The sequence below is a fragment of the Dipteris shenzhenensis genome, chromosome 3, assembly GCF_047967505.1.
Source record: "Dipteris shenzhenensis isolate YYH24624 ecotype China chromosome 3, Dip_SZ_1.0, whole genome shotgun sequence".
Lineage (NCBI taxonomy): Eukaryota > Viridiplantae > Streptophyta > Polypodiopsida > Gleicheniales > Dipteridaceae > Dipteris > Dipteris shenzhenensis.
The window spans coordinates 48,363,329-48,435,417 of NC_141598.1; the positions used below are offsets into that span (position 1 = coordinate 48,363,329).

General features: G+C 41.1%; 1 protein-coding gene across 1 annotated transcript; it reads left to right on the top strand.

Moving 5' to 3' along the window:
• The first annotated feature begins 27,330 nt into the window (after positions 1-27,330).
• Positions 27,331-59,573, top strand: LOC147903925 (clathrin heavy chain 1). Its single transcript, XM_087402108.1, has 30 exons — positions 27,331-27,402; positions 28,391-28,595; positions 40,033-40,121; positions 40,257-40,335; positions 40,877-41,004; positions 41,230-41,328; positions 41,455-41,563; positions 43,968-44,047; positions 44,168-44,395; positions 44,508-44,573; positions 44,806-44,922; positions 45,025-45,222; positions 45,359-45,475; positions 45,675-45,734; positions 45,877-45,963; positions 46,275-46,358; positions 46,434-46,568; positions 52,431-52,493; positions 52,602-52,706; positions 52,794-52,906; positions 53,180-53,432; positions 53,530-53,666; positions 53,754-54,032; positions 54,514-55,516; positions 55,633-56,118; positions 56,851-57,021; positions 57,122-57,307; positions 58,321-58,443; positions 58,528-58,638; positions 58,735-59,573. The coding sequence occupies exons 1-30, from the start codon at positions 27,358-27,360 to the stop codon at positions 58,888-58,890; spliced, it is 5,112 nt and encodes a 1,703-aa protein (XP_087258234.1). The 5' UTR covers positions 27,331-27,357; the 3' UTR covers positions 58,891-59,573.
• The last annotated feature ends 12,516 nt before the right edge of the window (positions 59,574-72,089 follow it).

The window sequence follows — 72,089 nt, forward strand, 5'->3', positions numbered from 1 at the left end:
TGGATGCCATACATTGAGAGCAAAAGCCTTTTTTATTCATTTTTTTTTTTCTCAGAATGAGATACATCTAAAGAAACTCAGAGATTTTGGACTTTTTAGCAAAAAAAGGGGCTCTTTATGTGAAGGTATGGCCATATGTAGAGACCATTCATTAATATTTTCTTACTTTATTTTGTTTTTTGTTGGAAATTAGGTAAATATGGAAAACACTTGAGATGTGGCGTATGCCATATGTTGACTCAAATTGACACTCTTCTTTATTTTGATTTTTTACTCAAAATGAGCTACATGAGAAAAAAACATGAGATGTGGCTTACACCATATGTTTAAACAATCCTCTTGTACCTTCATTACTTGAAAAGAGTTCGGTGCCTAATGTCATTATTATCCAGGACACATTATCTACCTTGAAGAGTAGGTGGCCATCTTCAATACTATATCTTTTCCACTCCTTTTCCATTTGAGTCCTTTATAGCCAACCTATAGTATGTCACCATTTCCATGTGACTCCTCAGTGAAATCTCCTCAATTAGTTGGATCCCTCATCATTATGCTTTCCATATTTCAGAAAAGTGAGGACTCTAGGAGATCATTCTAGAATTGAGTAAAACTCAATTATTTAACAATTGGCATTCAGCTTAGGGAATTTGCTACCACATTGAACTTCCCCTTCCGCTGTGTCAATTGGATATCAAACTCTTATATTGTTTTAGCCCACCTATCTTTTCTTCCTTTAAGCTCTGCAAATCCTCAAAGCATAGACTATAGGATGTAGTTCCTTCTCATTTGCCGAGTAATTCCATTGGGCGTGGTCTAACTTTTTACTTTCAAAAGCCACTAGTCAACCTTTTGTCAAAGTACCACTCCAATAGCAAAATCACTGGCATCTGTTTCAACCATGAATGGTTCATTGGGATCCACTAGCTTTAAGATAGGACAAGATGCTATAGCTACCTCTAACTTCTCAAAGCTATCCTTCTTAGGGTTCATCAAGGGACCATATTAAGGTTATCCCCTTTCCCTTAAGCTGGTCCATCATCAGGATAGCAATCTTAGCATAATCTTGGATGTGAATCTCATATAAAATCCTAACAAACATAAGAGTGTCAGCAATTCTTGTAGGTTTGTAGGATGTGGCCATTCCAATATGGCCCTTACCTTTTCAAGATCCATATGAATCCCTTCTTGGGATATAAGATGTCCCAAGTACTTCACTTCTTTTGCAAAGAAATTGTGTTTGGATTCTTTTGCAAAAAGAGAATTATCCTGGACTAAGCAATCGAAACACTTTTCTCAAATGTTCCAAATTCTTTTTCCTCATTTTAATATAGATGAGGATATCATCTAAGAATACTATAGCAAATTTTTTTAAATATGGGCTTAAGACACTATTCATAAGTGTCATAAAAGTTGCTAGAGCATTTATTAAATCATATCTAGTACAAAATGATGTCTTAGGAACATCCTCTTCCTTAATTCATACTTAGTGATATCCCCAATCTTACTCAATTTTAGTAAAATATTTTTCCCCTTGCAACTGGTCAAAATGCTCATCAATGTGAGGCAAAGGATACTTATTTTTTATTGTGATTTTATTTAAGGCTCGGTAGTTTGGTCCTTACTAAGGTATTCAATTAACTATCTTTTGACCTCATGTTCTTCCATTTAACTAAGTCTACATGGTGGTTTACAAAGAGGGGTAGATCCAAGAATTATGTCTATTTAATGATCTAGATCTCACTCAAGGGGTAAACCATTAGGTAATTCAGATGAAAAAACATCTTTAAATTCAACCATTAAATCTTTAAAACATGATTTATATTTTTTAACAATATCAAGAGAAATTTTACTCTTTTTAGATGTAGCAAAAATAAAATCACCAATAAAAGTGAGTTCATAAAGATATACCTCGTATTGTTGTTGTTGATGAAGGCGTTCCAATTCCATCAAACAAATAAGGGGAGAGTTAGGCACATCATGTTCTCCCTAAATATGGAAGACTATACCATATTTTTCGAATACAATGGAGTTATTTATGCTATGCCCAAGACTATACAACCATTCTCAACCAAGAAGAACATATGTTCTATTGAGATTCATGATTTGAAAATCCAAGGCATCTTGATAGCCTTGAATATTCAACTGTACACCATGAATTATGCTATCTTAAACCTTTTTATTGCCTCTACACCATGAATCATGGTGTCCTAAACCTTTTTATCACTGCCCTTTGCTAGAGGATCAATATTTATGAGCACTTGGACTCTCCGGTAGCTTCAATTTCTTAACTAATGAATAGTTTAAGAAATTATGTGTTGTGCTATCAACGATCATAATTCTAACTCTTTGCCCCTTAATTCTAACAGATAATTCTAGCTCTTTGCCCCTCTGAAATTCTGAAATCAGTGCCATCAATGGATGTGAGGATAATATCCCTCACTCCACACACTGAATAAGAAGAATTAAATTTTTACATGCATCCTCACTAAGTAATGAGGACCAAAGGTGGGTTGCCACATTACCGATGATAAACTACATATGTGGGTGTTGTCCTCATGATAAACCTCTACCTTGATGTACTTCTCAATACCTTTAAACAACATATGTGGGTGTTGTCCTCATTTATACCTCTACCTCGATGTGCTTTTCAGTACCTTTAAGCAGTAACACATGCACCTCTGTGTTGTTCTCATGATAAAGCTCTATGTACTTTTTAATACCTTTAAGCGGCAACACCTACACTGCATGTTTTTGTTTTTGTAAAGGTCTATTTGGGGCTTTAGCTCCTACCTATTTATAAGCAACATGATCTTTGCCCAAACATCTAAAGCAAAGATTTTCCTGCTTGGCTTTTTCACAATCCTCTTTCTTTAGGAGAGGATATCTTGTGTTTGAGGTTTCTTGTGCAATGTCTGAGAAATCTCCTTATTGAAGTGCCCCTTCCTTTTAAGGTTGGGAGATTTATTGATCTTAGGAACAAAACCAATTTGTTCTAAAGTTCTAGCTTTTTATTTCCCTGCAGTGTCATCATATATTTGGGCATATTTAATAGCTTCCTCAAAGGTCTTGGGATTTTTTCTTCTTACCTCATCCTTGTAGGTGTCTTTCAAGCCTCTCACAAAGCCCCTTATCTTTTGGAATTCGTCAATTCCCTTCAACTTAAGTACTATCTCCCTATAATCTGCTATGTACTGTTGGGATATCTCAAGGTGTATGCCTCAGGCACACCTTATGTTTCTATGTGTGAGTGCTAGAGGCACAGTTAGGTGCCCACAAGCACAGTTAGGTGGTGGAGAGCCACATAGGATGATTGAGAGAATCTAGGAGCAGATTGAGGAGATGATTGTGGAGCTCTGAAGTCATCAGTGATGTCAGTGAGCATGTATGAGGTGGCTACTTAAGGACCTCACTCTTCTTCATTCTATAAGCAAGTATTCTGAGTTTGTGTCCACTCTACTCTTTCCTTTCAGTGTTCCAACATGGTATCAGAGCCATTTGATCCCCCTTGAGCCCATTTCTGCCACATCATCATCTTCTTCTTCACCATCTCTCCCTCTTCTTCCCAAAACTTGCTTAAGCTTGTTCTCCTCCGGTTCTCAGCCATTTCCCATGTCCTTCTTGCTAGAGATCCACCTTGAAGGGGCGAACCTTTGGCTGAGAGGAATCAGAGAAAGCCGTGCCCGTTTCGTCGCCATTACACGAAAATCGTCGACTCTTCTTCCTGCATTTTCTCTGAGAACACTCCATATTTCTCTAATTCCTTTCAATGGGAGCTGGTCCTTACCTAGAGCTATGCTGTGCTGAAATCTGAGCAGCAATGGCTGCATATTCAAGCTGAAAACAGAGAAAAACTAGTCGACTTTGAAGAGGGAAGATAAGGCAACCTGACGCGTTTTTGCGCCTCTTCTTCCCAGAGGATCTTCTGTGGTATACCGGCTCTCTTTTGCCTTAGACACCCCTCTTTCCTTTGCTTTGAGGAGTGAGCTACAAGCCCTCCAAGTTCAGTCTTTTAGTTTTGACAGTTTTGGACAAGTTTTGAAGATGATGCTACATAAAATGCTACTCTAGCATTTCTGAGTTTTTGAAGTTTTCAATAGCATCAATACAAGTGTGGCTTCAGTTTTGCTTTGATTTGTTAGACCTGTTTTTTATTGGAAAGTACTCATTTTAAGCCACCTCTGTGAAGCATGTAAGAAGAAGCATCATTGATTGAATATTGGTCACTAGTATTTGCTACATCAAGTGCTTATATTTTGGAAGTCTTTCAGTTATTGTTTTTGCCTTGTAAGAGAGAAAGACACTGCCCAATATCTGGGTTAGACCCTCTCATGGCTACCCTATTGAATCTAGAGAAGTTCAATGGAAAGGGCTTCCACACATGGCAGATGAAGGTGAAATTTGCATTGATGAGGGAGAACTTATGGGGACTTGTCAAACCTACTTCTACCGCTACTTCTACGGCCTCCAATGCTGGAGAATCCTCAACTTTGACACGATCGGCAAGGGATCCAGCTAGAGAAGAAAAAGCATATGGTATTATTGCTCTTGCTTTAGGAGATGATTATGTTCACCATATCTCTGACTTGGAGTCTCCTTCAGAAGCTTGGCAGAAGCTTGACTTAATTTTTGGTGCTAGCTCTCACATCTCTAAACTATCACTTAAAATCTCTTTCTTTGAATTGAAGATTTGGCAGCTCATGTCAACTATATGCGGAGTCTTATGACTCAATTAGCTTCTATCAACTCTCCTATTTCTCCAGATGATGCTATGGCAGTGTTATTTAAGAGTATGCCTGAAGATTATGATCACATAGTTACCACTTTGAAAAATCTTCCTAATCCTAATCTTGAAGGTATTATCTCTGCTCTCCAAGAAGAAGAAAGGCATATGGAGCTCAGGAAAGGCAATGACACTAGGATAGGCAATGACACTATTTATGCTGTAAAATTCCAGAAGGGCAAGTATACCCCTTGCAATCACTATGGAAAGACAAATCACCTTTCAAAGGACTGCTTCAAAATTAATCCATGCAAGCACTGTGGCAAGAACAACCATAATGAAAAGTTTTGCAGAGACAAAGCAAAGACAGAAAATGCACTTACAGTTAATGAGCCTCCACAAGATGAGGCATCCTTTGAAGATTATGCATTTTAAACATCTCTATGTATGCTCCAGATCTCTCTTTTTATGTCAAGGTACTCAGCCTAGATAGTCCTCCAAAATGAATGAAATAAACTATTGTGTTTTGTGTGTTTTGTAAACACCTCTGGTCACCTTATGATGTAGGCCATGTGTATGTTTTACTCCATGGTACCTCCTGTAGACATTGTGTGCATGTACATGCAGGGGAGATAACCATTGGAAGGTCTTTCTGTATCCCTTTTTGTTTACCTTACACCCAAGGGAACCCTTGCTAGCATGAGAACCTAGCCATAGATTTATCCTTGACCACCATGAGATGGCATGAGAAACTATGAGACTAGATGTATCCTTGACATAGCCTGAGGCATTTCCTTGAGGGGGGGTTTGTTGGGATATCTCAAGGTGTATGCCTCAGGCACACCTTATGTTTCTATGTGTGAGTGCTAGAGGCATAGTTAGGTGCCCACAAGCACCGTTAGGTGGTGGAGAGCCACATAGGATGATTGAGAGAATCTAGGAGCAGATTGAGGAGATGATTGTGGAGCTCTGAAGTCATCAGTGATGTCAGTGAGCATGTATGAGGTGCCTACTTAAGGACCTCACTCTTCTTCATTCTATAAGCAAGTATTCTGAGTTTGTGTCCACTCTACTCTTTCCTTTCAGCGTTCCAACATGTACTGGACTAAAGTGTTCTTGCCATGCTATAATTGTCCTAAGCTTACCAAGCTCTTTCTAGCACATTTCACATAATAATTATTTTAAGAAATATTGCTCAAACTCAACCCAATACTTAGGGATCTTATCATTTTCTCTAAGGTGCATCCACCATTTATAGGCCTTATTTCAAAGGGAAAGACTCGCTTCCACAACTTAATTTTGAGGAGGGGTGTTCTGGAGTCGATGGAAGTCTTGCCATTTTTGCAAGAATGTATTGATTGCATCTTTCTTTCTTTGTCTTCTTCCCCATTGAAAATTGGTGGTTTTAAGTCCTTAAGAATATTAGAGGTTTCTTTTAGTCAAGAGGTAGATCTCTCAACTTGACTTGGATCAGTTGGTGATTTTGCCATCGGAGTTACCGATTGAGAATCAGATGACTTGGATATGGCTTCAGCTAGTGTCTTCAATGTATCATTTATAGACTCTAATTGTTTTCCTATCTTTTTTGTTCAACTATCTAGTTTAATGAGTTTCGAATACAAAATTCTATAATTACTGTAATCAATATCCTCCATTTCCATAGTATCCTCGTGAGTTTCCTCTTTGACAATAGCTCCTCCTTTGTTCACTCTTTCCTCACTCTCCCTAATCATTTGATCTCTTTCTAGGCTTGCCATTTTAAAATGAGAACTTTTCTAAATATTGTATTTGTTCAAAGTCTTGGATTCATATTGACTTGCTCTTTTGATTCACAATATCCCCTTTTTTAGTCCCGCTTTTCATGTTAGTCCAAAGAAATTTTGGATCTCTTTGATTCCGAGCTACAATCCTCTTCTTTGAATTTGGCAAAGCTAAAGATTATGAAGGGTGAAAGCTTCAACTCTTGGAGAAAGGAATGAAGGAAAGGCTTTAGAACCTTTCTCAAGAGAGGGGCTTTGTGGAGGCGTATCAAATCCTGATGATGTGGCTTTTTAACAAAGTTCTATGACCTTGGAGTGAGTTGGATGTTCTGTTGAGAGTTCACGCTCAACATCATGTGATCATGTGTGCATAGCACCATCACGTGATCATATGTGCATAGCACTAACCTTATGGAGTGCTATAAAGGAAAGGGTTAGATTCCCTAACCCTAAATGGGTTTGTATATATTCTATTTTTTCAACTAAATCTAGTGTACAATTAGTCATTTATGGTGTGCTCTCTAGCTGTGCCCTCTCTCCTCATCTCCACTCTTCTCCTCTCCCCTCTTCATATTTTATCATGGTATCAGAGCTTTCGCTTAGGCATTGCAATCCTTGAGAGTGTGAGAGAGATCGAGAGATTGAGAGCTTCTCGAGTGTTCTTGTGAGAGTTCAATTCCGTAGAGAGAATTATGTTCATTGCATTTCTTCTTGAGAGATTTCTGTTCATGTGAAAGATTTCCGTCCATTTGAGGGACATTTCTGTCCATTACTCTTCTTGTGAGAGATTTGTGAGATAGTTCTTCTACTCTACCTTTCGAGAGAGAGAGATTTAAGATTGTGTGAGAGTTTTGAGAGATGGAGACTCGAACTATGCTCCAAGCATCTAAGGCTCCTACACACAACAACCACAGCCCTAGCGAGTTCCAATGATTGCCTTCAGATGAGCTCAAAGCCCATGCAACCGCCATCGACTCCAGGTCTTGAGACGAGCTCTTGGTGACTCCTTAGCTCATCGGCTAAATGGCAGCATCTACAAGTGCCTCCAAAAGTCCTTTGTGTAGCTTCAACAAGGGCTGGCCCAATAGCAGCTCCTTCATCAACGCTCAGCATCAAGCGCTCAATGCCACTGCCCTTCACTATTTTCGTTCAACACATAGCTGTAGTGGATTGCACATGACATCCAGCCCTTCTGCCAGACAAAAGCTCACGGGCTTCTATGACTCAATAGCTTCAAGATCGAAACTTCTCCAACGAGTAGCCTTGCCATCCTCTCCATACAACGAATGCCAGCGATGACTCCTACATCGCAATCGACCATGCTCCAACTCATGGCTCCACGCACTCAGGCCCTAAAGTGGTTGGTGTCCTCTAGCTTCTCAACAAGGCTCCATCCAGAGCTCTAGCTTGTGCACGCTGCATGCGTCTCCAATAGCACCAACAGATCGAGAGCTCATTCTCAGCAACCCACTCTAAAGTCCAAATGCAACGATGGCTCCAGCATCGCCAAAATAACAACAAAGCCTCTCCATCAGCAAGCTTGCACCATAGCACCGATGGCTCTAAAACAAAATGACAACGATCGGCTTCTCCTAACACTCCACAGGCGAACTCCTCTACAAACATAAATTCACACACAGACAGAATCTCTAAGATTCCATCAAAATCATCAAGCTTCCGGTGAACTACTACATGACATGTGGCACAGGCCACCAACCCTATCACAAGGGTTACCACACACACTGGTGTGGTCTCAAGGTTGACACATGTCAACCCATATCTACCATGTGGCAGACCATATCTACCACATCATCGCCCCAGCTCAGCTTGCCACATCATCACCGACTGCCACATCATTTTTGCCACAGTGGTAGCCATGTCACCCTGCCAGCATAGCCACATCAGCATTGCCATGTCATCACTGACATGTCATCAGTGCCACATCATCAGTGCCATGTCATCATTACCATGTCATCTACTGACATCATCTGTGCCACCTCAGCAAAGCTTCACTGGCACACCTCTTGCTAGGCATAGTGCCACATCACATTGCATGTGACCCACAATGACACATCATCATTGAGCTCCATTTGCACTCCTTTTACCCCTCCACCTAGATCAAGTCGTATCTCTTGATCCAGGAAGAATTTGAGGGTACTCCAAAAAGGAAAGTCGGTCATTTTTTCGTGCTCTATGCGCTCGTCACATCATATGCACATTTTGATGCAAGTTACACTCACATTTTAGCCTCACCGACAAAACCACTTTCTTCACGCACATTTGCCTCTACATCGACGCATCTGACCCAGCACTTAAAAAGAACAAAAGAAAAGAAATTATTTGTTGTTCTTTCATCAATCGACAGTTGGTATAGATCTAGATCAGAGTAGACTAGATTGCCATAGAGGGGATGCTTTGAATTTCCCCAAGTTGCCAATCTAAGCCATGCCCCAAATTCCCAACTAGTACCTACTCAGAGTTAGCCTACTCGGAGTCAATCCATACGCTCACATATGGTTTCACATCATTACATTACCTGAAACCTTACTTTCATTAGTTCAATGAGCAAACTTCAGAGAGTTCAGAGACATTGCAGAGTGAGCAGATAGCATTTGATTTCACACACACATGCCACCATTGTAAAGCCTATTTGGCTATCTCATGGCATCATGCACATCATTTCAGCCTTGTAAAGCCTCTTGGCTATTCCCGGAATCATTGCCACAAGCCTTGTAATACAGATCAGATTTTATATATTGCAGTTCTATCTTCACCGATAGTTCAGAGATTTCACTTGGCATAAACAGTGTATTTGTAGTTGATTCATATAGAGATTTTCACGACACTTTTGAGTACATTTCTTGCACCATGTTGACTAGCAACCTCAATCTAGAGACATCTGCTAAGTTAGACAACTCCAATTACGGTACATGGAAATACCAAATGGAGACCATTCTTGTACTTCAGGACAAATGGGAGTATGTTGATGGGTCTACACCTAGATCATTGGACAATTTAGCCACCAGTAGCTCTACTCCATCTATTGTCCAACACCAACAACGAGATCTACAGCTACACAAACAGTTTCCACACCAGTAGCAGATCCTGCCATTACCCGAGCTCAAGTAGAATGGGATAAGAAAGACAAGTATGCCTATCATCTAATCAAGCAAAATGTGCAAGATGTCATGCTAGGACAGCTCAACATAGTCAAGACATCAAAAGAAGCATGGGATATGTTCGCAGCTCTCTACGAGTCCAAGAACACATCCAAGATTCTCACACTAAGAAACCAGATCAACCAGAGTTTTCACAATAGCAGTGAAACTGGTCATGCTTATGTACTCCGCATAAAAGACTACAATAATCAACTTGTAGCAGCAGGAGAGACTATGAATCCCGCAGAAATGGTTCAAGTCATTCTGAATGGACTAGGAGAGGGATACGAGAATCTAGTCTAGAGTATTGCCATCCAATGGTAAATTCCAACATTGGAAGAACTTCAGTCAGTTCTACTTGGTGAAGAACTCAGGACTCAGGCCATTCAAGCCCGTAAAGGTCATTCTAATGATCAGGCATTCACACCTTCAGACAGAAGCAGAGGTAAAGGCAGAGGCAGAGGTAGATCACATCAGAAAAGTGGTCATCATCAGCAACAAAATCAAAGTTAGCATCAACATCAGCATTAGCATCAGCATCATCCTCAGCAACATCAGAATCAACAAAGAGGAAATCATTCCAACCAAGGAAGATTTCAAGGACGACGAGGGAATGCATCCACCAACGTGTCAAACATTTAATGCAGCTATTGTCACAAGTTTGGACACTATGAAAGAGATTGCCGCAAGAAGCAGTACGACTAAGGCGGTCAATCCAGCAGTAATCGAGGGAATTCTCGAGGTAGAGGAAATCATCATGGTGGATATTCTGGTCACAGTCATTTTGCAAATGAACATGGTAATATGTTTCTTGAAATTGAGGAATTGCATCAGACTGATACAATGTACCCAAACACTGATTACAATCCCAAAGAGGATTATAGCTATCAAGTCAACCAAGTGGAACAGGATCCTTGGTACATCAACAGCGGTGCATCATCTCACATGACAAATCATCAAGAATGGTTCACAGAAATGAAACCATTAGAAGGTCAAAAAAATGCCATCTACACAGCAGACAATACACCGAATCTAGTTCAAGGGACATGTGTTATCCCTATGAACAATTTCACTGGTATGAAAGAATTAGTGAAAGATGTGCTCTATGTTCAGAAGCTCAACAAGAACCTTTTGTCAGTAGGTCAAATTTTGGAACACAATTATCGAGCCATCTTCGACGGTGACGAACGCACTATCAGAGATAAATCCAAAAGATGTTAGCTAGTAGCAAAAGGTGTCAAGGAAGGACGCTTATACAGAATGCTAGCTAGTGTACTTCAAAGACACGGTAGACAAGCCAGAATGGCAAACTGCTATGAATGAAGAAATGGATGCTTTGTATAAGAATAATACTTGGGAATTATATGCGACCTTCCACTAGGAAAGAAGGCCATAGTAAACAAATGGGTATACAAAGTGAAGTACAATCCAGATGGTAGTATTCAGAGATACAAAGCCAGACTAGTTGCAAAAGGATTTGCACAACAATATGGTCAAGACTATGATGAGGCTTATGCTCCAGTAGCAAAGATGGATTCCATACGGTTCTTGATATCACTAGCGACACTTAGCAGATGGAATGTGTATCGGCTCGATGTTAAGAATGCATTTCTCAATGGTTATCTAGACCAGGAAGTCTACATGCAACAACCAGCAGGTTATGTTGAACCAAGAAAGGAGAATAAGGTTTGCCATCTCAAGAAAAGTCTCTACGGCTTAAAACAAGCACCCAGAAGTTGGTACAGCAGAATCAACATGTATTTTGCTGATCTGGGATACATGAAGTCCAATGCAGATCATACTCTCTACTACAAAGTTTAAGGGGAAGACATTACTATTGCACTTTTGTACGTAGATGATCTGATTGTGACAAGAAGCAAGGATAGCTTCATCAGAAAATTGAAATAAGACTTATCTGCAGAGTTCAACATGAAAGATCTTGGACTTATGCACTATTGTCTTGGAATTGAGTTATGGAGAGATTCAAATAGCACATTCATGAGTCAGCTCAAGTATGTTGACAATCTTCTGAAGAAGTTTCATATGGCAGATTGCAAGATTGCAGCCACTCCCATGGAACAGAGTTTGAAACTTACTAAAGATTTAGAAAAGCCTATAGTCAATGACAGATACTATAGGAAGCTCATCGGATTTCTTATATATTTGACAATCACACGGCCAAATATTTGTTATGCAGTAAGCTCACTAGCACAGTTTATGGCAAATCCAAAACAGTCTCATTGGAATGCAGCCAAAAGAGTCTTGAGATACATCAGAGGTACAAGACAGTTTGGGATAGAATACAGAGGAAGTCATCCACAGTTGCATGGATACTGTGATAGTGACTATGCCAAAGATCATGAGACCAGGAGATCGACACAGGGATATGCATTTTTCCTTGGTCAAAGTGCTATATCATGGTTGTCAAACAAACAACCAACTGTTTCTTTGTCTTCGACTGAAGCAAAATATACAGCACTCACTACAGGTGCATGTGAGGCTATATGGCTCAAAAGACTATTGTCAGAAACGGATTACTTGGATGAGTCTAAGCCAACAACAATATACTATGATAATCAATCATCTCAAGCATTGGCCAAAAATCCAGTATATCACTCCAGGACAAAGCACATTGATGTCAGAGAGCACTTCATCAGAGAAAGAGTGTTACTTGGTGACATCACACTGCAGCATTGTGATAGCAAAGAGAATGTTGTAGACATCTTTACCAAACCACTCGGTAAAGAGCTATTCGAGAAACACCGACTAGCTCTTGGTTTGACGTAGAGGAAGGACATTCCCATTAAAGGGGTGTGATGGAATGTAATGCTCAGTCCTTCTTTGATTCCCCAGAATCATCATCTTGAGGGAAGGCCTACTTCATGATGTTGATCTTGAGGGAAGGTGTTGAGAGTTCACGCTCAACATCATGTGATCATGTGTGCATAGCACCATTACGTGATCATATGTGCATAGCACTAACCTTATAGAGTGCTATAAAGGAAAGGGTTAGATCCCCTAACCCTAACCCTAAATGGGTTTGTATATATTCTATTTTTTCAACTAAAACTAGTGTACAGTTAGTCATTTGTGGTGTGCTCTCTAGCTGTGCCCTCTCTCCTCATCTCCACTCTTCTCCTCTCCCCTCTTCATATTTTGTCACATTCCTCTCTTTGCCAATTAATGAGGATTTCATGGTGGCTTCTTCTGTGCTCAGATGATATTTGAATCTCGGTCTAGGATTGCTGCTTGCCTCATTCTTTTGGGGAGGGAGCCTCAAGGCTCAACCTCAAAGAAGTGATTGCTCATGACTGGTGAATCGTGACCACATCATCAAGAGGAATTCATGGGCAGTGGGTAGCAGCCAATCATAATGATATTAAGGTTATGAATTCCATTCATATCATTCGTGGAGTGGGTTGTAAGCTACAATCTATTTTACAAGGGAAGCTCTCTTCTATAGTTCTTGCAAGTAGCCGCACAAATTCCCGACCCCATTGGTGCCTAGCCATACTTGTTCTTCACTACTACCAATTTAGCACTAATATCTAGTCAAGTGGCCTCTTCTTCTTCACCTACTTCCACCTACTTTGTCTCTTTCTTGCATCAACAAGCGGTTGAACAAGGCAACTGCTATATCAGAAAATAGCTCCTCGACTTTTTATAGAGCATCCCAGTATTAGGTGGCATATTCGATTAACAAATGAAAGGAGAGAGAACAAAATTCATGTGCTTCTATTAGTTCTCTCTTACAAGTTGATTTGGGAAGTAGCAATTCGTAATTGCAGCAATAGCAGAAAAGCATGATGGTAAACCATTGCTGCACAACTAGTCTTGGAGCAAGGCAACTACTGTAGAAGAGAGACCAAGAAGAAATTTGATCCTTAGAGAACTATGGATAGTTGGTTTAACAAAGAGTAGGCAAGGATCGATCACTCCGATACTAGTGTTATAGACCCCAAATGCAAAGAGGCCTATCCTCCAATTTGCTACCCAGCCATATTTTTTTTAGAGTGCTCCCCATGCCTCTACGGGAACTTATTCATGAGAACTCTCTCTCTTGAAAGCTCCCTCCTATCCCAATGCGCTCACATGCAGTGCCAAGTCTTTTAGCCCCAACTAATGAACCTTCCACTTAATGCCTAGACATAGGGGTCCCTTAGGTCTTAGTCTTCACTTATTGGACCTTAGTCTTTTATCCCTCATCCACATTTAATGAAATGAATTAGCCCACAACACTGTATGCATTATTTTACAATGTTGGCCTATGGTCTTTGTCAACCATTTGATACTTTGTTCATCTTAACCATATTATCCAACTCATGATCTATATTCACTCCACCAATTGTGTTAGCTACTACAACAATCAATTAATGAATCGTCACACCAACTAGTCCCAACACAATTATGCTTGATATAAAAACATCAAAACAATAGTGATTCTATTGCAGTAACACTAGCAACATTAATATTAACATGGAATTGCCCACAACACTAATCATGTAGCCTAGTAAAATACAAGTCCAGTTAGGTGTCCCTAAGCAGACCATGCAAGCATCCACTAGGACCATAGCCAATGTTCTCCTATGGAATACTTTGACAGAGTCAACATGACTATAAAACAATATTCCTATAAAGTTACATAGGAAATGGAATTTCCATAACATCCCTCTTGCTTGGATTGCAACTAACGTCAATTGTATATTTGATTTTCCAAGTCAACAAGAAAGATGTGAAGACTCTCTTGGATATTCATCAAGGATCATCATTGACATGGTAAAAAATTATATTTAAGAGATCTTAAACGTGACATAATAAATGAGATGTTATTCTTATTCTTATCAGTGCACATAATCATGCTTATTCAATCATAAAAAACTCTTACCTCACCTAGATTAGCCTATATCTTGTATAGGCTATCATATTTATGATCTATCACTCTTCATCATATTCAATTATTCCCTCACCTTAAGTTACATAAACAAAAAATTAACCATGCCTAATAGGATCATTAACATAGAGATCATGCACAAATGAATCAAATGAGAGAGAAGGAAGCCTCTAGAAAGTGGCTCTTGCCACCCATCTAGACTAGTTATAATCATGTACTTGAACAAGCAAAGATCCAATAACTGTACATCTAGAAGTCTTCCTTACCAAAATTAGAGGTATTTCTCAACATAGATAAAAATATCACAAGGCTTAATGTGTGCTAATGAATTGCCCCATGACTCAGTATCCATTGTTTTACAATATTGGCCCATGGCCTTTTTCAAAAACTCAATACTTCGATCAATCAAATCATATTCACCATCTCCATTCCTTGTTATCCCCCAAATCATCATCTATACTCAAGCTTCCAATTGTGTTAGTTTAATAATAAATTGATGAATCATCACAAAAACTAATCCCAATCCAATTACGCTTGATATACAAACATCAAATATATAGCAATCCAATTGCAGCACTAGTGACATTAGTATTAACATGGAATCACCCATAATACTAACCATCTAGCATAGAAAAACATAGGTTCAATCAGGCACCCCTAACTAAACCATGCAAAGAATCCACTAGGGCCCCCACCATGCTTGGTGGTGAGTCTCCTATGAAATACTTTTCCATAGTCAACACGACTGTAAAATAAAATAATATTCCAAGTAATGTAGAAATATCATTTCCTTAAGAGAGTGCATTTCCCTTTCCTCACCGTGTCTTTACAAAGTTGCTAGCTGAGGCTTTTTGTTGTTGAGGTTGTGCCCCTGGGGCGCCAAATCCCTTTAGTAAGAAAACTTATCAAAATCTTGAGTATGAGATGAATTTAATAATATGCCATGAGTAGGAATTATTCAAATTAACATGGTTGTGTTCTACACTAAAAGAGCTTCAAATATGTCTTTAACCCTTGAAATTTGGGTAACACATGAAAAAGTTACATTAATTTGAAAGGATATGGGTTTTCATATTTTTGTTTTACCCCCCCCATCCAAAATACCCCCCCCTTGGGCCTCACATATTATGAAAAATATGTACAAATCTAAAAATCTTGCATATTTTTCAAGGTATATACCTTATATTTTGTGGGAGGGGAGACATGAAAATTTCATATTTTTCCCTTGCATATTTGAAAATTTTAAAGGAAATCCATGCATATTGTATATGGACCTTGTCCCCCCATACCCCAGATTTTGGACGAGGGTAGTAACATATTACATATTGAGTTGGCGCCCCAAGGTTGTGCCCCTAGCTCCTTCATTTTTGAGTTGATGAGGGTGTGCCCCTTTGGTGGAATGTTCCTTCATTTTCAAATCCTTTGGAAGTATCTTGAAGGTAAAGAAGAAGCTATTAAAGGAATCTCACAACCTTAAAAATAAAAAGAAAGAGAAAACAACAGCTCAAATTAGAGCTTGAGGGGCTCAAATAGAAATGATGATCACTTGACTATGGAATTCTCCAAAGGAGCAAGAAGGCTCACAAAGATGCAATGACAAAGAAGATTCAATAGTTGTATAGAGAAGAAGGCCCATTGAAACTCTATAGTTTCTCAGGGGAGCTACACACAGATGATGAACCTATAGGCCATAAACCTAGAGAAGGTAGTGGAAGCTCAAAGAGTTGCAATAAAAAGGCAGTGTAGAGAGTGTTATAGACCAACAACACTCAAGGAGAACCTTAGTGGGAGATTAAAACTAAAGAGGCTAGAGTAAAGGACCATAGAGGAGCTACAAACAAACAACTATGATGGTTCGGTTATCCGATTGAGATCGACAGAGACAAAAGAGGCCACTTCATCAATGAAGTGATGAAGAAGATGACGAGATGGCACATGATTATCCACAAGATGTCCACCATTTATTATGGCTAGGCAAAATCCTCCGACAAGATCATGACGATAATCATGAACAAAATCATCAACAAGAACCGCACAGATTGGGACCAAAAGCTATATTTGGTCCTTTAGGTTTTCTGGACAGCTTATACAGTAGCAACATGCCTCATCCCTTTGAAGATGGTCTATGGAATTGAAGCGGTCGTGCCCATGGAGTACATGGTTTCAAGCCTCCAGCTCACAATCATGGAATGACTAAGCCCAGATGTCGCTCAAACACCACATGGAATAATTGCAATAGCTCGGCGAGACTAGATTCATTGTGGCCCACATTGCTGACCTAGTGTAGCATTGTCAATCGCCTTGCAAAAAATTGGATCTTCAAAGAAAAAGACACATTGTTGCTATTTAAGTCTAGACAAGGCCCCCACCTAGGCAAGCTGAAGTTATAGTGGGTCGGACTACTACTATGATGGCACATTTCTACTCAATGCACTTAAGGGCAAATTTTTCAAAAGCCAAAAATGGCTACCACCCTAGGCCTTATTTTGGTGCCATGCCACCATATCCCTTCCCCAAGAAATTGAAAGACAAGCAGGTCATAATGGTCGCACGTGTGGATTTGGCCGGATGCTGAGTCATCAGATGAAATGACGCACTCTAACTTAACTATAGTTCATGGGGTTCCACACCCCATAAAGGGCCATCATTACCCGACACGCATGTAAATGACTCCTTGCCCTTGCATTCCCACTTTTCCTTGACATCTATCATTCTCTTAGTCATTTGCAACCATGTGCATCACACTTCTGCTCTTCGCGCTCTATCATGCTCTGCCTCCCATCCTTCCAGCTCCCACCATGGTGACTTACACTCGACTGCCGAGACCTTTGACACTACTGCGCCTGTGGTTGACAATGATTGTCTCAAGGCAACATGTGGTTGACACATGTGGTTGATGATGACGACTGATCAAGGCAACGTGTCTCAAAGGTGCAGTGAACCTGCCAAGCGTGATCCCCGATCACACTGAGGCTGACACCAATAGGGGAGGATAGTGCGCCTAAACTTAGGGGGGTGTTTTCTCAACTCCAACTTGGTGGCTTCAATGCTTTATCGCCCCTTTGATGGGGCAAAGTCTGTTGCTCTAGCACCAAGCCCAAAGACATGGAGGCGCTATTTGACAAGAAGACTACCCAAGGTTACCTACTCAACAACCATGCCGACCCTCCACTCATCCCCTGCTACAATTTTTTTATTGAGTTAATTTGGTTGCAAGCAAAGCCTGCTAATATTTTGGTTGCTACAACAGGGTGGTTAATGCAAGTAGAAGATGAAACACACATAGCCTGGGCACACCTATTCATGGAGCGCTTCCTCCATGAGGTGAAATGCCTCGTCAAGCACAACAACACATAGAGCCACGACGACTAGGTGTATTCCATCTTGTTCCCATTCTCAGTACCACCAATAGCAGGAGAACTAGAGTCCCAACCCCATAGAGATATTGGAGGCAAGAAAGCGTTGTTCAAAGTGCAAGCTGGAGAGGAAGACCGAAAACACAACATGAAGGCCCTGTGAGTCATGGATATGGAGGATAGGAGCCCCAATGAGACCCTTAGCTCTGAAGCATCTACAGAGGATGACTTTGAGCTAATCACTTCATTCGAACTGAAGCGGTGACCTTCTTTGAGGCACCTCCGCTAGCTTCCTCAACAAGATTGACTGTCTTGGCACCCCTTCCCCTTGCCTTGATAACCTTGGCTTCACCCTCATAGCCTACCCTCCCCTACCTGCCCCTTCGGCAATTCTAATCATACCACCTGCCTTGATGTCTATTTTGCCTCCCCAAGTGACCTAGCTATCACAACCAGCACAAGGGTGATCCCCAAGCTTAGCGTCCCCATTAAGGAGCTATCCAAAAGGAAGGCTTAGCAAGGCCCTATCATTGAGATGACCACCACCACTACCAACAAAGAGCTCGAGGAAGAACACTAATTAAGAGGCATAGTCGTAGCTCGCCATTACCATGCTCCCACTTAGTTGGCCATGCCAGTGGAATTTCCCCATCTTCCTCTTCCAAGAAGCATTGAGGTGGCCCAACGATGTGCCTAGTACCTCACAAAGTACCTGGCAATCAACTAGACAAAGAAGTTGCACTAGGAGAGCATGGTTGCAACAGGAGTTCGAGACTAGGGTCTCCCAGCTATCCTAGGAGCTTAGGCACATGCATCTATAGGCCGAGGAGGAGCATGTTTGAATGCTGGAGTCAAAGCTATTTGCCTATAGTGGTCAACAAAGAGGGTTCATTGACCCTAAATTGCATTTGCAAAGGCTCCTTACAGTAGATCAGGCTACCCACCAGTATACTTAGAATAGGTATACAATGAATCCATGGATAAGAGTCTACTATTTTATTTGGCTACCAGTTCCATTTTGATAGAGTATGAGAGGAATTTCAAGTGGGGTGGCAAAGATGATGCTTACCAAAATTGAGGCTCCACCAAAGCAAATCTTAGTGATTGAGATGAATTGTGATTTCGAGGTGAACCCATTGGCTCTATGAATGAAGGCACGAAGGCTTTGCTTCGGCCCTACCTCAATTGGACAAATACCAATCTCCCACCTGAGCTTATCCCTTATATATTTGCACAAAATCCATCATTGGAATGAGAGGTTGAGAAATATCCAAAGGGGCAGAAGAAGAGGACTAAAACAAGAATTGGTGAGGCAATAAGAAGGGGTCAATTGAGACAAGCCATGAGGGCTCAAAGAAAAGACAAAAGTAGACACCCTCAGTAGTAGAGGTTGGATCTTTCAGATACCAAGATTTCGTTTACCTCACATGCGAGACAGCATGGGTTGGTAAAGCTGAGGCCCCAACAAGACCCCTTGTAATGAAACTCCGAACAACTGTGGACAGGTCTACCCTCAAGAGCATGAGGGAAACCTTGGGAGAGATCCAGATAGAGGAGCATTTTCTATGTGTCTGTCCGGCCTACTATGAGATCCGAGGGCGATACCACTGTCTCTTTCTTCAGGAGGAGCTTGGCTTCGGACCACTCACATGGCTAATACATTTCCCCAACTAGGTTTGCATTGGGTTTTACCTGATGGAGATGCGGAGACACAGAGACTCCCTAGTGCGGCAGGCCAGAGATCAGCTACAATTGATGCCTCAGGACACCGAGCTAGACCGAGCGCAAACATGTGTCAATGTTTTTTACGCATCCGAGCCAGCACCAAATGAGATCGAGGGGGAGAAGCTCGAGGAGACGAAAGCACTATGGATCAGCAATGAGACCTGTCACCAGGATGTGGCTGGACAAGAGACGCGGAGACCACACACCGCACGTTGGGTGACCAGAGCATGCACGATTGAGGTCCGGCCTATCTCAACCCTCCTTAGAGGGGGTTATATAGAGCCTACACGTGTACTTGGAGCTCTAGTTTTGAGCTTGATTGCTCTTTTGCTACTATTTTGTACTAGCTTTTTGCATTTTTAGCACTTAGCACTCAGCAAGGGCCTTAGTGAGCCCTTTGCTTCAGCCCACAGTGGCTTGTATGGGTTACATATATTTGTCGTTACCTTGTCTCATAGACCTGCGAGATCTCCTGAAGACGTTAATACACCTTTCTTTCTTTCTTTGTCTCTCTCTCTCTCTCGTCCAACTGACAAATGCCTGACCGATCTTCATTGTGGTGTGCTACTTCCCCCCACATACCTTCTTCAGATAATTATGGGAAGCAGGATGTAGAGGATCTAGGGATTTTGTTGACAGATGCCTTGGGGAGGTATGATCAATTTTTTCAACTTGCATTTAGATCTATTCTAATTTGGGATTCTACATGAGGAAATTTTTTATATGTAGGAAAGAGGAGAAGTAGAAGGTGACCCAAACATCCTCTTAAAAAGGGTTCAGCACAAAATCTCGTGTTCCCTTAAAGACCTTATCAAATGAAATGGTCATGTATTGGAGATCGATGCAAGGGATCAAAGATGAAAAGGTTATCCTTTCTGCCTTGTCTCGGGTGAAGGCAAGAGAACTAAGCTTGGAAGAGATGTCTCAATATTTTGGAGAGTGAGCTCTTCTCATTTTCTATACATAATTTCATCGTGCGTGTGTTTTGTATCATTATGTGAGATGTGTGGTCTCTTTATTGTGCACGCATAAAAGATATATGAGAATGCAAGAGCAAAATGATGGTCAGACTTAATATGCAAACATGGGATCAGATTGTTTTTTAACTATCCCATCTCAAGTGCATATGAGCCTTTGAAGACTTATTTTATAGCATTTAAATAATTGTAAGTATATTATCATATGTTTGTTTGAAAGTACAATATAATTAAAATTCGACATTGTCTAACTTTTGCTTTTTTGTTATGTAGAAAACAAGAGCAAAATCTAGCACCCTTGAATTTGCATGTCCTAGCAATTAAGTTTTTATAACTCTTAATAAAATGTTATTATTTAAATCTGTTCTCAATAATTTTAAAATATGGATTCGGGAATGTTTATCTATTAATGAATTAAGTGAGTAAGATCTAATTTAGCTTACTATATACTTTTAAAAATTCTCATTAATAAAATAGGAAGAATGTTTACCATTGATATTTTTATATTTTCATATCATGTTGTTTTAAATTTTCACAAATTAGTAGTTGCTTAAATAGGAGGTTTTCCTATTTAAAAAGTGCAACAGGGTTGCATGCCCTGAGATTTATAATAGATCCAATTGAATGAAGAGTTTCAATTATAAATTCTATAGAGTATGTAAGATATAGTTCCTTATATTTTTTACCTTTGTTTTAATATAAAGTGTCATAGCACGCAACGGTTGTGTTGCTTCTTTGTTTTTTTATTCAATCGCAGCATTTGCTTTTGTTTCTATCTCGAAGAGTTTGCATGCAGACCGTTAATATGGGGCTCCTTGTCTAGGTTGCTTCTGAACCAAACTAGCATCCCTCTGATCTTGCTTGCACCCTCTTTGCTTTTGAACCAAACTAGCATCCTCCCGGTCCCTCTCTACTCTTGACCGAATTCTTGTTCTATCTCGCATGAAGACGTCTTAAAGTACTCAGCCATAATCTTTTGACGCAACCTACTTGTCAAGACTACAGAGTCAATTAATGTCACAACATTGTAGGAGCAGTTGGAAGTGCTACAAAAGGAATTGTATGCAGAGAAAAAATCCAAGCAGATTATATTGAAAGCATCTATGTCCGAGCAGGGGAGTCTTGGCTTATAGAAGAGGATTTCAGAAGATCCAAGGAGCAAGAGGTAATTAGAGCACCAACAGCTAAAGTGGGAGAAAAAATAGTGAATTTATATGAAAAAGAAGAGGAAGGAGATGCACAAATAGAGTTAACATTGCATACACAGTTTAATGATGAGCAAGAGGATTTTGATTTACAATCATTTGCAGCATAGACAATATCAAAGTTAGTGGATAGAATTTGTGATATTTTCGTGTAATTGCAAGACATTGCAAGGTTACTTATGATATATTTGAATTAAAACATGCAATTTTAAAAAGCTAAAATAAACTAATATACTCAACTCTCTCTTGCCTTGATCTATATAGTTCAATTCATATGAGGGAAGATAGTTCAATCCATATGAGTTAAAATAGATGAAAGTATGGACTATAATTTCAATGAATGTCAACTTGGGGATAGTTAGTTCTTCTCACCTAAAGAGAGTCTCCATTTGAAAGCATCTATATATTGGCTCTTTATGTATTTGTTACCATTCATTCATTAATGTGTTTTCCTAGATTATATGGTAGGTCATGAATTCCATGAAGATAAGTATTCTCAAGTAAAGAATCATTGTCATTGACATAAAGTTAACCTATAATTAACAACTATGCATCACAAAGTCAATCATATCAAAATTCATGGTTTCAAGTTATTTGTTTCTTTTGTAAGATCCAATAGATAAAAGCAATAGTTTTTTTGATATTAGGATGTCTAAAACTACCTCATAAAAAATATTTTCTATCAAAATGTTACATTTTTTATAAATAGGTATATATTTTACCTTAGTTTAAAATTCAAGTAAAATCTAGCACTATTTGGAGGAAATCTTAATAGTGGATAACACACAATAGTTCTCACTTAATATGCAATAGTGTTATACACACACACACACACACACACAAACAAGGCTAATCTAAAAATTTCTTCAATTATAAAGGCAAGATAAGGGCAACCCAAAACTTTCTTTGATTTTTAGTCTCAACCCCTCTATGTTTTGACTTTAGTATTATGGAAAAGGCAACTCTTAAGTTTGCAACTTGTGTAAATAGGAAAATTAATGCATATTCACTACTTGTACTTGAATCGTGATAGTTTTTAGATACCTCATCGTGACTCTCAAAATCATAGAATATATGTATTTTCAATGGTCTTTTGGGAATGACTCATAATGATGTATTAGATATGGAAAACTTTACAAAAGGTGGTCCAAGTGGTATCCTTTAAAGGTATTAAAAAGTAGCAACATAAGTTGGAAAACTCTTTCTAAGACTTTTCAATTAAAATTATTTTCTAGGTCTTTACATTAAAAAAATATTTTCCATTGCCCTTCAAACTTATAGAGTGCTCTTTTAATGTCCAAAATTTCCAATTTTCACAATGTATTTGGTGGTCCATAGCTTCATATCCTTACTTTTAATACTTAACATGATCTACATATTGGCAATGTTATTTGATGAAAGGCATGAAGGGATTATATGAGAGTACCAAAAGGTATCTTTCTTAAATTTATTGAACATGATTCAAATATGGCGAGTATTGCTTCACAAAAGGCATTATGTATGAATGACACGTTTATAAATTTGCAAAACATGTGTGTGGCCAAGAGGTTTAGAAATATGATGCTACTCTATAATTTTTTGAAAATAAATGGCTATGTCATTTTCCTAGAATTTTTTGTTTGTTGAAACAGTCTCATCCCTAGCTTCTTATTACAATGCAAGCTATTCACAACTTGCAAAACAAACCAATTAAATGATGCATCTTTGAAATAATGGGATATGAAAATCAAGATTACAAGCAAGCTATAAAAACTGGTGAAACGAACCAATTAAACGGTGCATCTTTGAAATAACGGGATATGAAAATCGAGATTACAAGCAAGCTATAATACTAGAGGGTATTGGTGGCTTTCTATAAAAAACATTGGCATGTGTTTATGGTAATAACTCATAAAATTAGTCACCTTGCATTATTAGAATAGCAAATCCTTTTGTGTTCCTTACAACTACATTATAGATTTTGGCAATAATTTTTTGTGTTTTTAAGGCCTTAACAGCAATTCAGCCATTGCCCCTAATTTTAGGGCTTTACTACATGAAGAGTTTTGAAATTCCTCAATACAACATCTTTGGCCAAAAAGGAGTATGGAACTAGCCAAAAGTTTATCTTAAAATGAAGTTGGCCTGAAAGTAAATTTATTGATGGGACATTTTTGTATTAATTTAATGCAAGTACCCACATTATGCTTAAAGAAATTGTGAAATGTTTATCAATGAAAATAATTGAAGGCTAAAGCAAGATGAATGCTCCACCTGATCCCCTGATATAAGAGCTTTTAACCTTTAGGTGGGAAGATTTTATTGAGATTGCATTGAACTAAGTGGAGGAATTGCAAGGGATTTTCAAAGACCCTTCCCCTAGACTATCTTTGCCATGGGAGAAACATGACATGTTTGTCTCATGGCACAAAGACCAACGGGTTAATATAGGGAGAAGATCCACCAGCATATTGTTTTCATCCAACCTTAGATTGTATGCAATATTCTTAGGGTTTGCCCTTGGTCCAATGGATGTGCTTCGGAGGGAGAATGCCAGCATCATGGTGCCTATGATGGGGCCATTGATTACATGGAAGCTATTTGCCATGAGACCAATAGGTTAATATAGGGAGAAGATCCACCAACATATTGTTTTCATCCAACCTTAGATTGTATGCAATATTCTTAGGGTTTGCCCTTGGTCCAATGGATGTGCATCGGAGGGAGAATGCCAACATCATGGTGCCTATGATGGGGGCATTGATAGGTCATGAACTTAGAGGGGTGGCAAAAGAGCACACTTACGATGGAGTTACACTTGGGAAAGACATGTTGTAGGTAGATCACATGGGCAAGTTAAAAGATAATCCTTTTAGCTAGCATGATAGTTGTGCATAAGATAGGATGTTGTGGTGTGAGTTGTGAAATTGTGATCAACCTTGTTGCTATCAATGTGGTGTGGTTTGCATAAGCATGGTAGAACATCACATGATGCCATCTAACACCAAGAAGTGTACTTACATGAGGTCGATCTCTCGATTACACGATCCCATCTCATGCAAGTGCCTCATGCAACTATGACGTGCTGTTTATGAGCCTACCATCTCCATCAAAGGGGTGGCAATACACATTTACATTGAGAAATGGCGCATCATATCATCCATGCCCAGCTTTGACAAGTGGCTTTAGGCAAGTACGGCACCATTATTGTAAATCAAAATCAACTAAATATTATACTCAATAGTACAATGATTCAGAGGGCCTCCTCACTCCCAACGCAAGAGGAAAAATACCCTACGAGGCCTGCTAATGCCAAATTTCTTGAAGTACAGCCTCTCCTTGTTGCTAAGGGCACCAAGTTCCATAGGGACGGGATATTACTTTGCACAATCATCAACCCTTGACTCAAGGAAGCAACAACATTCCTATCAACAATATTGGGGGTCAACTGCGGCAAGAATCAATCCCTCCCACTCTACACATTTGTTTTACTCACCAGTAGGCCGCTAAAGCAAGACTAGTGGATCCAGCATTTGGTCATATTCTTCACAAAGAAACTCGGTGGTTCATTTGAAAAAAAATGCAAGATCACTCACTTATTGGCCGTAATCATCAATAAGGAGATACAAGAAGTCTTGGGCCAATGGTCCAATACTAGGGCTGATGTATGACAAGGATTGTAACCTTATACTTTGAATTGTTGTTCTACCATAGTTAAAGAGTCCAACTAGACTCTTTTAGTGGTGATAAGTGTTGGATCTTGGCTTAAGTCAGTGTAATGTGACATTGATGTGCTCATGTTACCAAGTGGTAGGCCCTCATCTTCACATAAGATGGCATTTTGGAAGGCCTTCATGTTCATAGAAGATGGGGTAAAATAATAAGATTCTCACTTACGTGTTTGGGGACACAGGCCTTGCCATTGTTACTCCACTAGGATAAGGATGAGGTTGGATGAAGGATTATAATCTAATGTGGTACTTAGAAGCAAGGAATGGTCTTTTGTTGAATATTAATAATGATGGTGGATGGGGATTGTAAGCTTGTGAAGGGTATTAGCAAGACCGAAGGCAAGAAGCCATTCATTGTATTTTTAAAAAAGGCCCCTACTTGGAAAAATGTTGAATGTTTGCTAACAACCCATATATATTTTGAAGGAACTATCATTATGTTTAACACTATTTTCCACATTCTTATGTCTAGTATAATGTAGTCTAGTTCAGTCTTTGGCAACAACTATTCAAAAAATGGTATGAAGTTGCATTGTAGTCAAATATTTGGCTATATTTTAGCTACATTTTTGCCCAAAAACTGGCACTAGAATTTGAAATTTGCAAAATTTTGCCCAAAATTTTTTGTTGGTGGTGTCTTAGTGAGCATTGACCCATTCTAGAGGGGCCTACAACAATGGAGCTAATCTAGATGCTCATGCCACACAGAATTTGCATGAGGCTGATCAAAATTAGAATAGTGTGGTAAGATGTGAGACTAGAGAGGGGATCTCGATTATCAAAGGACCTATTGAATGTATGATGGTAAATGAAGTCGTATGTTTTCTTTTTTCACCCTCACCCACCCATGGCCTACTACGAGGGGCACATCTACCAAGGGCCTGGATTTGAATGCGGGAAGTTCACAGGATGTGAAGAGGGTAGCTTAGCTCAGGTGGGCAAATGCCCTACTGCTCAACGTGTGTCGTTCCTCACCAAAGTTGTAAGGTTTTTTTCATGTAGATATCAAAGAGCTTTTTATGGCTGTGCTTAAAAAAGAGAAGAAGAAGATGAAATGAAATGAAGAGGAAGATGAGGATGTGAGTGTATGATGGTAAATGAGGTTGTATGTTTTTTTGTTTCCCACACTGAACCCACCCACGGCTAACTACAAGGGGCACATCTTCTTGGAGGGCAGTCTGGCATGCAACAAGGTTGGAATGTGGGCAGGCCACAGGATCTGGGAGCTAGCTGAGGTAGGGGCAAGTCAACTTATGGTCTGAAGTGTTGCAGGTTGGCAAAGTTGTAAGTTTGGGTTCATGTAGATGGATATAAGGGAAGCCATAGAGTGAGTAGAAAGAGTTTGTATGTTTTTTTCTTCTCACCCACCCGGTTGGAGCCTGCCTGTCGAAGGGATCGAGTGCCGGTCGCCGCCTTGGGAGGGAGGCGCCGTAGGAGTGGGGTGCCGAGGGCGACATGGGCATGTGGCTGTGTTGTTTAAAAAGAAGAAGAGAAGATGAAATGAAATGCAAAGGAAGATGAGAGATGTACATTTGATGGAATTTGGGGGTTTGCCTTTTTGCCAATGCGCTGCAAATTTCTTCACATTTTAATCTCTAAGTACTTTCTTCTTCTTCTCCATTGTCTTCTTCATCATATTATCTTCTCCATCTCCATCTTCATCTTTTTCTGCACAGGGAGCTTGGTCCGCCATAGCCAGCCTCCCCAAGCTCCCATTCCCCCCCCCGATCTGCTCCCAGCTCCCCCCATCTTGCCATGATCCCCCTCCAGATTTAGACATCCCTTCCCCTCCCCCTCCCCTCATTTCATCCCCTTAGCTTTGCGCCTCCCCCCCCCCCCTCCCCCCCCTCCCACCATGGCGGCAGCCAACGCCCCCATCACCATGAAAGAGGCCTTGACGGTGAGTCCCCCTCTCCCGATTTGTTGCTCTTTTCCTCCGATTTCATCCCACAAAACCTTCGCTTTCGTTCTTGCCCTACTCCTCGCTCCCCTACCCCTCCTCGCCTTGGCAATGCTGCGTCGATCACCCCGCGAATCGGGATTTGATCACCGTGTTTGTCTTCGCATCTGGATTTGTCGACCTTTCTGCCGCTCGGATGGTCTTCTTCGGCTTCCACTGTGGACGTATGATTTTCTCGGGAGTTAGGGAAGTGTGCATTGACGCGAGCAGCAGTGCAAGAATTCTTTAAGGAGCCAGATCTCTCGGTTTTGCAAAGTGTGAATCCGATTTGCCGATCAATAGAAGGCAACTGTAGAGTGTAATCTGCACGTAGATCCAGTAGATTGCGTGTCAAGCAATCATTGGGGATTCCGTTCTGTTCGGCCGTCAAAGACAGTCGATTTCACGTATTTTGTGTGTACAGACCCGATGGCAGCCGTATTTTGAAAGTTCGTCTAATTTCGCTCGCGATTGTTCTTTCTTGCAACAACCCTAAGTATTCCTGAGGCACCGAAATTACTGGCTAACAGCCTTCGATCTAGCTTTATTCGTGGGGCGTTCGCCATCTTCTACTTCAGCTCGTTACTTTCACGTGTTCCCTTTCATCTCATTGCTTTTGTTCATGCAAGCTATCCAGGAATCGGTTTCGGCTTTCCTTTAGATCGGATCTCTCTCTCTCTCTCTCTCCCTCTCCGTCCGCCACTAGCGCTCTCATCCTTCTTCCCTTTTTAAGAAAGTACGAAGATTCATTTTCAAGTCTACAAAATTCCAGCAGGAAAAGTTGTCTTTACCCTGTGTGTCAATATGTTCAATTCACCTAACTCTGTGGAGCTAATATATATATTTTTTGGGGGGGGTGAGTGGGCTTTTTGAACTCCTCATCATGGGTATACTATCGGACATGAAGTCTCACCTAAGTATGTTTGTGTTTGCTTTTTTTTTTTTGTAGCTGCCAAGCTTGGGCATAAACCAACAATTTGTTACGTTCACACATGTGACCATGGAGTCCGATAGGTATATATGTGTGCGAGAAACATCACCTCAGAATAGTGTGGTCATCATAGACATGAACATGCCCATGCAGCCTTTAAGGCGGCCTATTACTGCAGATTCTGCTTTGATGAACCCTAATAGCAGGATCCTTGCTCTAAAAGGTGCTCTTCTGAACTTCTTACTGGCGGCATAAAGTAAATCAAATATTTGTTTTACCTATTTGTTTACTGAGATAATTTATATAGATAGATAGATAGATAGAGAGAGAGAAAGAGAGAGAGAGAGAGAGAGAGAGAGAGAGAGAGAGAGAGAGAGTTGTCTATTCGACTCATAACAATATAAAGTGTCTAGGCATTTTTGGTATAGAGCATAGTTCTACTTTTACTTCCACGAGATTTAAAGAGGTCAAAGGGGTTCCAATGCCTAGACAAAGAGGAGACTTGTGATTATAGGTATAGAAGACTAGTGTAGTATGTGCAAAAACTTTGAAGTTGAAAAACTAGTTCTAACAAATTAGACCGTAGAAAGTTTCACGTCAAACTTTGATACGAGAAGAAAGAATTCTTGTCTTGCTTCTTTTCTTTTTTCCCCATATTATTTTGTTGTTGTTGATCATTCCCATGTGGGTTTTGTGTTCTGTTGCTGCCATTGGCGGGCTTTTGAGAATAGGTGCATCGAATATCTCCCAATACTTGTGGAGAACAATATGAAACAAGTGAGCCTTCTTCTCAAGAGTTTTGTGTAGGTTTTCAACCATCATGAGATTGAAATTGCACTACCTTAGGCAATGAAAGTGGGTGTCGGAGAGAATGCCCTATGCATCACGTCGAATACCTCTTTAGTATTGGGTGCAATAAACGATGCATGTACTTATGTATATAATGTATATAAATGTTTTGGAGGAAGGAAAAAAATGTTGTTGACGAAGCATTGAAATGCATGAGGGCAATCTTCCCAAGTCAACCTTGATACACGAGGACTTGGGGTGGATAAACGCATCTATGGCTGCCACTCTAGCTTATGGCACACCATACTTCCATACACATCTGCTGAAATAGCCAAGGTAGTAAGTAAATTTGCGAAAGAAGTGGATGGTTTATTGGGGGATCGTTGTTTGCATACAATCTCCAAAGTTGAGCATCGCTAGCATGATTTATGTTGGAATGGTCAACTTGGAAATTATTGTAAAGATATTTGTATTCTTTAATTGTTCCTGAAATTGAAATGGATCGACCATCTTTGAAGCAGTGAATTTTGAACGTCTTCTCAAGCCTACAATGCATTCCCATGGGTATTGCCCATAGTGTACTTGTATTTGTTAGCATGCTTTGGCTATATTCTCATCTTATGCAAGTATACGTATTTGCTAGCATAGCGGGCTCAAGTACTTCCTTAAGTTTGGTAGGTCACTTGATGGTTTGGGTCTCATGGGCCCTCACAACGGACGCCAAGGAGGTGTGTATTGTTTGAATGAAATGCTACAACTTTCCCGTCTCCGATTTGTTATGCACAAAAAGAGTTGTTTATTTAGCAAAGCTCAGGGAAAGAAAAACTTCTCTCTTTTTTGTTTACCCTCTTTCCTTCGATTGGGTGGCCGAAGCCCCTGATAAATGCATAGGCTCGGAGAGGAAAATTCAAGTCCGCAGCGCATCTCCTCCAGAATTGCTGCAAATATTGTTGGATCAAGGAAATCTATGACAATACATTAAAATCAGCCGAGCATTTCTCTAGGTTAAGATGAAACTGCTAGAATGAGGATCTGGGATTGCTCCTTGTTAACTTGTAGTGGGTGCTTATAGATTGGCCTTGATGATGTGTATCGGTGGTTAGCCCTATGATGTGGATTGGTGGTTGGCCTTACATTGAGATCAATAGATGGTAGTGCATTGGAATGTGTTGGACTATGTTGAAATGCGTAATATACTACTTGACTTTGTTGGAAGTGCATTGCTTGTCAAACTACATCGGACTTTTACGAACTTCAATGAGAACTTCAATGAGTTGTGCCGTAGGTAGATGTTGGAGTTGACGGATGTCGAATGAGATGTCAAAATAAATTACATCATCAAATTGTTCTTCTCTTTCTTTGTCTCTTTTATTTTCAATGTAGAATTTCGGACTTTAGAACAACAAAAATCTGAATTTGTGCTAGAATCGCGAAAGAAGATCCAAAAAGATTGTTATGTTAGAGTCCATGCTTGAACGTGTTGTAAATATTTTACTCATCCATTTAGCTATTTTATTGCTCAATTTGTTCTCCACTTATGCGGCCAATGTCAGCAAACGAGCATCCAATAATTGGCGCTTTGAGCTTGGTGAATCTTGGTCTACCATAATAATTGTACTCTGACAACCAAAATCAGACAATAGATTCTCATGTGTGAATAGATGCGATGGAGAAAATAGATGAAAAGAACTCACGTTTGGTGATGACTTGATGGAGATGGCGATGGTGATGGGATGTGCCTATCAAGAATGGCAAGAATTCTTGGCTTGTGATGGATGGCAAGTTGAGAAACATCTGGAGTTCTCGATGGAGTTGGCGATGGTGATGGGATGTGCCTATCAGTCGTAGAGAGCAGTCTCTTGTGTTAGATTCTCAGTTACTAGCCTTCCTTTGGTTGGATGTATTTTAGCATCTCTTGATGTATCATGTGTAGAGTAGAGTGAGGGCCTTGGTTCTGGGTGTGCCCACCCCATGTGAGGATAGTGTAAGAGAGGGGTTGGTTGTATACTTTGGCATGTGTCTGCTAGCGTATTGCGGAGGATGTAGTCACCTCTGGGGTAAAATTGGATGGGCCCAATAACGGTGTATGGCGGGTCATGATGGAGTCCGTATTGCAGTCATATGATCTAGCAGATTTCATTTTGGTGGGGCTTCCTAGGCTTGATCGCCTTGCAACAAACCTAGGGATCCTGTAGGAACTGGAGACTAAGACCATGGCTCAGCGCTAGGACCGGGTCAATGCGAGGGTACATTTTTTCATTTTCTTGAATTGTACTCCTCAAGATATTAATAATGTAAAGCACATGCCAAGTTGGCGTTCTTGTGCAACATAACTTCTTCCATGAAGAGGGTGTCTTTGAAGTTCAAATGAGAGTGTGGAATCCTTCATCGATGCAGAAGCACATCAACAAGCTCCAAGAGCTTTAGCAAGAGATTCTTTAGGTGGGATGGCATGGCCATTGCATTGTTGTCCCACTGGTTTTTCAGGTACTTTACATTTTATTCGTCCTTGATCACCAGTGGAAGCATGAATACGTTGACTTGGGAGGAGTTGGTACCCATGGTGTTTGACCATGAGGAGCATTTTTTGAGTCCTTCCTAGGGCAGTATCTAAGAGGCCTTGGCAGCTGAATAGAAGGAAAGGAATAGGAAGACAGATGCAAAAAAAGAAGCGCTCAAGGCTCCACGTACGTGTAGTCATTGTTGCTTGAAACGTCACTATTGGCGGTAGTGTCCTGGGAGAAAAATAGAGGACTAGTGAGTGGACAGCTGTAACATGCAACGGTAATCTGATCGTGTAATCACGACAAGACCTTATTTAAACATTTAGCAAGGAATTACCGTTATGCACCATTGAGATAGAAAGGAGATAAGATAGAGAGAGAATGGAGTCGAAAATCGATTGGGTCCCTGTACCCACTGAGGGCTCCCTCCCCCAATCAGGGAGAATTTGCTTTATACTTGGAGAAGTGAGAAATACAAATAACACTCTTTGAGAGAGCACGGAAACACGTTTTTGAAGAGTACAATGTGCACACATATAGCAGACCCAAAGACCTGAGAGGCAACGCCGACCAATATCGAGACCTTGATGCTGTTCACACTGACAATGTAGGGCACTTCTGCAAGGCAAGGAAGAGGCTTGTGCTGTCCACCGGGATGCAGGGTTACTGCGTGAGAGAGAGTGAAAGCTAGGAGTAGAAGAGTCAAAGCTAGGAGTAATAGATTCTATTCAGCATTGTTTATGGGATTGCAGACAGGCGAGGATGATTTGGATGGGGGTAGCTAGGATTTTCAGTCACTTTGCCCACTCCCCATTCTTTATGACATGGGGCTCAGTGGCTTGGCTTTCTCTTACAGGGCCTCAGGTATTCTATGAGAGACTTGACTCCTCTCGGGCCATTTTGGTTCGATGTCATCAGATCGAGTCTTGTTCGTTGGATGTGGTACCACACCTTCCTTTTAGAGATGTACATGCCTCTGTGGATACTTCTTTGGAGATTTTAGCGAGCATAGCATCCTGGCATATCTGGAGAGCCAAATGCACAGAGGCTATGGAGGGTACTCAGGTTCATCCCTCACACTTTGGCTAGTATTTGGACAGACACCGTACATACTTTGATGTCCATATGGATGAGTACACAGGGAGGCTCTTGTGCAGCCTCAGCTAGGTCCTGCTTTCTTCAGGGAATGTAAGGATTCTCCTTTCTTCTCTGAGACTCCTACAGGGTTGAGGTGGCACTTTCAACCTCAGCCTTGGTTGTTTTCCACCTCACTTTGAGGAGGTTTTATTTATCCTCATGATTTCATGATGTTGTATTTCCGCTCAGAGCTTGCTCTAGCGAGTTTCTTTCTTACTTAATAGAAGTCTCTTTTTTGCAAAAGAGAGCTGAGAGATGACTGAAATATAGAGCTGAGAAGGGAGCTGTGAAAAACTGTAAAGAAAGCTGGAAAAAGCTGCTGAAACAGTATCCGAACCTTACTCCGTTTGCTGCTCCGAATCTGCAACTGTGGTGAGCTGTGTATTCACCTTCCGAACAGGCTGAACTTAAGGCCAAAGGATGAGGCTTATCAGGGCCAACTTCGGAGGTGCTCAGGGCTGCATACAAAAGGCCTGAGGGGAGCTGTTTGGAGTGCTGAGAGTGAGAGAGTGAAAGCTAGGAGTAATAGATTCTAAAGAGAGCTGAGAGATGACTGAAATATAGAGCTGAGAAGGGAGCTGTGCAAAACTGTAAAGAAAGCTGGAAAAAGCTGCTGAAACAGTACCCGAACCTTACTCTGTTTGCTGCTCCAAATCCTCAACTGTGGTGAGCTGTGTATTCACCTTCCGAACAGGCTGAACTTAAGGCCAAAGGATGAGGCTTATCAGGGCCAACTTCGGAGGTGTTCAGGGCTGCATACAAAAGGCCTGAGGGGAGCTGTTTGGAGTGCTGAAGGCTTGGAAGCTGGATGGGAAATGAGGGCCTGGAGGCACCCTATTTATAGGGCTGGAAGGGCTAAGCCAACCAGCCCAAAATGGCTGACTTTTCAGTCGGTTCTTCTGGCTGGTTGGCTGGTACCTTGGCCCCATAAAAGCAGCCCTAGGTCCCATAAAAGGTGGCTTAGAGAGGGGCGTAGGGTAGCCTATAAAGTCAGCCCTTTCCCTGCCATTCCCCTTCACTTGTTCCAGCCTTGAGGGGGCCCAAAAGGGCTCCTATCCTAGGCTGGACCTAAACCTATCTCTAAACCTAAGACAGAAACACTACCCTACTGTTCTCCAGTGGGTACTAGTGAACAAGGATTGATCTGTCTAACTTATGCCTTCCGGAAAGTTGGGACTATGCACAATGTGTTCCATGTAGCTTATAGCGATTTCCGACGAGCAGCAACCTAAAGTTATTGATGAAGTCGAAGTTTTGCAGCTAGAGCAGATTCTTCTCCATAAATTCAAGAATGGGTCAAGACGAAGAGATTGAATGAAGAGATTTTGGACTACCTTTTGATTAGCCTTCTCCTTTAGTGCTAGCCTTCATCATGGCTGAGTCTGCCCTTCACCTCCGGAGTGCCGACAGAAACTCAGTACGAAGACTTTGTATAAAGGGATGCTCAAGTATGTGTGGGTGTGTGAATTTGTATGTGTGAGAGCATATTTTTATACTATGGTGTACACCCACTGTTGGGCACTGATGACGTCAGTGGGGATGTCATAGTAGCTAGTCCCTATGCATGATGGAGTTTATGGTTTTCAACCTTGTGAGTGACTATCATGAGATTGAAACTGCACTATGTTGTGTTTTTAGAGGATGAGTTTGGGAATGTTCGTGGATTCATCTAGGTATATGCTTCTACCGTATTAGCGGACATGCAAATTTCACCTTGTGAAGTTTTCGTCCAAGTTGCGGCCTGCTGGTATTGTGATAATGCTGGTATTGTGATAATTGTAGGAATAGAAAAGGAAGAACTAGAAACTAGAAAACTAGAAGTAAAATAAGAACAAGATTGAAAGACAAAGAAGTACCTTGAGAAGAGTGTAGACAATACACAAGCTAGATAGATAGATTGCAATGATGTGACCCATGAATATATGGGCCAAAGTACAAGACATAGAGCAAGAGTGCTTATGGGATAATTGTAGAGGTGCCACATGGCACACACTCAAGACACAAAGACTAGATTAGACTAGACAAATGTAGACTAGGGAAATAGTACACTTAGTGTGCACTTATCTCCAACACCCTCCTTAAGTGGACACTAGGAGTAAGACAGAAAGATAAGACTAGAAGACAGACATAAAGACTGATAGACTGAGAGACAAGATAGAAGACATGACAGACAAAGATCCTGAGACACCCCTCCTCAAGTGATATCCTCATATGGGTCCACAAGGGTAGGGACAAGATGGATCTAAAACAAAACACAGTCAGACAAGACTAGATAGACAGAAGACTGACTGTAGACAAACAGAAAGACCAAGACACTAGAACCCCTTGACCTATATCATTGGTGGTCAAAGTGGTAGACAAGAAATATGAAGTAATCAGAAAGCCCACTTCTCATAATATGAGGAAGGAACATCAGGATGTGCTGATGGAGATGTTGCGGCAACATGGGCTGAGGTAGATGTAGGGGCTGATGTAGAGGGTTTGGAGTAGCAGTCCCTCTCCCGATGATTATCACGGCCACAAATGGTGCATGGATGAGCCTTGAAACAGTCCTTCTCCATATGATTAGTTTTGCCACAATGGGTGCAAGGCTTTCTTACCTTAGAACTTCCTTTCTTTGCTAAAAAAGCAGTGTCAGTTACCTTTCGTTGTTGAGTTCTTTCTTCCTCTTGGAGAGCATTGATGATACCTTCAAGAGAAGGATTATTGTGATACTTGAAGGTAGTGGCAAGAGTAGCATAGGTGTTAGGTAAGCTTTTGAGAAGCACATCAATAGCAATATCTTCGGAGATGGGAGACTTTACTGATGCAAGCTGAACCATAAGACTGCGAAGATAATTGACATGAGAGGCTATAGTAGCTCCTTCCTGCATATGTAGATCAAAGAATGAGATCATAAGTGCAATCTTAGAGTTTTTAGATCGGGGTCCAAAAAGGGTATCCAGATTCCAAAGTGATCCATGCTTGAGGAGCAGACTATATGTCGGAGATGTGATGAATGTAATCATCTCCAAGACCGAGCAAGATGATAGCATAGGCTTTGTCGTTCTTGGCAGTGATAACTTGCTCAATGTCGGGATCTTCGGGAGTAGCACGGTGAACAACGTCCCAAAGACCTTCTTTCATAAGATGGCACTTGATTTTGATTTGCCAAGTATGAAAGTTGGACCCATTGAATTTGTCGATAGACATGAGAGAATGAGAGGAAGAAGCCATGTGGGAAGGTCTTACCTCTTGCTAAGATGCAAGGGCAGTGTCTATTCCCTTACAATATTGCAGAAATAAATGAAAGGAGAGATCCAAGAAGCCGGTTCTCTCACCACTTTGTCAAGGCCATAGCATGTGATAGCCCATCGAAGGGCAGTGTCTATTCCCTTACAATATTGCAAAAATAAATGAAAGGAGAGATCCAAGAAGCCGGTTCTCTCACCACTTTGTCAAGGCCATAGCATGTGACAGCCCATCGAAGCAGGAGGAATCAGCAGTTTGTAGATATGAGGATAACAAAAAACTGCTCAGCAAACTGAAGAGACAATGCACAGTACCTTTAGAACAGCTTCAGCTCCTTCTTTGTTTCGAACAGAAAAGGTACGGGCAGCAGCCTTAGAAAGTCATGGGCAGCAGGCTTAGAAAGTCATGGGCAGCAACATGGAGCGGCTCTTCAGCATGAACAGGGCGGCAGCTCACAGCGCAGCAATGGTGAGCTGAGCGCAGCAATGGCGCACAGATCTGGTGCACAGATCTGGCGTGCAGATCAAGGCGCAGCAGATCTGGCAGCGCAATGGCGTGCAGATCTGGCGCGCAGATCTGGCAGAGAGACGGTGGCCTGATGTGGTGGCGCAGATCTGGCAGAGAGATGGCAGGCAGATCTGCAGCGGCAACCTGAACAGGAACGGCAGCAGCTGGAGGTGATGGTCTGAATACCATGTAGTGGAGAAGACGGGCAGAAGATGGAGATGGCGGCGCAGAGAGTGGCAGGGCAGACAGAAGCAGCCCGTTTCGGAGATGATGGTGACCAGCTGAGCGGGGCAGAAAAAAGGCGGCTATGGCTACAGCAGACTGAGAGGGGAGAAGAGGGATCAACCTGGCTCTGATACCATGTAGGAATAGAAAAGGAAGAACTAGAAACTAGAAAACTAGAAAACTAGAAGTAAAATAGCAATGATGTGACCCATGAATATATGGGCCAAAGTACAAGACATAGAGCAAGAGTGCTTATGGGATAATTGTAGAGGTGCCACATGGCACACACTCAAGACACAAAGACTAGACTAGACTAGACAAATGTAGACTAGGGAAATAGTACACTTAGTGTGCACTTATCTCCAACAATAATTCTTTCTATCTTAAATGGTGCGTTGCCCTATCAGCTAGATTTAGATTTAGATGCTCCTTGGGGAGAGACTAAAATGAAAATGTTTAGACTTCACAAGCAGTTGTAGCTTGAATGAAGAGATTTTGGACTACCTTTTGATTAGCCTTCTCCTTTAGTGCTAGCCTTCATCATGGCTGAGTCTGCCCTTCACCTCCGGAGTGCCGACAGAAACTCAGTACGAAGACTTTGTATAAATGGATGCTCAAGTATGTGTGGGTGTGTGGATTTGTATGTGTGAGAGCATATTTTTATACTATGGTGTACACCCACTGTTGGGCACTGATGACGTCAGTGGGGATGTCATAGTAGCTAGTCCCTGCTATGCATGATGGAGTTTATGGTTTTCAACCTTGTGAGTGACTATCATGAGATTGAAACTGCACTATGTTGTGTTTCTAGAGGATGAGTTTGGGAATGTTCCTGGATTCATCTAGGTATATGGGTCAAGACGAAGGATCTAGGAGTTTTACACCAAGTCTTGTGATCGAGGTACCCATGAAGCAATGTGGTTGGACGAAGACTTTTTCCAGGAGTTCCCACAGATTTTGGCGGACTACTTGGAAGCAATGAACCTACCACCAAGTTAAGGAGGAGGGAATGTCACATGCACCCCTGCACTTGGGTGCAATGTGACACACTGGCGACATCGACAAGTGCGTAATAGTTCCCTAATAGGGAGATTTGGTTCATCGAGACATCATTGATCTTTTGACTGATAGGGAAAGGTCTGAGGCTTGTGAAGGACAGCTTATGGGCATCGCTTTCCCACGTGCTTCAATCGTTGCTTGATAATGTGTAAATACACCCATTGACCCTCTTTATATTGAACATCTCTTTTGGATTTGTTGGCATGGTGCGTGTATGATGCTTGAGCTTTGGCGATGGTACTTTTCTCGGACTCCGTAATCTCTGCCACCAATTCGGTGGTTTTGTTGGCTTCAAGAGATGGAGACACCATCCGGGTGAGGAGTGATGTAAACTGCCGTCCAAACGCCGCTTCATAAGGTGTGTGACCAATGCTTGAAGAATAGGTATTGTTCAAAATGGCTTGCACAAGCGGAAGAAACCGCTCCCACTTTTCCTGAGCATCATGACTATGATTTCAAAATATCAAACCCCACACCATTTTTTTTCCGTCTCTCCATTCGATTGCGGATGGAAAGCGTTGGACATCTGCAGCTTAGTACCAAAATTATCAAACAAGGCGAACCAAAAATTAGACGTGAATTTGGAGTCCCTGCCAGATGTGATGGCCATTGGCAACCCTTCTATGGGATACCAATGCTTGATAAACAAACGAGCTACATCTTCAGTGCTGGCCGTCTGTTTGTAGGGAATAAGCATACAATATTTGCTAAAGCGACAAACAAATAGTAAGATAGAGTGTTACGCATACTTGCGGATGCTAGAAGTGGTCCCACAAAGTCCATACCTATGTCTTGGAAAGGACCGTCGGGTATTGGCAATGGCATAAGTAAGCCTGTCGCTTTCTTGTAGGTCACCTTGTCAGAGGTAGGGGTGGACCGACGTGCTGGTCGGCCCCCTTATGGCAGCATGGTCTTGTCAGTAGACCGACTGGAAGGGGGTTGAGGCTATTAATAGGGCCCCCCTTCCACCCATTGTATCATCCCATTGTATGGAGGTTTTGCCCAGCAGTGGTGAGATTTCGTGCAGTCTCTCTCTCTCTCTCTCTCTCTCTCTCTCTCTCTCTCTCTCTCTCCCTATTTTGCAGTTCAGTCCTTCTAGTGTGTTTGCTCTCTCTTTTTGTTCCATTTCCACTGCACTCTCACAGGTTGTAGCTCTCTTTGAGCAGATTTTCCCGCAGATTGTGGAATCAAATAATGAGATCTTTTGGCCTTTCTCTCTGCTGTAATTTCCAGTTTCATGGGTTGAACTTTGTGCGCTGGCTTGAGGATGCAGAGACTTTGACATTCCCTTGAGAGAGATCCTGCTGTGTGGGTTTACAGAACATTTTTCTAACACTCTTGGCCTCAAGAGCAGTGTCATTCTTTCTATTTGCAATGTACCCAGAGGAAAGAAAGTGATAGAAGTGCATTGAGCAGAAGTAGTCTACTTACTGATGTTGCAAGAAACTCTGTTCTTGTCAATCGATTTTTCTTCTTCTGTTGTTTGCTGTTATCATTAAGGGTTGACTGCTTCTCTTTCTTTCTAGTATTGTTGCATCTTGATTGAAGCAGGCTGGCTGCGTGGCAGTCATGAGCTTGGGTATGGCGGGGTGTCTCAGGCCGCTCCTGGGCATTTGCTGTTGTCTGATGCAAACATCAAGGGGCTGCATCCTTCCCTTTCTTTCTAGATTTGTTGCATCTTGCTTGAAGCAGGATGGCTACCTGGTGTCAAGGAGTCACGAGCTTGGGAGTGTCTCAGGTCGCTCCTGGGCAGCTGCAGGCAGAGCTGTGGCTGCCCCTTGGGCTGAGGCTACAGCCCATTGAGTCAACTGGCTTCTGGCTTCCTAGAGTATTTACTGCATTACCCTTGTGTTTTATTTGTTCTGCTCTATCATGTTCTATAAAGCCTACAAAAGGACTCAAAGGATACGTAAACAAAGTAGGTGGCCGTGTTAATATGAGACTAAACCATTAGGGAGCATCACGTATGTTCTTCAAGAAACTTGCAACATTTAATGGTAATTAGCAATATTTCTTTGCTTAAACACATCTGTCTACAAATATAATCTATGTAAACCAGTAGCCATATTCACATGAGAGTAGCCATATTCACATGAGAGTTGGAAATCGTGCTCTATTCATAGGATATGTAATCTTGTAATTGCTAGTATCTAATTAGAAGGATTCAAATTTCATGATGCTCGGTCTCTTTCCATTGTTTGATTGCAGCTCAAATACCTAGCACGACTCAGGACCACTTACAAATATTCAATATTGAGTTGAAGGCAAAGATAAAGTCATATCAAATGCCTGAACAGGTCATATTCGTGTATACACATTTTTATGATTATTGAAGCAATATTTTGGATCTGGAATTTTTAAAACTGACATGGTCTTTGCATACGCAACGTAATTGTTTTTGATCTGATGAAGCATGCTATGATATGTTGAAGGTGGTTTTCTGGAAGTGGATAACTCCAAAGATGCTGGGCCTTGTAACTCAGGTGGCTGTCTATCATTGGACTCTTGAAGGTAAATCAGAAGCACCCCTAGATCTCGTAGCTCCTCCTATGCCATAATTGCCCCTTCCCCCCTTTTTCCCCTTTTCCTTTTTTGGTTAACAGAAAAACTTGCGATTCTTCCTCAATTCTTTCTGTGATTGCATAAGCATGGGTGTGGATTTGAATTTATTGAGACTTAGACTTCTCATGGGCACTGATCATTACAATTAAATTCATATCTGAAATTTGTATGTATTGCTGCTCAGACAGCATAGTTTGTGGAAAGTTTCAAGGTCTGCTTATTCTTGCCTTTATCTGAATGGCAATTTTAAACATGCAAGGTTGGGTAGAAACTTGTAAGTCTCTAAAGGGTTTTTATTGGCTTCAGGGATACTTTTTTTGAGTTAAATGGCCAATGCAGTCTGTCATATGTGGTTGTTGCTGCATTGCAAATGAGTGGAAAGGCTGTAAAAATAATCAGCATGCTCTGGACAGAGTCAGATTCTCTGTCAACAAAGAGGGTGTACAAGCAGAACATTCTCATATGCTCTGTGTGGCATGTTCTGAGACAGGTGATTCAGAGCCAGTGAGGGTGTTTGATCGAACGGCAAATTTGACTGGAAACCAGATTATCAATTATAGATGCGATCCAACAGAAAAGTGGCTGGTTCTTATTGGCATTGCACCTGGAGCCCCTGAGGTGGAATACTGTCTTTTAAGGATCAAAATTGATAGTATGTTGAAGTGTATTGCATGAGCTTTGGGAATTCTTTCTTTTTGAGCAAGTCCTTGTTACTTTTGCAGCGTCCTCAACTGGTTAAAGGATAGTATGTTGCAGCGTCCTCAAAATTGATAGTATGTTGAAGTGTATTGCATGAGCTTTGGGAATTCTTTCTTTTTGAGCAAGTCCTTGTTACTTTTGCAGCGTCCTCAACTGGTTAAAGGAAACATGCAGTTATTCTCAGTTGATCAGCAACGAAGTCAGGCTCTTGAGGCCCATGCTGCATGCTTTGCACCTTTTAAGGTGACGCTTGCAGTTAGTGTGGCCTAGTGAGAAAGGCAGTGCTTGCATAATGATATTTCGTACATATGATAAGTTCTGGCTGTGTGCTATTTCTAAATGTTAAAGCGTCTCCTGGGATGTGTTCAGGTTCCTGGTAGTGATACTACTTCCACCTTGATCTCTTTTGCAACCAAAACAATTTCAGGTGGTCAGCTTACCTCAAAGCTGCATGTTATTGAGCTTGGTGCACAACCAGGTACTGCTTTTTTTCATAACCCTTTTGCTTCTGTCTTGTATATCTTTGTTGTTGATATTGCTTTACTGTGGTAACTCTTTTTTTAGCAACAAACAGCTGCATAATGTAGCAAATGTTGCCAAATGTGCATATTTTGTAGATTTTCTGTGTGAAACTACATCCCCTCCCTGCGGGAAACCTACTAGCTATGCTGACAGAAATGTCATTTAAAGTGAGAATAAAACATGGATGTGAAAATGATGAATGGTCTGACAGAATATAACTTTGTAGCTCAAGCTACATTTTATTTATTAACTCTCTGTCCTGGTACTCACTAATCATTGTTGGATGCTTTAAGTGGGCCTTTTAAAGCAAGTGTTGGTATTTGGGAACAGTAGAGGAGATTTTGCAATACGCTGAGCCAAAAGCTTGCAAGCAAACAATCTTATTTTGTACATCCTGCTGTCCTTTGATCAAAAGATAAATGGTTGCTGCAGTAAAGCTTTGCCATCATTTCCTGTCTGCAATGACTGCAATAAAGATTGGCTGTTTTATCCTCAAGCTATTGTAGGTTGAATATCCATTGATGGTTGTGCTTTTCATTCCCATTTTAGTTCGTGTATTTATTCACAGACTTTGCGTGATAGATGTTGTATTTTAAAATTTGTATATTGCTTTGATTCCAGCACTTTATCCTGTTGGCACCTCAACCATTTCACTCGAGAGCTCAAGGAAACCCCCTATGTAATCTGCAAGGGCTACCATAGCCTTATCCTAGAATAGCTATGAAGCCTTGGAAGGTTGGTGCTTCCAAATCAGGACATAACTATGGAAGAATCACCAGGCAAAACCCTTTGATACCACTGGGCCAACTCGATACCACCAGGCCAAACCCTATTGCTTTCTTGTTAATAAAAATATCATTTTCCTGTACTTAGTGTGTTTGCCGATTGCTTTCTCGTTAATAAAAATATCATTTGTCTTACTGGCTCCTCTCATTTCAAAGATAAGGAGTTGTGCCCTTCATCTTACATGACAACTGTATTAAGGAAGATGGGGGCAATGTCATAGTAGCTTTGTCCCTCCTCTTTGTGAATGTTGTGGGTACCTGTCATTAGGTTTAAAAGTGTACTTTTCTTTTTCCCTTTTTAGTTTACGTGATGAGTTTGTGCATCAATGACTGCATTCCAGCAATGTTCCACTCAATTTAGGTTCTCTAGTCTCTCGTATTTGCACAAGTAAGAGTGCATTTATCTCTCAATTTAGTAATTTAATTCTATTACTTCTTAGAAAGGGCTATAATACAAGAAAAGTAATGAGGAAACTCTGCTCTGTCTTTTGCTGTAGTCACTCTATCTTCGGAATTTCGGCTTTGGGAATTTTTAGGATCCTTGAACGCAGAATCAAAATCCAAAGTGGGGATCTTCATAGCCCATTTTCTTTAAAATTTTTAGATTTGGTGAACTTTTGGAATGCATGTACTCTTAGGTACCTGTTTAGTTTAGTTCTGCTATGTGTGTGCTGTGTGTGAGTTTGTATAAATTTGTTTTTATTACAAAATAATGGTAATAATTATTTCCTTGTGCTTGCGTTTGGTGCATAATTTGTTGTCTTATACGTACGTTGGTTTATCTTTGTTTCCTTGTGTTAGCACATTAGTTGTTGTTTCTTTCTGCATCTTTTACAAATAAAAGTTTCAGGGCTAGGCTGGGTTGTGATGGAAATTAAACCTAATTTAATTCTCTCTCTCTCTCTCTCTGTGACTTCGCTTTTCTTCTTCTAATTTTCAGCTTGTTTCTGCCTTTTTGTTTTCAAAGTTTTTGTTGGTTGGTTGCAATTTCAAAGCCTTAGTAAGCACTGGGTTCACCCAAGAGATTCCAAAATCTTTCGAAACCCAAATGGCAGCTTATGCTTGGGTACTGATGAGAACATAATTATTACTAAGTTCTTTTTCTTCCTTTTTATTTTCCAACTTTTGATGGATTCTGCGTTCTCTTTATCTTGACTTGACGATACATCTCTGACTCTCATGAGGCTAAATTATGCTTTTGAAGAACTTGTGGAATGGCAACATGTCGATTAAATATATATGCAAATAAAGTACACACATTTTTAATTGTGACTTGCTTCTTCTTTTTGTGGTCTCATCCCATGAATGATAATGAATGACTTTGTTGGTGGACTTTTGCTAAAAATTCAAGATTTACTAAGCTGGTAATATATGGCTAAGGTTTCAGTTCTTGTAAATATACTAGTCATAATATTGACTGTCCAAAATACTTTGCTTTGATACGAACTTCTTTTGTTGCTAGAAGATTATATTTATAGAGGCAATGCTACTCATGTTCTTTTTCTAAGGATATTACATTTTTCTGTTTTAAAATTCAGGCAAGTCTTTACAAGGGCTGGTAATTTGTGAGTGTAGGTAAACCTGGCTTTACAAAAAAGCAGGCAGATTTGTTCTTCCCACCAGACTTTGCAGATGATTTTCCAGTATCAATGCAGGTTGGCTAAGCTGTGTTCGGTTTGCAATGAATTTATCAGCATTATGTATCTGAAACTTGGCTACACGCTCCAGCTCTAGGAGGGACACTAACGCTAGTTTTTTGTCTGAAATTTATACAGGTCTCCCAAAAGTATAGCCTTATATATGTTATTACCAAGCTGGGGCTCTTATTTGTTTATGATTTGGAAACTGCAACTGCAGTATACAGGAATCGGATTAGTCCCGACCCTATATTCCTTACTGTAGATTCCACTTCATTGGGTGGATTTTATGCTGTGAATCGCCGAGGTCAAGTCTTGTTAGCTACTGTAAATGAGGCCACCATTGTTCCCTTTGTCAGTGGCCAGGTGAGAAACAGATGCGTGCTGACTTTCATGATCTTTAGAGCCTTTTTTAATCCTTTAATAAGTTTTGTCTTGTATTGGAAAACAAAACAGCTGATTTTTGTAATTGTGGCAGCTAAATAATCTGGAGCTGGCTGTTAATCTTGCAAAGAGAGGGAACTTGCCTGGTGCTGAGAATCTGGCAAGTTCTTACTCCTTTTCTTGCGTTTTTGTTGGAGACATGCGCCTATCCATTACGTCTGGGCTCGTTAAGGCATTGTGGATTGATGAATTTCAACGGTGAATTAACCCGTTAGCTTTTTGGAAAACAAGATAGAAGAGGCTTATTTTGTACTCGAGGCTTGAAGGAGATGCACATACAAATTCTTAATGGCTCCTCCAGTTTTTAATTTGTTCAATGGTATGCTGGCCAGGTGGTCCAACGATTTCATGAGTTGTTTTCTCAAATGAAGTATAAAGAGGCGGCAGAGCTTGCTGCAGAGTCTCCTCAAGGAATTCTTCGCACACCAGATACTGTGTCAAAGTTCCAGGTATATTTAACAAATTTGATTTGGATTGTCTCACTGACTTATCTTGTTCTTGACCAGTTTTGTGCTATGTTTGATAGTTTACATGTTGCTCTTGGTTTGCAGAGTGTACCAGTGCAACCTGGTCAAACTCCTCCACTGCTGCAGTATTTTGGGACTCTACTGACGAAGGGGAAACTAAATGCATTTGAATCCTTGGAACTCTCTCGTCTAGTTGTCAACCAAAACAAAAAGAATTTATTGGAGAACTGGCTAGCAGAGGATAAATTGGAGTGTAGTGAGGATCTGGGAGACCTTGTAAAGGTGTGGGATAAGTGATATCAATACTATTTCCTCCCCAGGCCTTTGAATTCATTTGTCCAGGTGATATTTATCATGCTTGATCTTCTAATTAGATAAAAGAATGTTAGCAGTCTCACTTTTATTCTTGCTCTTGTAGACTGTGGACAATGATATGGCACTAAAAATATATATCAAAGCTCGCGCTACACCCAAAGTCGTTGCAGCATTTGCTGAGAGACGAGAGTTTGATAAGATTCTAATTTACTCTAAACAGGTATATGGATGGATCTTTTGGATTTGTATGGAAGAAAAACTAATGGCTTACCTTATTGAATAGGGGCTGAGTGGTGCAATAATGAGCTGAGGCCAGCTGATGGGCATTATTTACATGTCATGAGGGGTGCTGTTTCAATAGAGGTCTTTAGATTCAGTTTGCCTTCCAATGGTGTTCTTACAGTCCTTGTGCTTCACAGGTTGGCTATACTCCAGACTATCTGTTTCTGCTTCAAACTATCTTACGCACAGATCCTCAGGTAAACTTTCAGGGAACTATTGTCAGTCTTTTACATCATGCAGGGCAAAACCTCCAGTTGTTTTTCTTTCAATGTAGGTTCCTTGGATGAAATCTTGAATCGACACAGGACTGGCTTTTGACCTCTGTGATGCTTATTGCAGGGTGCCGTAAATTTTGCATTGATGATGTCTCAAATGGAGGGTGGGTGTCCAGTTGATTACAATGTAATAACAGATTTGTTTCTTCAGGTATACAGCTAACACAACTCCTCCATTCTATTTCGGAGTTTCAGAACAACGCTTTCGCATAGAATTACTTAAATGCATTGACATGTATCTCTATTTTCCATTTTGTGGGTGCTTCAAGTGGCAAACAATATGGTATATGTGCACAAGCTTGGGCATGTGCCTGGACTCATCTAGGTATATGTATGTGCACAAGTTAATGAGAATTTGTAATCAGGAATATGGTGTGTGATTCAGCATGATAAGTTTTTGTTATGACGCATTAAAGATCACTATCATAAGAATTAGATTCATATGTAACTTGGAATTCGCAGCGCAACTTGATAAGGGAGGCAACATCATTCCTATTGGATGTTCTGAAGCCAAACCTGCCAGAGCATGCTATGTTACAGACTAAGGTATGGATGTGAATGCTGTCACCTTGCATTTCAGGTGCTTTGCTGAGAGCCAACTAAGTTTAAAGTGGCTTGCAGGTGTTGGAGATCAATTTAGTGACCTTCCCAAATGTTGCTGATGCAATTCTTGCAAATGGAATGTTCAGTCATTACGATCGCCCTCGTGTGGCACAGCTTTGCGAAAAAGCAGGATTGTATATGCGTGCCCTTCAGGTGATGTTAAAGTTACTCTTATATTGAAATATGGACTTATATATGCTATAAGATGCTTGAAAAAATGCACGAAAAGGTCCTTAAATGTCTGTTAACTTAAGGATGCAGGCTGTTGTCTGTTGAAGGTTTTGGATTACATAAAACTCCCAGTTTGGGCAGTCCCTCCCACCCCTGTGGGGGTTGAAAGGGCTTGAATGCAAAAAGCTCTGTTACATGGGATATCTATGAGACAATCCCCATGCAGCATATGCACAAAAGGGGAAGCAGAAACTCTAGACTAGTTCACACTCATGAGCAGGATGAAGATGAATGAAGGAGATATCATATAGAAGGTGGCAGTGGAGTAGGAACACCAAATGAAGGCTTGATGACGGAGAGGGGGTGCAAGGCTAGCCTTATTCTTACACATCTGTTTCCTCATGAGTAGGTTAAGGTATCTGCAAGCTCTTCCTGAAAATGCAGAAATTGAAGTGAGCTTGGTCATCCATTGTTCCTCATTTTGTTTTGTTTTGTTTTTTTTGGATGTGTGTCCGGGAGTCATTTTCACCACGCTTGAAGCATGAAGTTGCCTTCTTTTATTTTCCATGATTGCTTTGGAATGCTTCTTAATGTCTATTTTTTTAAAGTACAGCATTAAGTGTAGCTCCAAATTTGGTTTTTGGTGGCCTTTCTGGCTTAGCATAGGGCAGTTTGTTGCCTTCTACTGTCGGATACTTGGGGAATGGGGCTGCTCTAACCCACCTATCCCAAAGCTGAAAGTAGTCACTCTCCCCCTTTTCACCTAGGTGGCATTACTCTTTAGAGTGCTCTTGCACGTGACACCCTTGGGATCCAGGATCATAAAAGGGTTATTTTTTAGCCCTTGCTGGCACGTTGTGTGGGAATTTCAGAATTGCACTGGTTGAGCACAGTGATACTATGCCATTCCATCCTCAGGATGATGCTGAGGGTAACACTTGAGTTAATGAGTATAGTAGTAGTAGTACTGGGATGCTCTGTTAGAGATGTACCTTACCTTTGATGCATTGTTGGGTGCCATAAATGCCCAGAATGAGAGGCAATACTGATGGTAGGGCTGTTCATATGTTAGTGAAATGCTGGAGTACTCATAGTTTCACCAACATTAAGACTTGCAGAAAGTGAAACTAAAACCATCAAGATGGCCATAGGCTTAGGTTGCCATTGGGCAGCACATGGTTAGCAAACGATGTTGTCAGGGTGCACTGATCAAACTCTCACATTATTACTCATGCAAGGGTCTTTTTGACTTGGACGTGGGTTGCATTGACATTGTTAGGGTATGTGACTGGATAATTTTTTTGGCAGAGTTTAGTGTTGATTTAAATGCCATACTCTCCGTTTTGTGCACAAATGCAAGACAGTGGTATTGTAGGGTCTCACAACACCCAAAATTTGGCTAATTATAGCATGGCAATTGGACGGAGAACTAGAAAAGAAAGTGCATTGTATGCATCGCAGCTGATCGAGCCATATATTGTTCCACTTGTGGAAGAGTAATTTCTGTCAGAATTTGCTGATGTGTCACATAAACTACCTCCCAAGAGATGCTGACCATGCCATCATCTTGGAGCTTGGCAGCAAGCCCATTAACAGGCTCTGTACTCTCTCTAAGGCTTGAACGTAAATAAGTCACATAGTAGGTGAAAAATATCTCATTTCGCACAGCACTTCCCCTCTATAGATTATTTCGTAAGCCTTTCAACCAGCAGATAAATGTTGTCCCATCTGTTCTCTGTATGGCCAATATTCTGTGATACTAGATCTTTCCAAAGACCCTCCAAGTAGAAACTCTATTCTTCATAGATCTTTGTGATGTCCGTATTCATGTCTTTGTATGTCCTACCAAAGGAGAAGCGTGCATATCTCCCTTAACACGATGGCCTATTTTGTGAGTTTAAAACCAAATAAATTATGTCCAGCTATTATGCAATTGAAATTAAAGATGATCCTTTTACATGATGGGTTCTGCAAGTCTCAAAGAACTGCTCTCAAATTTTGGATGTAGTCCTAAAACTCATGTATTTAATGTTAATAATGGTTGAGATAGCACACAACGTGCAAGCCCATATTCTAGAGAACGCCTTTGCGATCGATTATCGAAGACATTGAAGTCAACCGCCTCTTTTACGTGGCTAAAAAGTTGGGCTGCGTATGAAAGTATACGTGTGTCATGTGGTCAATCTTGAGTTGATCTTGCTCCCAAACTAGCAATTCCACTTTTTGAAGGCATGTAGGATTGCCAACATGTCTTGATCATACACATTGTAAGTGAGCTCTATCATCATCTGTTGGAAAGGTCACCTCCCCATCTGTAAGCCCCCATATGAGGGGAGCGTGGGGGAGGGAGACCTAGGGCAGAAGATTCCCAGAGGAGTGAAAGAGAGGGGGCTGCCACATGGGCAGCACCTCACAGCCAAGAGTGAAAGAGATGGCTGCCACATGGACAGCAGCAAGGCTGTCATGTGGGCAGCACTGCTCAAGAGCATCCTGGAGAGCCTGGAGCGAGGTCTTTGGGCTGCGAGTATCTGCAGCAGACGTGCAGGGGGACAGCACAACTGTACGGGCCAGTACGGAGGGCTGGAAGCAAGGTACGGAGCAGATGCAGATGACCAGAAGGCTGGAGCAAAGGTGCGGTACAGGCGGGTCAGGAGAGCAGGGTGAACGGGCGCTGACATGGCTGGGGTCAGATGGAGCAGCAAATGGGGCTGCCAGTGGGCAGTGGCATGCCTTATATAGGCTGGGCCCTTGCCTAGATTGGAGGGCCTAAAGGCCCTAGAAGTGTGGGCCAAAGGGCCCTAGTTTTGTGAGCCCTTAAAGGGCTGGACCAGCAGCAGACTGGTCGGCCAGTATGAAGCTGGCTGGTCGGTTTTTATGACAGGCCCCTGGGCCTATAAAAGGAGGGCCTCCAGCCCTCATTCATCATCCAACATCCAGCAGGAAAGGAGCAGACAGGAGCAGCCAGAGCCACTCCCTTGGGCCTCACACTGGGGGTGAAGGAGAGTGGAAGGTGAGCTGCAGACTGAGCTCCCTAGAGGCTGGACCTTGGCTGTCTTCTAGGGCAGCAAGGTGTTGTGATCACATTCTCTGGAGCAGCCCTCTGACAGCAGACAGGAGCAGCAAGAAGGCAAGCCTTGGGCCTATACACAGGAGGTGAAGGTGACCCTGAAGGAGCTGCAGACTGAGCTTGAGTGGCAGCCCACCTAGGCTGGTTTCCAGACAGCAAGGTGGAGAGGATCGTTCTGGACGGAAGTCTACAGACGCTTGAGGTGGAGCACGTGGGCTCGAGTCTAGAGATAGCCAGCAGATAGGAGAAGGACCTTGTGATTAGATCAGAGGACCACACCATTGGTGGAACTCTGGATCTATCTATTTTGTATTGTGTCCATAGTTTTGGACGGAAATATATATTTTGGTGGTTTCTCTATCTAGGTGGTTCATTTTCTATTGATGAGTCTGCACATCTATGTGACACACATTAAGTAAAGAAGTTTGTGATTCCACACCCACACCACACTGTGTGAGCTCCTGGGCATTACTATAAGTCTTCCGCTGTGTGTACCCTCTATTGGGTCATTTCTAACACAATCTTTCTTCTCTCTCAAAAGCTCTCACTTCATGCTCGTCTTAAAACAGCTGTCAATCCTTTGCCACCGGCAACTAACTCCACAATGAATGATTGTGAAAATGTTGGACTGGGGCATAAGTGAAATAAATTTTCAGATCTTCAAAGCTGACTTTTGCTTCTTTTGACCGCAAGAAGGGTGATCAAAATGGATGGAGTATCTGTGGCTCTTCTACCTTGACACTTAAGTGGTCTTGGGATAAATGGTTTGGATGTGCTGACTTTGTTTCGATAGCGCTAAGCATTTATCAATTAGGATGAGCTCGTTTGGAAAATCGACAAATAGTTGAAACTAGCACCTAGGTGAGCGTAGCTAAGCATGAATATGGGTGAAACCATGGAACAATCTCTTCAGCTCCTAATCTACAAAACGGCCAAGCGGTGGCAAGGACCTTTTAGGGGAGTTAGGGACATCTGCACCCAGTGATAAGACCTAGTATAGGATCACCCTCTGGGCTTCAGGGAAGAGGTTAGCCAAACACTAAGCCACATCAATAGCTACAACTCTCATGTCCAGTACAAGTGTTCGATTAGATTAGGCATAGGCCTAGGTCCCAGTAGGGGTGCCCCATACCATAGGAGTAGGTCAATCTAAGTGTTTGGCATAAGCCTGCTCCACCTTGTGGGGATCACCACAAATAAGCCCACATCTCGCATGCACATGTGCATGTACATCTTTTTTTTGACGTGAAATCCATGCATGTTTATATTACAACCAACAGTTGCCAAAGAGGGAACGTGCAATTACATCATCACGAGATGTTGATGTAAGACATTTAGGAATCTATCTGACGAACACAAAAACAATCATAAAAAGATTTCTTGAGTGAGATCCGGATGTAGGAATCTATCTAACGTGTGTGTGCGCGCATGCCCACCCACATGCCTGCGTGCGCACATACACATACATAGTTTGATAGGGAGAAAGAGAGTCTTTTTAAAAGAGGGTACAAGCCAATAGCCGAAACTGCTATTTGGCATGTACATTGACAAGCTGATCATGGCACAGAGTGCCATACTATATTGCTAAATGTCGATGCTGTCATTTTATATTTGATACAATAGAGGTACTATAGAACGTTGCAGAGCTTCTGCTAAGACATGAAAGTCAACTTGGGTAAAGCCAGGATCATGATCTTCAACACCATGATGATCGGTTTTAGTGCGAGACATTCACACTTGCGGATTGGTTGAGGTAGTCAGATCCTATTGAATGGCTAGAGGGCACGCTTCACGTGCCAGAGTGTAAAGAGTGAACACTTCAACATGTGAACATGTAGTGTCACCCTTGTTTGATTTTTTAGTCCAACTAGCTGTCCTATACATTGGTGTTTTTTGTACAGCAGACTTTAGAGGGGATGAGTGGATCAGCTTTGAGAGACGATGCTATCTCTCATGATTTGAGGGAAGAGTTGCACCCTACATGACATAGAGTTTGCTACAAGTTACCTCCACATAGATGCTTGGATTGAGTTAGGCAACTTGGTTGGACTGAAGTAGGTGGACAGAGATTGCCATGGAGGACCTTCTTATCATCTATGTAGCTTGCAGCAAAGGGAGATTGTCATTCCATGCCACTCAATGTGTGTGAGCATTTGATGATGTAGGCACTTGATGACACATGTCATGCTACATGACCTAGACGTAGCTTACAACTCAAATTAATTTTTGAGGAGGTTATACTGCCTATATATGTCGGTATGTAAAAAGCACATATGTTTTTTTTGCCCTGCCATTTGTTTCCTCTCTAATTGGGAATGACTGCCAAACCATTAGATGTGTCCTTATTTTCAAAATGTATATTTGAAATTTATTTGGTGAAATGGTATAGATGTGTATTGTTTAAGAGTGTGAACTAGTGAGTCTAGGGTTCTAAGGGAGACGTAGTTGGGGAGGGAGTAGACATGGGACTTTTTTGTGACATGTTTGAGGTAGTTGTGGAGGTGCTTCTCTTGACACCATGATCCAAAAACAGGGCTTGTTGTTTGAATGGCGTTTTGGAATCTTTGATTAGATAGACGAATGTTCTTATATCATAAAACCAAATTGAAATTTGTGAAAGCTTAGATCATGATATGCCTAGTGTATACAAGGATGCAAGTGGCTTTGAAAGTAACTTTTTTGAAAGGACCTTTTCCTATTAATGAATAATCCACAATACTTGTGCACGTGAAGTGGTATCTATAGGAATTGCTGACATCTAGATGCCTTGCTTGCAGCACTATACAGAATTGCCGGACATCAAGCGAGTGATTATCAATACACATGCAATAGAGCCAGCGGTTTGTGTTTCCTTGGGCAAGGCATTCTTGTATAATGTGACCTTATTCTTGATCTTAATCAACGCCTTTTGGAATACGAACTAACGTTGATGTGTGGTGGACGTACAGTCTTTGGTGGAGTTCTTTGGAACACTGTCAAAAGACTGGGCACTTGAATGTATGAAGGAGCTTTTGCTGGTCAACATGCGTGGCAATCTACAAATCATTGTCCAGGCAAGAAAATTTTGGTCTGTAAGACTTTTGCTGGACATTTTCTGTTACGAGTGCATCATTAACGACATCGAATTGTTGTGCAAACAGGTTGCAAAAGAATATTCAGAGCAATTGGGAGTTGATTCTTGTGTTAAACTCTTTGAACAATTCAAATCCTATGAAGGATTGTACTTTTTCCTTGGATCATATTTGAGTTCCAGGTAATTGCTTAATGTGTTGTTGCAAAACATTGCATATGCGTCTCCTCTCTGTCGAAGCAATGCCCTTTCTCTCTTATGGACGAACCGAGATTACCATATCCTTTGTCATCGTTTTTATCAGTTGACGTCTTGGGTCATAAAATTATTGTGTAGGATTTCTCTCTTGACATTTATGGATGATTTTGTTGCTATGCTGGGTTTTTGTCTCCTCCTGCTTGCTTTTACTCTCAGTATATGGTTTTTCTTTGATCTAGCTGTCATTTGCCTTTGCAGTGAGGATCCTGATATACATTTCAAATATATTGAGGCTGCTGCCAAGACTGGCCAGATCAAGGAAGTTGAACGTGTAACAAGGGAGTCCAATTTCTATGACGCTGAGAAAACCAAGAACTTTCTCATGGAAGCAAAACTTCCTGATGCACGCCCACTTATTAATGTTTGTGACCGATTTGGTTTTGTTCCTGACCTCACCCATTATCTTTATTCAAACAACATGCTTCGCTATATCGAGGGCTATGTACAGAAGGTGAGTTTGAGTTGGTTTAAAAGTAAAGTTCTAGGATTGAGCCACACTTTAGTGAGGGGCTGTTTTCTGCACTGTAAAATGATTCTTGTTTGTTCAGGTCAATCCAAGCAACGCACCACTTGTTGTCGGCCAACTGTTGGATGATGACTGTCCTGATGATTTCATTAAAGGCCTCATTCTTTCCGTGCGGTCTCTACTCCCTGTTGAGCCTCTTGTGGAAGAGTGTGAGAAAAGGTGATGATTGCGGTGGTTACTTTATGGTGGAGTTATGTTCCTAATCCTTGCTCTGGCTTTAATATTCTGTGTGCATCAATGTTTCAGAAACCGTCTGAGATTATTGACACAGTTCCTGGAGCATCTTGTTAGTGAGGGAAGTCAAGACGTGCATGTCCACAATGCACTTGGTAAGATTATTATTGACACCAACAACAATCCAGAACACTTCCTCACCACCAACCCTTACTATGATTCAAGGGTTGTGGGTAAGTACTGTGAGAAGAGAGATCCAACTCTGGCGGTTGTCGCATACAGGCGGGGCCAGTGTGACGATGAGTTAGTAAATGTGACAAACAAAAACTCCCTTTTCAAGCTTCAAGCCAGGTACAAATTCTTACATTACTTATCATGTGGGAAGTCCATGAGTAGTATACTACATTCCTGTCATAGTTGGTTCCATACTCGTATGGTTGGCCGAACCGTACGCGTATGAAATAATAATTCCGTACGCGTATAGAATGGCCAATCATACTTGGTTTTTTTGGGTGGAAAATCAGGGTTCTTAGACCTTTATGAAAACTGTTTTTAATCAGTTTCTTTACTTTAAAATTAATACAAGTTTGAAGTTGAAAGTTTTGTAGCTCTGTCAATTAAATGTGTACAATGTATTTTTTCTGTTTTTTTTTTGGGGTGAATTATGCTCACATATGATTCAGCCCTAGGGGCTGATCCATACCTGTATCAGACTTCTGTACCCGCATGCCATATGCGTATGGTAACGTATGGGAAAAACTATGATTCCCGTCCTTGTCATTCTGAATGTTCTAAGATGTGATGGTTGACACTGCCTCTGTGTTTCTCTCAGATATGTTGTGGAGAGGATGGAGCCAGACCTGTGGGCAAAGGTACTAGACCCGGAGAATCCCTACAGGCGGCAGCTTATCGACCAGGTGGTATCAACTGCCTTGCCAGAGAGTAAGAATCCTGAGCAGGTTTCTGCGACAGTGAAGGCCTTTATGACAGCAGATTTACCGCATGAACTTATTGAACTCCTTGAAAAGATTGTCCTTCAAAACTCAGCCTTCAGTGGCAACCCTAACCTTCAAAATCTACTTATACTCACGGCTATTAAGGCCGACAAGTCACGTGTTATGGATTATGTGAACCGGCTAGATAATTTTGATGGCCCTGCTGTTGGAGAAATAGCGGTTGGCTCAGAATTGTACGAAGAAGCTTTTGCTATTTTCAAAAAATTCAACTTGAATGTTCAAGCTGTCAATGTTCTCTTGGATAACATCCATAGCATTGAACGTGCTGTTGAATTTGCCTCACGCGTCGAAGAGGATGAGGTGTGGAGTCAAGTTGCAAAAGCACAGCTGAAAGAGGGGCTTGTTAGTGATGCCATTGAATCATTCATTCTTGCCAATGATGCCACGGAATTCCTTGATGTTATAAGAGCAGCAGAACAAGCGAGAGTCTTTCAGGATCTTGTCAAGTATTTACTGATGGTCCGGAAGAAGGTGAAGGAGCCCAAGGTTGATTCTGAGCTTATCTATGCATATGCCAAAATTGACAGGCTGGGTGACATTGAAGAATTCATTGTCCAACCTAATGTGGCAAATCTTCAAACTGTGGGTGATCGTCTCTTTGATGAAGCTCTCTATGAGGCAGCCAAAATTATTTTCACTCACATTTCCAATTGGGCTAGGCTTGCTAGTACTCTAGTAAAACTTCACCAATTCCAAGGAGCAGTGGATGCAGCACGGAAGGCTAACAGCTCAAAGACTTGGAAGGAGGTCTGCTTTGCTTGCGTTGATGCTGAGGAGTTCAGGCTGGCTCAAATATGTGGTCTGAACATTATTATTCAGGTTTCTTCTTACCTTTTATGTGTCCTCTACTCGGCTGCTTGGAAATGTTTTTTTAACGTCACGGGTTTTGTTTTTTCTATTCAAATGTTAACGTTTTGTGTGAATTGCCTTTTTAGGTGGATGATTTGGAAGAAGTCAGTGATTATTATCAGAACAGAGGTCGTTTTGATGAACTTATTGCGTTGATGGAGAGTGGCCTTGGACTGGAAAGGGCACATATGGGCATCTTCACAGAGCTTGGAATTCTTTATGCTAGATACCGGCCAGATAAATTGATGGAGCATTTGAAACTGTTTTCCACTCGCATTAATATTCCAAAGCTAATCCGTGTCTGTGATGAGCAACAACATTGGAAGGAGTTGACTCATCTTTACATACAATATGATGAATTTGACAATGCAGCCACGACTATCATGAACCATTCCCCAGAGGCATGGGATCACATGCAATTCAAGGACGTATCTGTGAAGGTCGCAAATGTGGAGCTTTATTACAAGGCTGTTCATTTCTATCTACAGGAACATCCTGATCTAATCAATGATCTTTTGAACGTCTTGGCTCCTAGGGTGGATCACACTCGAGTAGTTGACATCATGCGGAAGGTAACATTCTTGGAAAGTCATCATACAGCATTTCATTCTTATTTTTTTGGGGGGCCCCTTTTGTGGTTGAAAGCTTGTGGTTTTAAAGGTGTGGCAATGCTGTTCCTTGAATTGGTAAAGATAGTGCCTTGAGTTGTTTTCTAGCAGTCTATCCTGAACCTGAAATCTATGTAAATCATCTTAGGAATGCCTTGTCCAAATTGGCCACGTCTATATAGGGGTACTCACTTTCCTTTAACAGAATGAATTTTCTGTTGTCAAGGTGGTCCATTTGGAATCCACAACTATGGGTGAAGGATTAAACTTAACTCTTTTTAAACGTTTAAAACATTGGACTGTTCTTTAGTGTGTACTCTTTGTGGTAGTAGATTTATGAGTGGTCTCTTCTAAGGGATGAATTGATAGCAGGCTATCTAATTTAGTTTTTGGTCGTCATCATGGATTTTCTGAAAGTTTAACACTGATATGCTACTGATTACGTGTCTAGGTGGCTGATTTTTATAATACATTGCTAAACATTTTTACCACTTTACACTAGTAACTAGTTGTTTTGGCTTACCGTTTGTATATCCTGTTACTGATTGTGTGTCTAGGTGGCTGATCTTAATAATACATGACTAAAGATTTTTACCACTTTACACTAGTAACTTGTTGTTTTGGCTTACCGCTTGTATATTTTCTTAGTCTTGGGTATCTTGACTTCATTATGTCACATTGCTTTCACATTTCCAGGCTGGGCACCTGCCGCTTGTGAAACCATATATGATTGCTGTGCAAAGTAACAATAATGCTGCTGTCAATGAAGCCTTGAATGCACTTTATATTGAAGAAGAGGATTATGAAAGACTTAGGGAATCCATTGACATGCATGACAACTTCGATCAAATCACGTTGGCACAGAAGGTAACATGCTTTTTCTGCTGAAATCCATATTGTGGTGATCATATGTATGCATGTTCTTCTTAAATAAAATCTAAGCCATATTTTCTGTGCTTTGCAACAGCTTGAGAAGCACGAGCTTTTGGAATTTCGGCGGATTGCTGCTCTTATTTACAAGAAGGCTGGAAGATGGAAACAGTCTGTGGCTCTTTCAAAGAAGGATAACTTGTACAAAGATGCGATGGAGACCTGTTCGCAATCGGGTGATCGGGAGCTTGCTGAGGAGCTTTTGGCTTTCTTTGTTGACCAGGTGCTGACTGCTCATTGTTTTATATAGATGAGAGTGGAATTAGGTGAGTGGTTGATGGGTTACTTATTGCAAATATAAGAAATTGCAATGGTACTCACTTGTTCAGGGTATGAAATTGCAGACAAAGGAAGTAACATGCAGGGATGTAAATTCTCTCTATCCTCTCCCCTCCCCCCCCCCCCCCAAAAAAAAAAAAAAAACAAAGAAATAAGAATCTCTCTCTCACTACCCCTTCATGCACACGTGCACACCCACCACTGCTTGCTCATGTGCGACAGATAGCTGGGGCGTAAAAGTTTTCTTCTAATGCCTGTTTGGCTAACATGATGCTAGCGAATGCTAGGTAACTTGCTCAATGGCAAAAGTTGAATCTTCATCTGACATATTAGTTGTGTCCTCGTCATCCTCATGTAAAGTATGTGGTAGGGTTGATTCCCATTAGAGCAGGTGATTATGGTGGGGGTGCGGGAAGAGAGAGGTGTGTGTGTGTGCGCTGCTTTTTTGTTCTGTTCCCAGCAAGGTCTTATGTGGTACATATAGCCACTAGAATTGCTTGATATGATTATGGAACTTTCCGATTATAAGATAGACCGTTCACTCTTTTAGCCTGCTCCAAAACAGGATCAGCTCTGTAGATATTTTTGGTTCTGCAGTTGTCAACTTGTGATTTAAAAATTTGCTCATCTAGCCGCCGCCGCGCCCCCCTCCCCCCCCCCCCCCCCCACCCTCCCTCCCCCCCTCCCATTTTGTTATTACATATCACAATGGTGGCTATAATGAGTTGGAGATAAATCTAGGTTTTTGGGTCTATTATGTGTGCAGAGTTAGCTTGCCTCTGGTTTTTTTCTAGATCTGTGTTCATCTTGGTACAGTTGAATGCATTGCTGCCGTTGGTTTGAATGCCCTGCTGTGCGTCATAGTATATTGCTAAAGTGTCGATCTATGAATTCAATTCCTACCAAATTGTCCTTGGGGTCTACGCAAGCTAAACCCTCACAATACTTTGTATGCAGGGAAAGAAGGAGTGCTTTGCATCATGCTTGTTCACATGCTATGACCTAATTCGGGTTGATGTTGCCCTAGAGTTGGCATGGATGAATAACATGGTTGATTTTGTTTTCCCTTACTTGCTACAGGTGAGAATTCATGTGTTGGCACAAATGAAGCTGGAAATTTGTGAAAGGGGTTCCATTTTCTGATATAACTGGTTCTGGCTGCAGTTTTTGCGAGAGTATACTGGTAAAGTGGACGAGCTCGTAAAAGACAAACTTCTGGCCCAAGAAGAGGTGAAATCAAAGGAGAACGAGGAGAAAGATCTTGTTGCACAACAGGTAAAGGTTTTAACCTGCAGATGCTAGGAGTCCATGGATTTAGCCCATCAAATACTTTATTTATGATGGTCATTTTGTTTTTGGTTTTGTGTATAGAATATGTATGCACAGCTGCTGCCTCTTGCATTACCAGCTCCCCCTATGCCTGGTATGGGTGGTGGCTATGACCCTGGATTTGTGGGAGGGATGCCTGGGATGCCTGGAATGCCAGGTATGCCTGCCTATGGTATGCCTCCTATGGGTGGTTACTGAAATCGACACATGTGGATTGCTGGAGGTGAAATTAAATGAACATGCCTGGAGTGTACTTTGTGCCTCAATGCGAAATTCAGATAGTGAGATATCAGATCCCTTTGAAGTGACCACAGAAGAGAGAGCTTTTCATGGTTGCTGCTGTGTGAGGTGACATCACCAGCAATGGGTCTGTCAAAAGGATGCTATCAGTGGAGCTGAGTGTGAGCTAGGATGTGGGATTTTTTGTAGCTTCTATGGATAAGATAGATTTAGAACCCACTCGGTCATTTTTTTAAAAATAAAGATCTTTCGGAGGTTAGCATTGTGATATTGTTGAGGCTAACCTTAATTTTTTAGTCCTACTTGTTTGTTTCTGTGGAGAAGCAGAGGCATGTAGCCCTGGCTATGGCTGATACACTGATTACACGTGAACAGACAAGGTGTATGTGCTTACTTGTACAAGGCAGTCAGCTAATTAAATGTGGTATTTTATGCAAGAAAGATGCAGATGATGTTCAAGCTATTGATAGCTACAGTGCGGGGACTAGTTGAATGTGGCAGTATTACCTTTTATGGAAACAAGAGCAGCTGTAAATTGAGTATAAGTGTCTGGTGCGTTAGCCTCATTTATTGAGTTCCTGGACTGTCAGAGAGCCTCTAGTGTTTTTAACATTGGAAAGTTATGGAGTTTGTGCATTTTCTGTTTTGAGCCTTCTAAATTTTGACCCTTACTCTGGTAGTTATGGAACAGCTTTGTTGGTTATTATTTTGAATTTGGTTTTTCACATTGGTAAGTTGCCTCTTGTGCTTCTCTCTTTCCAAAACACGTCACCTCACGTTTCAAATGTTTAAAACACGTCCTGATTAGCATTCAAGGGGTGGAATCCTCTGCAAGGAGGGTACTCTGTAGGCTTCAGCTACCAGTTTTTAATTAGGAAAAGTGGTTTCCTTTTCGTTAGAGGGCCTTTTGCCACCCTGCATAAAGGTCTCCACTGGGGAAAAAAAAGGAAACCATTATTTTAATAGGCTGTGGTACCAAATGGCAGTAGGGTCAAGCCGAGGAAAATTGGCTGCAGCTGTCACGTAATGAGAAGACTTAGGTCCAAGGAAGAGGCTGCACGTCTAAAGGCAGTAAAATAGATTCAGAAGATGTGGAGCTCATACCAAATTTGTTCAGCTGTGGAGTCCCAAAGAGGGAATTCTGTTTGACGCCGACTCCCTTGCCATCCTGAAACTATATTTGAATTATTGATGTTAAAGAACATTTCAGGAACCTTTTCAAAGTAGCCTAATCATGGCATTTGTGTACTAGGCTCATAATAGGCCTAATTTTGCATTTGACACGGTAGGGAGGGCTGTTGCAACAGGATTAAACTCGATTTTCTGTGCCCCATCTTTGCTTTTCAAGGTGACATCGACATGTGAAGATTGTTGTGTGCGCTTTGTGTGAGAATTTCCTAATCATGCCATTCCCACGTTCTAGGTTCACAGTATCCCACATTTTAGGTTCACAGTATAAGTCAAGATCTCGGCAGGTATGAAGGTATGATCCTTGTAACTTGCTCCTTTTTATTCGAAGCTTAGTTTGTAGTGACAGTGAACTGACGTTTGGCACTTTTAAGTTCAAGGAACGGAGGCTCAATCATTTCTGGCAACTATAAATACTTTAAAATAATGGTGTATTATGTCTTCACGACATGAGAGCTGCCTGTTGAAATACAACCTAGCTTTAAGGTAATCGTACCAACTTGTATGCTACCATTAAGTGCCGGAGAGTTTTCTATGCTGAAGGCAGGGATACAAATCTTGTTCTGTAGATGTCTGGATGAATTATGCTGAAGCTTGTTGACTTGCTGTTAAAAGAAAGAGCTCCCAAGTAATTGGAATTTATCATGTTCATTTTCAGTCCGTGGAAAGCAGGTCCAGTATCGTAATGAAAAGGCTATATTCTTAAAAGTTGCAAGATGACATTGCTGTTAAGTGTATTTTTCTGAGTTACTGTCAAAATGATTACGTTTGTCCTGTTATGGGGAAGTGGCATTAAATTTTTTTTGCTCATGTGTGGAGAGGTCACTATGTACCTATTGACTATTGTTGAAGGCGTAACTAGGTAAATGAAACATTTTACAGCACACATTTCAGGAGAAATTGATTGTTCTGAAGTACACTGCCAAGTGCTACATCCATCATTCATCCACTGAAAGAAAACACTGATTACATCCAGGAAAATTTAGAAGTGTGGTAGGTTTGCCAGCAATTATAAAACTGTGCTGTGTTAGCATGGCAATTAGCCAGTTAGTAATCATTGATTTTCTTCGTGTGGAATGAAAGAGAATTTCAGTGTTATACAACGCTATGAATCAAGAGCTTTTTTTTTCTGTATGTACAAGTCAAAACGAACAGCTAGCTGCTGCTCATGCGATTAATCCTCAATAAAATTCGATTTTTAAAACCATTTTTAAAGTACGGAAGAGCACATGACACTTCAATCTGGAGGCCTACTCTTAATGAATTTTACATACCTGTGGCCAAGTTTGAAAAGCCAAAAGCACAGGAATTAATGAGGGTTCATGGAGTTAAACCTACCAAGACTGTAAACAAAGGCTCCAATAGCATATGTAAGATTTGTGTCTGGATCGGAGGTCCATTGTGACAAGGGCTTCACGCTGTTGAGGGAATTGTTTAAAAGGTAAAACAAAGGCTCCAACAGGGCAGCAACATATGTAAGAGTTTCACTTGAATGGGGAAATTCTATTTGAATGGGAGAGCCATTGTGACAAGGGATGGAAGATGCTTCACATTGTGAGGGAATTGTTTAAAAGTGGTATTTCTTCAACACAATAGCTAGGTTAGAAGTTAAGATATTGATTTGAATAGAAGTGCTATTTAGATAAAGGAAGAAATAGAAAGTACATCAGAGTGTTAAGTGATTTGTAAAATGCGGTTAAAATTCATTGCACTTTGAAATAACTAACCAAGATTGAAATAGGTGCCAATAACATTTAAAAAATCATATTAATTAATTAGTTGGGAGAGGGGAGTGGTAAAATATTCAAGCATGAAGGAGAGGGGGGGGGTGGAGGGGGGCACGAATTAAAGAGGGATGGATGCATGAGATTGGGGAGGGGGAAGACCACTTATGAAAGACATTAAAGAGGGAAGGACTTCTCAAAGGAGGAGGGGGACGAGGGAGGATTTATAAACGGCTTCCCAAAGGGGGATGAGGGAGGATTTATAATACTATAAGGAATGAGGCATATAATGTTTAACCTATTAACTAGGGACGAGGGAAAAAAATGAGGACATGTGGCAGCTTGGAAGAGGAGAGCATGCCACATGTCACAAAGAAGGAGCTCTTGGATGCAGGTTTGAAGAGGGAGGTCGAAAGACATTGATTAAAGAAGCTAGCACAAAATTTGAGGGAGGAGGCCTCTCTTGCGGCATTGAATTCACAAACCACCATAGTTGGATTTCTCAAAACTTTTGTGCTAGACTATTAGTATAATCTGTACAAGAATAGAGTTGCATTTAAAGATGGAATTACATGGAGTGATCATATGTGTGCCTTTGCACAAAGTGCTTCATGCGCTTCACTTCATGTTGAGATGATGGTCACAAATTGGATCTCTTGCAGCCATTTGCATTATGCTTAAACCATAGCCAGTTATGAGATCACACATTAGAAACTAATCGAACGATGGAGCATAATTCCCTGAAGTAAATGCTTTCTGTTGGCCTAGTTGAGGGAAGATCCACCTTCAGATGGTGAGTGGTTGAGGATGGTCATGTATCTTTGCTTGTGCAAAGCACGGGTCTAGTACTCATATTAATTAATAGCCTGAGTTTTTTTTAGCTTCTGGACAAGCGTCGGTAAAACAAGGTTTTGGATTCTTGAACATTTGGAGAAGCTCCCTTGAGACATTCGTTTAATTAAGGTTTGGGTTCTTGAATGTTTTTGGGAAGCCCCCTTGAGACATAGGTTAATTAAAGCATGAATAGATCAAGCCATAGTGAAACATAGGTTGCCAAATATATATCCGGTAGAGTTTTCATCAGTGTCTTGGAATTAATATATTTCATCATAAAACAAGGTTATAAAATGATTGTATAATCAATCAATATGTGCAGCCTTGGATTAATAGAATATGTTGCTCCGATGCCAAGAATGTCATGCATAATAAGTTTGGAAAGGACTCAATGTGATCATTTAAGCTTGAGAAATGACAAGCACCCCACCCCTTGAAAAATCTTGATTTTGAGAAGGCAACGTGAGCAGATGTACTTCGAGAAACCACATGAAATTTCTAGTAATATACTTGGTACCACTAGTATAAATTTCAGTGAGTAATTGATTATCCGATAGAAAATCAAGTGCCACAAGGGTATTGTACATTGCTCATGCACTTTAACCATCAACGAATTTACAAGGCAGGCTACGTATAATGGTGACAAGGGAGGCCAGTGACCATATCAAAACAATTGTACTAGAGAAGACAACTGCCTGTTTGTGACATACATGATGGGCATAGGAATGGTGGACAGCTTTTGCACAGTGAGTCCGATAAACTTTGCATTAATTGCTATGACTCTTCATCCCTTGACGAAGAGCAGCTTGTGCATCTCGCACTTGTTGATGGTAAGAGGCTATAGTTCGGCACTGTTTCTTGTAGATGTTGTCTATATCCAACATTTGACCAAGCTATGAAAGCAACACATTCTGCCCTTGATTTTTGTGCATAAGCAGCTCATTCTCTCTATCACCTATCAATGCTCAAAAACTGCATCATGAATTATCATGGGAGAAAAGGTGAGATCTCCTCTTAGGAGGCTTGGACCTTGCTCGCCTTGCTCTCCTTCTATGCCTTCCTCCTTGTGGTCACTGAGGCTACACGGTATAAAAGATCTCATAAGAACTCATAATATATCCTAAATCTATAGTTAGCCCTTGTTAAATTACACGGCGCAACAGAACACAAAATGAACAAAGAATAGAGAGTACACAGCAAACTAGAGATGAATAAAATTTTCCTTCAATACTGATGTAGTACAGATGATGGCTTCATCCACCCGTGCGCTCCCACAGTGGAGCTTAGATGGCGATCTAGACAGATACTAGGTGAAGAGCTACTAGCTGGAAGATTTGATCTGGTACAATGGACTGGGGAGGTCGCCTCTTTATAGCTATGAGGGCGGTAGTCGGATAAACGTAGTCGGTGGAACTGACCAGTCAACCTAGTCGGACCGACTAGTCGTCCATGGAATATTCAAGGAATATTTTCTCTACCGTCGCCTCGGGGGCTATCGCTCGCGAACCCCCACCAAGGGGGCCGTTGGCCCCCCTGGGACCCCCTAGCTGGGGGCCAGTTGGCCCCCAGGCCCCTGGTGGTTACCAGGAGGGTGGGGCATTGAGCATATCTAATAGCCCTTGAATTGTCTAAAAAATTGCAAAAGATTTGTTATTTATTTTCTCACCTACAGATGGACTTCCAATGTATGCAGATGGTGTTGCCACTGCATCCACTATTGGTGGACCTGTTATGTTGCACTTTTGCTTGTGTGCTCAAGGATAGGAAACAAATTTAATGCGATGGCCTATAGAAATGTTTCATTTAACATTTTCATGGGCCATCTTGACAAGCAGTGGTTGCACATCCATGGTGTCTCTTTGGCAAAGGACTATTAATGAGAGATCAACTCGAGTGACTACATTGATTCCCTCACCATCCACTCCCACTAATCTAGTAACCTCTCCAACTCCCTCCTAATCACAAGTGCCACCTCAACCGAGTCAACCATGCACAAAACAATTTGGAGGAGAAGGGACTCATTACAGGACCATCAGATGTTGGATGAAGAACATTGCCCCCATTGAATCCACGACAATCTTCCAACACGTATCTTTGTACTCTATTTATGATGACCAAGCAATGAAGTCAGGCGCGCTGGGTTCTGAAGGTTCAATTACGTGCCCAAGAATATTATGAGAGCAACCCCCAACCTTGGGTTCCAAAGCCTTGCCCTCCTGTTACCAAAGTCGCTTATGGTGGATACACAAGAACCTACTCCTAAAAATGGATTAGAGCCAGAACCTCGACTCTGCCATCAAAGGCCCCGCAAGGCTCTCCTCTCTTACTCTCAAAATAGGCTACCACACCAGGAACCTAACAGTAAGGCAACAAATCAACACCATGCGCACCTCCCCATCAGCAGAAGACACAAGAACCTGCCCCTAAAAATGGGCAATACCACAATAACCTATTGTGTTGGACGAGTTAGTAGGTCTCAACTCCACCTTGTTACCATTAGAGAAAAATGCTACACCTACTAAGGTTGTCATCTATGATTCAAAGACACATCCTCCCAGCCATCTACGACCTTGCTAATAGCTCGACTAACTGTCACATTCATGTCATATTCTTCATGGATGTCAATAAGGTATGTAGCATTATGACAGTCTTAGTCATTGGGTGCAATCTCATCGAAGGAACTCATAAGCACTCACATATATTCACAATTTGTAGGTCCAAGTAAGTCAAAAGGGTAGCATTAGGAAAAGAAGGAGCTTATTTTGGGGCCTTTTAGGTTAGACAAAAGAAAGAGATCCTCCAATGAGAGAGAAGCCAATGTTACGTTGGCAATGCTTTTTTCTTCTTCAAATAAATAGAGTTTCTATCTCCAGAGATGCTCGACAAATTGACATTTTAAAGTTCTTGTTCTTGTTTTTTAGTATGTCATAAATGCTACGCCCCGATGCACAAAAGGTGCCAGACAAGAATGTGCTTAAGAAAGTGATTTGAGCCCAAATCGCTTTCTTAAGCACATTCTTGTCTAGCACCTATTTTGGCTGTTTTGACCCCTCTGAGAGAACAAATTTAGTGATTCAAAAGTTGTTTTGGGGGTTTTTGTTTGCTCCAAACATAGTGCTGATGCCAAAACCACCAAGTTTGGCATTAAAATACTAGAAATCCATTTGGGTCCTTGGACATAACATTTATGACACACTGAAAAAAGCTCAAGTGGGAACTTCAAAATGTTAGTTTATCTGTTTCACGATATATATCTCTGATTGAATGCTTGACTATAGAAAGTTGTGATTCTCACTCTAGAACTGTTTAATTTTGAGCCAAAAAAAATAAAATCATGAATTTCTTACAAGGCCCCAAAATGTGCTCCATCTTTTCCTAATGGCATGTCCCCATGAAAATGCATTGCATATCAAGCTCCATGCCACAATGCATCTTGCCACGGATTAGGTGATTTAGACCAAATCCATCATAGGGTCCTTATGTCAATCCTTGTATTTTACACTTTTACCCACTAAGGGATCCTCACATGCATAAATTAGTCATAGGTCCCCAACCGTAGGCCCACATAGTGCACAAAATAAGGTCCACAAAGTCATCAAAGAAACGAACAAATTTCATGAACTTTAGTCATTTGAGGAGTCTGATACATAACGGGGCACCAATAGGAATCATCAGGGGCTTGAATACTGGTTGCACTTCAAAAGATTTCAAAAACGCTAAGTTTGGAGAAATTGCTGAGTTAATCCCCAATATAGCACAATGTTGAATTAGAGGCTATTTTAGTGTGGGATTTTGCCATTTATTCCAGCACGCCGGTTTAGCAATTCAATGTGCTAAATTGCAAGCTAATTTAGCATGAATTGCCAAATTCTATAAAAATAGACTCCTGCCTTCCAACTTCCTAAAAATCCTCTTTATAATACTGCACGAATGTCATGTGATTTGTCTTATTGCCTCGACCTCCTATTTCAAAGACTTAACTCTATTGAATGGGGGCTCACTTTCGACATCAAAATTGATCTCTGTACCATCGAAACTACCTTTGTTGCTAGCACATCCACCTCCACCACTCCCTTACATCACATACCCCATTAATCAATCTCCAAGGTCAAATGGAAGTGGACGAACATCAGCAAGGGATAGAACCATATAATTTAGAACCACCACAATTGAGCCACATGAATCAATCAATAGTCTACTACCCACCCCTCGAAGAAGTCCCTCTCTTCACTAAGCATTTAGTCTAATTGACAAACATCTCCCCCTTGGGCCAACAATGGGTAGATTCTTTGGGTGGTGTAGCGATCCACTCCATATTCCACTACAAACTCAATGAAGACTTCACAAAACGGAACTTGCTACAGAGCCTTGTCGGATGACAGTGGTAGAGACTTCCTTGCTACTTGTATCGCCAATGAGTAGGGACAGATAGTCCACCTCCACTTCAATATCGACTCTGTCTGCCACTGCTAGTGAGAAGTGGGAAATAGATAAGGAGTAGTGCAGAAATAGTGAGATCAACATGGAGACGAGGGTGCTCTTTTATGTTTGTGTCTAAGTATTGCTAGGCGATAGTTCCTAGTTGAACAAATTTGATCAATTGGTGATAGTTCCTAGTTGAACACATTCCTAGGCAATAGTTCCTAGTCAAACACATGATATTTGATCAATTGGCATGTCCAAATAATCATGAGCGGCCTTCAAAAGTCAATATGGATCTTGAGGGGTCCCCTTTAGGGGAAAGGGCCATATTGAGAGGACCTACATCTCTCGCTGGCATCATTCACCTACCATACCACCATTGTGACAATTAATTCCATGTAAACCAACACAATAACTGGAATAGAATATAATTTCTATTTTATGCATACGTCCAAACAATCATGAGTTTGCATTCAATCAATCTAAATTCAATCCAAATTAGTCATGAATGCCAACCTAATGGCATGTCCAAATAATCACGAGTTTCCCTCAATCAATCTTAATAAAGTTGAATTAATCACGCATGCAACCCCAATCGCATGTCCAAATAATCACGTGTCCAATGCATGCCAACTAGTTGGGCTACCAAATTGAGTCTTCGTGATTGGTAATTAATTTCTCACTCTAATTACTCTACGTATAAGCTCGGTGGTGCATGCAAACCCCATAGTTATCATCATGGCTATAGTTTGAATCATCATTACATTCTTAAATTGGCCTATACACATACATGGTTATGGTTTAAATCATCATTACATTCTTAAAGTAAGCTGCACATGTGTGTTGGATCGACTACTTAGTCTCCATGCAAGTATGATTGTCATTGTCCTTACATTCTTAAGTTGATGCCACCCTCGCACACTACCTGGCAGTCAGCCATCTTACTCCCTAGCACATTCCATTGTAGTTCTTACACCCTTGGATATAGCCATCTTGAACTTCTTGTAACTTTTACCTGTAGCTTCTATTCCTCCTGCAACTTCTATCCCCTCTCACAATGGATCCCTCTAGACACAATGAGTTCCAAAACTCATCATCTGACCCCTACCCAATGGATCCCTCTAGCTTGGCATCTAGCAGCTCCCCAGTGGATCCCTCTAGATGACCATCTAGCCCCTCCCCAATGGATCCCTCTAGCTCACCATCCAACTCCTCCCCAATGGATCCCTCTGGCTCGTCATCCTACTCCTACCATCTTAAAATCGAGTTAAAATCTTGAGGCAAAGTCCCACCCAGATAACCTCCAATCTTGATATTGTGAAAAATAGTCCCATTTAGCTCAAGATGCCCGATATATGTTCTCTAAGAAACTTCACCAAGATGACAAAGAAGTGAATGTGAAGAAAAACCATGATTGAAAAGGCGCTCAACATCCTTAGAGGTAGTTCACAAGCTTGTTACATGAAGGCAGCATGGATGAAAAAGGAACTTTTGGATTTATCTAGAGAGAGTAGTAGTTGCAGGTGCATTGGCCACAAAAAGAAAGGCTCTATTTGATCAAGGGAAGATGCAGCCCCCTATGTAGGAACAAGTAACCCCCTCATGAAGGATAGAAGAAGTCCAAGCATAAGCCAAGATGATGGTTCTACACCATTTTTTGACATGTACGTGTTTAATTTTTAATGAAACAATTCTACCAAAGTTGTTGTATTTCAAAAATTCATGGTAGAAACATTTTGTGACTACCTGACAGAATTCATTGCTATATACCTTGATGATTTTTGTGTTTACTCTTTAGAGGCCAATCATTTGGGTCTTTTGGAGAAATTGTTTCAATAATGTCGTCAGACAAGTATCTCTTAACCTGTCCAAGTCTGTCTTTTGTGTTTGAGTTGGTATATTACTTGGGCATGTAATTTCCAAGGAAGGCATTCATATTGAGCCAGGTAAAATTCATGCTATTCAAGCAATGCCAGAACTCGCCAACTTGACATAGCTAAGAACGTTTGTGGGCTTCATATGTTTCTATAGAAGATTTGTAAAAGATTTTGCCAAAATTGTAGCTCCTTTATATGAGTTGACAAAGAAGGATACCAAATTCAGTGGACAAATGAACTATCAAAGGTTTTTTATGAACTAAAATACTGAGCTATAACTACTCCCATCCTCACACAACCAAGATGGGATATTATTTTTCATGTACATGTGGAAGCTTCAGGCTATGCTCTTAGTGTTATATTGGCTCAACTGAATGGCAAGCTTGATTATTCAGTCTATTATGCAAGCAAATTGCTCACCCACTAGATCCAATTAGAGTACTATTGAGCGAGAGGTTCTTGGCATGATTTTTAGTATTCAAATATTGAGACATTATTTACTTGGGAATCTATTTGTATTTTATGAATCATCAGGCCTTATTGTATTTGATCAATAAGACAATTATCCAAGGGTCACTGGTTCATTGGATGCTCTTACTATAGGAGTTCAACTTTAAAAATATTCATAAACCTGGTAAAGCTCATGTCGATGCCAATTGTTTATCTTAGTTACCCGCATGTAAAGAAACTTTTGGAGTGGTTTTTGGAGTGGCTATTGAGTTGCCTGATGCAGATATGTTTGTAGTTGATTTTCTTGAGACAGAGTATGCTGAATTGGTAGATTATTTATCTAAGAATACTTATTTCATTAATTTTGGACTTGTCAATGTACAAATTCATTTTTATAGATACTTTTGGACTAGTTTTTGAATAAAACTTAAGAAAAAACCCACTCTTCAAAACACAAATAATAATATAAAAACAAGCAATTTTTTAAGAGTTTTTTAAAGGAAATGAAATGTAAACTTTAAAATTTAACGTGACACAGATAAGTTACACCAAAAGATAAGAAGTAGTTGTAAACTCTAATAATATTTACTATTGAACAAAATAAATTAAAACCCGAAAGTAAGCCAAATTTGAGAGTTTTTTAAAGCAAATAAAGTTAAAATTATGAAAATTAACATAACATCTTACATAGACTAGTGCACGGTGCCAATTCATTTTTATACTTAAATTTCTATCCAAAAAATCTAATTTATGAAAATATCCTTCCTAAACCAGAAGGTGACACTACCTTTCGGAATAAAGAGTTTGTTTACTTACACTATCATTTTGTAATAATAAGGCAAAAACTAAGAAACATAATTCTTACATTACTCTATATTGCAAAAATCCGAGTATAAGTTTTTATTTTTAAGAATCCTCATCATGAAGTTTATCTTTTACTTAACTTGTTAATAACTTCAATAAATAAAAATCATTTAAATCCATGGATGATCTTGGCTCTTTCCCACAGCTTCCATAGGAAGAGCAGGGTATTCTCAGTATGCAGGGTTTCGAGGCTTTTTGTCACCTACAGATATATTGAGGTTGTCATTTGTAGCATACTTGTAGCTTAGGACCTCGAGTCATATTCTGGTGAGATACATAGGCTTAAGTGTGGTAAGCAAACATAGTGCATGCATGTGTAAAAGGAACGTGTATCATCATGGTTGAGGTAATGAAGGCTTTCACCTTCATTGTGGGTTGCAGGGTTTAGGAGGAGTTTAAGGGTTAGAAGGAGGTTCCAAGCTTTATAAGGAGGTTCTAGGCTTAGAAGGAGGTTCCAAGGTTTAGAGAGAGGTTCCAAAGTTTAAAAGGAGGTTCCAAGGTTAGAAGGAGGATCCAAGGTTTAGGGTAGAGTACATGGTGGAGAACTCGTCGCCCTCGTAGATCATGGAGGTTAAGGGTTGAGGAACTAAGGGTTTAGGGGGAGCATAGGAGTGGGAGAGAAAGAAGGTGTAAGAGCATGGGGGAAAGAAGTGAGAGGAGGAGGAGGGAGAAGGAGGAGGAGGAGGAGGAGGGAGGAGGAGAAGGGAGGAGGAGGGAGGAGGAGGAGGGAGGAGGGAGGAGGGAGGAGGAAGAGGAGGAGTGAGGTGGGAGGAGGAGGAGGAGGAGGGAGGAGGAGGAGGGTGGAGGAGAGAGGAGGAGGGAGGAGGAGGAGGAGGAGGAAGGAGGAGAGGGAGAGGATGGGTTGCAAGGTTGGAGGAGAGGGGAGGAGGAGTTGCAAGGTTAGGACATGCTTTTGGACGTGGAGCATGGACACTTGAGATAATTGCTTGGAATACCAAAGTAAAACTCAACACAATGCCCCAAAGAGTGTGGGCTTCATTCCATTATGGGGTATTTATACAAACTGTTGGAGAGCTTCTCTCTTTGCATGTAGGAATTTTAAGACATTCTCTCTCTGCATGTAGAACTTGCATATAGAAGTTGCATGTAGAAGTTGCAAGTTGCATGTTGCATGTAGAACTCACATGTTGGAGTTGCATGTAGGACTTGCATGTAAGAGTTGCATGTAGAACTCGCATGTAGGAGTTGCATGTAGGAATCGTATTTAGAACTTGCAAGTTGGATTTCTAAGAGGGATTATTCCTAGCCTTATGCAAGTATAAGCAGAGCTTTGCCGCTACTTCACACACACATTCTGTACTATCTAAGTCCATGTTGGCATAGAGACAACATACTCTCGGATCCATTTTATTACCCGCCATCCTCGGGTTATGGCTTATTTTGATTTCAAAGTTGGGATGCCATGTGCATAACCCAATGGCTACTGAGCTTGTGGTATGCGAGTCATTCTTGCTATAATGCTTTTGCACCATACAATTTGTGGTTTGTAGTCTTAGGAAGCTTATCTCCGCTTAAGGAATGGTAGATGGCTGTGAATTTCAGAGGGGATCTCGTTGTTGACGTTGTGGACTCTGCCATCGAATCTTCTTGGGAAGAGGTTTGGCGAGAGTCTCATTGTTGAGGCTGGCATTTCTTGCTATCTTGCATACATGTTGGATGCGATTGCACCCATATCATTGAGCTTGTAGATATGTTTGTATGCAAGTTTGATATTTTTGCATTTAGGAGACGGCTGTGATGTTTGGCGAGGGTCTCATTGTTGAGGCTGCAGACTCTT

What these genes read in the sequence shown, in the direction of transcription:
- LOC147903925 (XM_087402108.1), top strand. Translation starts at nt 27,358, where the DNA reads ATGGCGGCAGCCAACGCCCCCATCACCATGAAAGAGGCCTTGACG. An exon ending in TCTTACGCACAGATCCTCAG is followed by an intron (nt 45,735 to 45,876) that starts GTAAACTTTCAG and finishes TGCTTATTGCAG; the next exon opens with GGTGCCGTAAATTTTGCATT. An exon ending in GTGGAAGAGTGTGAGAAAAG is followed by an intron (nt 53,667 to 53,753) that starts GTGATGATTGCG and finishes TCAATGTTTCAG; the next exon opens with AAACCGTCTGAGATTATTGA.